This window comes from Schistocerca gregaria, chromosome 1 (assembly GCF_023897955.1).
Source record: "Schistocerca gregaria isolate iqSchGreg1 chromosome 1, iqSchGreg1.2, whole genome shotgun sequence".
In the NCBI taxonomy this organism is placed as follows: Eukaryota; Metazoa; Arthropoda; class Insecta; order Orthoptera; family Acrididae; genus Schistocerca; species Schistocerca gregaria.
In genome coordinates this window covers 525,256,016-525,328,104 of record NC_064920.1, presented here as the reverse complement: position 1 = coordinate 525,328,104, position 72,089 = coordinate 525,256,016, and the positions used below count along the sequence as shown (strand labels likewise).

General features: G+C 43.0%; 1 protein-coding gene across 1 annotated transcript; it reads right to left on the bottom strand.

Annotated features, from left to right (window-relative positions):
- Positions 1–11,730: 11,730 nt before the first annotated feature.
- Positions 11,731–67,651, bottom strand: LOC126278978 (odorant receptor 43a-like). The gene is made up of 8 exons (XM_049979322.1): positions 67,394–67,651; positions 42,215–42,364; positions 41,745–41,948; positions 41,470–41,657; positions 37,625–37,724; positions 27,378–27,491; positions 21,598–21,753; positions 11,731–11,790 (listed from the first exon to the last, which is right to left on the bottom strand). Exons 1-8 carry the CDS (start codon positions 67,649–67,651, stop codon positions 11,731–11,733), a joined length of 1,230 nt encoding a protein of 409 aa, XP_049835279.1.
- Between the last annotated feature and the right edge of the window lie 4,438 nt (positions 67,652–72,089).

The window sequence follows — 72,089 nt, the reverse complement described above, 5'->3', positions numbered from 1 at the left end:
GTCATTATGCACATGGATTGGGAAAGAAAATAGATAGAACAGGAATGATATATTTTGCACCATGCAGAGTGAATTGCGGAGAATGTGTTTAGATGACATGTTGGGTGATTGTAGACGATACTCTGGACCATAAGTAACATGTGTAGGCTGCATAAAAATGTACTACAAAGAACTGCAGCATGTCGACAGCTAGCACAGAGACTTGCAGTTGACTCTGAATATATATATATATATATATATATATATGTGTGTGTGTGTGTGTGTGTGTGTGTGTGTGTGTGTGTGTGTGTGTGTGTGTGTTTTGTATGTTACACATAAATACGAGAGGGCCATTACTGTTTTATTGCACTATTGACAATAACCTACTGGTTTAGAGTAACATTGTGTGTAGGCGTAACTGTCTGACCGATATAAAGTATAGTGATGAAATAGCAGAACATGTAGGAAAGTCAGATGCGAGGCTGAGAGTCATAGGAACAATCCCAGGAAATTTAATTCATCGACAAAAAAGGTTTAAACAGAAGTTGTAGGAGCGATTCTTATGATCCATCCAGGGATCTGCGTCAGGTTGGATTAATAGAAAAGAGAGAGAACAATAACTAATGGATATGCATAGAAGATTATTATGGATATACTCCACAAATTACAATGGTGGAAATTATAAGAGAAGTGTTGTATATCATGGAGAAGTTTAGTGTTGGAAGAAACTGAGAGAGTATGTTCAAACTAGTTTCTCCCACATATACGCATCGCAACATTACTGCTACGAAAATATGCAGGACAGTAAAGATAATACAGAGTTTTACCAATATTTATTCATTCTACAAATCATTCACGAATGGAACAGGAAAGAGAAAGTAGGCTTCATAAGTTCTGTCCTCAAATTGAAATGTAGGTAATGTATATAGTTACGAAGTGATTTTTCCTACTGCTAGTTAGGGATTTCTTTTCTATAAATATGGATTACAAATCAATGGCATATGCATCATCCATCAATGGTACAGTGCATGGGTCAACCACACGATGTAAGCACATATTGTAAAATACACTTACCCTACAATATAAAAGGGAGATCAGAGTACAAATCCACACTCTAATAGTCATCGTAATATATATTTATTGCACAGATCGATCGAATAGTTAACATTTCTCACTTTAGTATATCACACATACGGTATTTGTATAGATGCTTAGAAAAATCAGTACTTTGGGGAAGGAATCGAAAATTACAGCAACAAGTGTAGGGATACAGTGTAAACACTATATGTATGAGAAAGCTGCCATCACCCACATACACTTTAACACAAGAAAGACAGGAATTTATAGCAAATATATAGGAGATCGAGTTTATACTAAAAATTTCGTATGTGACTGTTGCAACCCCTGTGTGGTTACTTATAGGGGAGTTCCATCCTTATAAAGTTTATGACTGAAGTGTTTGGAGCTCCATATGAGCGACTTGTGCGAGGAATACTTTTCAGGTGACTAAACGTTGGTAATAAAGCTTCATTCCTGGAAATATTTTAGATGACTAGAAGGTTGGTTACATAATCAGAGCATATTTAAGTGTAAGATTGGTGGTCTCGCCCTGCATTGGGTGATCACGTAATACTCTGCCTCTGACTGGTTGTGTGGTGTCTTGTATCTCTTCACGGAACAACCAGATGTGCCAACAACAGTTTTCTTAGCCTCATGTGTTGCTGTTAGTCGCCCTACTTAAGTCCATACTGGGCCTCTTTGCCAGCTAGACGTGATTGCAGGAAGATAGACAGCAGTCAGACAATGGCGACAGTGATTGGATGGGCGCAAACACTAGGTGGCGTGGAATATGTTCTGCTAGCAGAATCAAGTGTGTGTCTTTGTTTAAATAAATAAAATGCTATTACATACCTCTTCCAGTACTGTCTTACTGCACACAACAGTGGCAATTACTTGAGGGCCCTGCAGTTTGCCCCAGTACGCTATCCTGTTTTAAATTTGTTTAAAGTCACTAAGTTCTGATAACTATGTTGGTAGTACCAGAGGGATTACCACCATTTTAAATTTAGTTGTAGTGTTTACTGTAGCCGGCAGCGGTGGCCGAGCGGTTCTAGGCGCTACATTCTGGAGCCGCGTGACCCCTACAGTCGGAGGTTCGAATCCTGCCTCGGACATGGATGTGTGTGACGTCCTTAGGTTAGTTAGGTTCAAGTAGTTCTACGTTCTAGGGGACTGATGACGTCAGCAGTTAAGTCCCATAGTGCTCAGAGCCATTTGAACCATTTTGGTTATTGTAACATCGTAGTGTTAAACTTACCTCAGGTGGCCATGTTTTGAAAATGGTGGCAATATTTTGTTATGAATTATATTAATTAAGATGCAGCTATCTTAGAAAAAAATCGTATGACTAGGCTGTGTCATAAAATATAGCAATAAAGTTGAGGGCGACATAATTAAAGAGGTAACGGTTTTGACAGTAATCAGGATAATTTACTGGGTAATAAATAAAATGCTGACTAAATATAAAAGATTTACTACGATACATCAAAAACAAACACAAAATAATAGCCCACGTGGCCAAATGGGTGAGGAGAGTGGGTGGAGAATTGGAGGGGGAAAGGTGACAGATGTAGTATGTTTACATAAGGCTCATAAATTATTTTGCTGATATGACCATTTGTTCACTAGTGTCTGATTGCATTACGTGTGGGTCGCCATATTGTGCAACAAGCACATCATAACACTTTACAATTCATGTGAGATGAAATAATGGACACCCTACAAAATTCTTCATCATACCACACCATTGATCAGAGATTATCAGAAACCAGGCTAGGGAATGGCATTCCATACGTAGGTGCATTTGAAGTGGTGTCATGTTTCAGAAGAATGGATTGCTGATGAATGACGGTTGCATTGTCTTCATTGGTGAAACGCCATTCTGCAGTATCTTAGATGAGTATCACCAGTGACATATCGACGTCATGGGCTGAAGTCTCAATTTGCCAACGTTTTGGATGGGCACAGACATCTTAGTCCTGGCGTCATGGTATAGGGAAGCCTTTGACTGTGTGAACCACAGCATCCTCTAAAGTAAATCAGAATATTATGGTGTCACTGGCAATGCTGCGAAATGGTTTGAGTCTTACCTAACCAACAGGAAACAAAGGGCGTCTGTTGCTTTTACTTGTGTATATTAATGACCTCTCGTCTGTTACATTGTCAGTAAGTTTGTTTTGTTTGCAGACCACACAAACATTGCAATAAGTAGGAAAACAAGTACAGATTTAGAAATAGCTGCTAATCAAGCTTTCAGTGACGGTAATAAATAATTTAAAGCTAATTCACTGTCATTAAACTTTGAAAAGGCCCACTATATGCAGATCAGAACCTGCAAGAAATTTCCTTCCAGTATGTGTATAACATATGAAGACATGCAGATCGAAGAGGTTGACAGTGTTAATTTTATGGCATTCAACTCTATGATAAATTTAGTTGGGAAGGACATACCACAGAATTGCTTAAGCGCCTAAACATGTTTCTATTTGCACCGAGAGTGATATCAGATTTAGGAGATATAAATTGAAGAAACTTGTATACTTTGCTTACTTTCATTCTATTATATCGTATGGGATCAGATTCTTGGGTAACTCATCAAACTGAGCAAAAGTTTTTAGAATGCAAAAGCGTGTAATAAGAATCAGTTGTGGTCTAAATTCAAGAACTTCATGTTGAAATCTGTTCAAGGAACTTCGTATTCTAACCACTGCTTCTCAATGTACTTATTTCTTAATGAAATTTGTCACAAGTAATAGATCCTTATTTCCAACCAATATCTCAATATACAGTATCAGTACTAGAAGTAGGAATAATCTACATAAAGACATAAAGTCATCTTCCTAGGCCCAAAAAGGTGATCAATATTCAGGAGCACACTTTTTCAATAAATTGCCAGAAACCATTAAAAACTTGGTTTCAGGTAAAGCATGGTTTAAACAGAATTTGAAAGACTTTTTGACTGGATACTCATTTTTCTCTACAAGTGAATATGTTAACAGGAACTATTAGAATGGGTTAAATAAACATGTGTGTTAGATTTCAGTTTCGAAAGCGCTTGATCACAACAGTGGAGATTAGGTATTTTATGTGTGATGAATTTATTAAAAACACATAATAGTGTTTTATTTTGACACGGTATTAATTCTGTAAGTATTAGCAGTTACAGTTTATTGTATTGTATACACCAAGTTTGACGATTTCCTGACAAATGACCAGGGCAGTAAGTACTATATTCCAGTGCTTTATGTTTTTTATGTTAAACTTTCACTCATGAGAATTATCTCATTTCTTGGGTCTATGGAACGAAAACTGAATCTAATCTCATCGGGTATGACTATAAGTTGCGGCTGATAATCATTAAGGGAAATCTCATGGTACAACGATTCGTCACAGGCATCCTCCATCCCTATTGTTACCTCTCATGCCAAAATATCACGGTATTGTTTTTCAATCGCGAATACTCGTCCCCACATGTCACTTGTTTCATGAACTGTACTTTTGATGCTTAGGTACGCTCATGACCAGCAATTTTCCCACGTCTATCCTCTATATAATGTGTGTGGGACCAACTCAGACATAATTTCCGTCCCATCCCCAGTATCCAGGATATCGAGGATATCAGTACAACTGTTGTCGGCCAGCTTGTCTCAGAAGACGTACAACGGCTGTATGATATCCTTCTCAACCGAATTAGTGCTTATATCCAGTCCAAAGAAGGTTCAATGTCATACTGGTAAGTGTGAATTTGTGTTAACCTTTATTCACTGAAATAATATCATATACACTCTCAACTCGTTAAGTATTACATCGTTTCCTCTTCGCACTCTGGGTGCTTGAATTTGTTTGTCAGACACTATGCGCGTAGTTCGTCATCGGCCAATAACGGTTCAATATCTCTTAAAACTGCTCCTTAACTTTGAACGGCGGTAACTACACAATTAATATCAAATTTTGTTGATGAACAGAATATATTATGTATATATAAGTAAGTTCACAAAGCAGTGTTTGGTTACAAAATAGGTATGAAGGTGTGTGTTTTAACATAAACGTCACTTATCCACCTTATTTTAATACACATCTAATGCAATATTTTAGGAAAAAGAAACATACATTCCACCATAATTGTGAATTTCTCTAATTTACATGTATCAACACAGCACAGAAAAAATTTCTACAAGAAAAAATTATATTCACGTTGATATAGAATATACATTGGTATTTTTCCTTGTTTTTGATCAACATCTGTACAGCATTCTAGTACATTGTGCTTCAGCACAATAAATGGTTCTTAGTTTGAAAGAAGCGGCTCGCTTTTGAAATGTTGAAACATGGTGTTGTAGGTCTGAGATTCAGTCTCAGATCAGTCCTCTGTTTTGCTTTTGAAGATGTCACTCCTTTTTCCAATGTAAATGTATGTTTAATGCATAAAATTCCGATCTGCATCAGGGTTTTCAGTCCACATGAAACTTTATGTTACCGATTATTTGAAGAGATATGTCTGTTCAAAGGTCTAAGAAGGGAAAGGGTACACCGCCTTCAAAAGCTCTATGTCAAGAACATCAATGTGGTGGTCAAACAAAACTTGATCTTAATTACGGTTATGAAGACGCTGAAATTGCAAAAGTACACCTCTACAGTTTTTGTAACAATGACTAATAACTGCTTAGAGCCTGTTAACTACGGAAAGTTTCAGCCACATTTTCATCACGCTCAGCAATCTTCTAAAAGCCTCACACGATGCCATTGTCGCCTACATTTCCAAAAGTTTCTCCTACTTGTATCCTGCAACTTTAAACTCAAAACCTTCAATAATAAATCCTTTCCATCATAGAACTATAATACCTTTGGTTGAAGCGTCACAGCTGATTTAGTGCTGCTATCAAATGTCTCTTGAACTAATTTAGATCAACACAGAACCTCATTATGTTGATCAGAGTTTAGTTTTATACGGCGGTGATCTGGATTAATTTTCTGAACTAGGGTCGAAACTGTTCTCTAGTCAACGAGATTTATGTAACCGGCCTTTGGGAAACATAGACAGTGATTGTTAACACGATTCTGATATCAGTTCTGTGAGGAGCCAACTTCGGCGTGTTCGGCTGTTCGTTAGCAGTACGGATGTTAAATGTCCAGTTCAATAAGTAGCTACAGTGTTAGTTATCATACTTGTAATTCACTATGGTTCGGAGCACTACGTGTTGTAAGCAGAACGTTAACGCCAGTCTGAAGTTTTATGGACTCTCACACAGAATGCACTATGGATTATTAGAGTTTCTTAAATTCAGTTTCTTTCGTAAGATGGTTTACCTACTTCCACAGAAAAAGTAACCAATTTCATTATTTGTTACCAATATCCACAAGCCGTGTGCATCGGGGGTAAAGATCAGTTAGTAGTAGCGTGTCATTAAGGAAGAAGCCAATGGTTGTTTCTTAACAGCAGATCCCAGGTCCGGCTCCCTGTGCCACTAAATCACCCGACTGTGTTGCGAGTGCACTGTGACTGTCGTTGGTGTGTCAGGTTTAGCTACAACAGGTGTTGCAATACATTCCATCAGATATTTGGTTATTGAAATATCACATCTTGGTTACTAATTTTAGCCCCTGTTTTCCTAATCTAATTTCCCACTATGACGTGACATAATTACCCTTATACTTTTAATGACGTTCATTCTAGAACTATTTTTTTACCGGAAAATCCGTCCCACATACATTGCTGTCTGTGACAGAACAGAAATGTCATTACCACATCTTACAGTTTGTATATCTTCTCCCTGAGCTTTCGTTCCCGCTTTAAATATATTTTTCCATTTCTCTACTACCTGCTCCACTTGCAAGCTGAGTGGGAATGTGTATAGGCTACAATCCTGCCTCGCTCTCTTCTTAATTATAGTCTCGTTTCGATGTCCTACGACACTTATAACAACAACTGGTTTCTGAACACGTTGTAGACAACCTTTCCCTTTTATCATGTTATCCATTATAACATGAGGATTTCTAAGGAATCTATAACCCATAAACATTTTACGAAGCTTTTTGTAAAACAACAAACCAAAGCAATAGGGATTTGCCTTTCCTTAACCTGTCGTCTACGTCATGGCTGACATTTTTCTATATTCATCTGGAATCGAAACTCTTCTACCCACATGTTGGCTCCTTCCAATCTTATTCTTCTTCTGTATATGAATCGTACTAGAATTTCGCAATCATGACTTACCTCTTCAGTTCCTGGATGGTACAGGCATTATGTCATTCTTCTTGAAGTGTTAAGGTATTTACGCTGGCTTGTAGATCGTTCATATTAGGTGGAAATGTTTTGTCATCGTTGGTTCTCCCTACGAGCTGACTAGTTATGAGGAAATATCGTCTACTGTGTTTAGCAGGTGACTTGTTTCGATATTCAACTCCAATTTCGAATTAATAATCGTTCTTTATCACTTATGTAAAAAAATGTATGAATAAAATTCTTGATGAAACTTCTAACCAATTTGCGACTGGAAACTACCAGTGGTTTTTAGTGAAATGAGGGGATTCACTTGTAGACAATAACTAAAGTGGCATAAGACTTTCCTAACAAGAAATGTATATACTGTTATGTAAGTTATCTAAAGTTTCTAGGAGGAAGGTCAAAATCTCAGCGACAGCTTTTCTTATTCTAAACTTAACGCGATGCTTTGTGGCTATCAAATTATGGACGCTCACCGATCACTGTGGCAAATCATCTTTTATTGTTAAAACTCAATAACGATTGAAGGTCAGGGAAAAAAAACAGATAAGTCACTTTCCATCGAAATTGAATCTTCGCGTCAACTCGATTCAGACTGATCATACGCTAAAACTGGAAAGAAAAACCAAATGAGTCCAGAGATATTAGCATCTGAAGATATGCTGTAAGGGGAAAGAACCATGTATGTCAATGAATAAGTTAAATTAAGGAACACAGAGGAACTGAGGGTAACAACCGAAGGTTTGAAGAAAATGATCGATGCGTCTGGATTTAGCCCAAACTCTTTCACTGTGGTCAGTGTAAATCAAAAACACTGATGTTCTTAAAATGCAATCTATACACACAAAAAAAGTTTTACATCACCTCGGTTCCGCGAGTTCCCGAACCTGTAGAGAAAATTGGAACAGAGATCGACATAATCATCAGTTCTTCCCTTTTTATTGCTCATGAAAACCTCACTTTGCCTGTTGTACCTGCATACAGAGATCCTTCAGAGCTGGTGGTCCAGATTTCTCTACACACCGGTATCTATAATAACGAGTAGCACATCCTCTTGCATTGATGCGTGCCTTTATTTGTTGTGGCTTACTATCCATACGTTCTTCAAAGCACTGTTGGTCTAGATTGTCCCTCTCCTCAACGGCAATTCGGCGTAGATCCCTCAGAGTGGTTGGCGGGTCATGTCATCCATACACAGCCCTTTTCAATCCATCCCAGGCATGTTCGATAGGGTTCATGTCTGGAGAACATGTTGGCTACTGTAGTCGAGCAATGTCATTATCCTGAAGGAAGTCATTCACTAGATGTGCACGATGGGGGCGCGAATTGTCCTCCATGAAGACTAATGCCTCACCAATATGCTGCCGATATGGTTTCACTATCGGTTGGAGGATGGCATTCACGCATCGTACAGCCGTTACGGTGCCTTCCATGACCACTAGCGGCGTACGTCGGCTCCACATAATGCTACCCCAAAACAGCAGAGAACCTCCACCTTGCTGCACTCAGTAGAAAGTATGTCTAAGGCGTTCAGCCTGACTGGGTTGCCTCCAAACAAGTCTCCGACGATTGACTGGTTGAGGGCATATGCGACACTCATCGGTGAAGAGAACGTGATGCCAATCCTGAGCGGTTCATTCAGCATGATGTTGGGCCCATTGGTACCACGCTGCATGATACCAAGGTTGCAAAGATGGACCTCGCCATCGATGTTGGGAGTGAATTTGCGCATCGTGCAGCGTATAGCGAACAGTTTGAGTCTTAACACGACGTCCTGTCGCTGCACGAAGAGAATTATTCTACATGGTGGCGTTGCTGTCAGGGTGTCTCTGAGCCATAATCCTTATGTAGAGGTCATCCACTGCAGTAGAAGCCCTTGAGTGATCTGAGCGAGGGATGTCATCGATATTTCATGTCTCTCTGTATCTCCTCCAAGTCTGAACAACATCACTTTGGTTCATTCAGAGACGCCTGGATACTTCCCTTGTTGAAAGCACTTTCTGGGACAAAGTAACAATGCGGACGCGATTGAACCGCGGTATTGGCCGTCTACGCATGGTTTAAATACAGACAACATAAGCCGTATACCTCCTTCCTGATGGAGTGACTGGAACTTCTCGGCTATCAGATCCCCTCCGTCGAATAGGCGCTGTTAATGCATTGTTGTTTACATCTTTGGGTGGATTTAGTGACATCTCTGAACAGTCAAAGACACTCTGTCTGTGATATGATATCCACAGTGAACGTGTATCTTCAAGAGTTCTGGGATCCGAGGTGATGAAAAACATTTTGTGATGTTTGTATTAAGATTATACCATCTGAATCCAGCCACTGTCGCACGCTGCAGTACCAAACGGCTTATCAAGAGGAACGCGGAGTGGTATCTAAGGTCAGCACCGTATCGACTAGTCGATGGGCTGATTGAACTACTCTCACCTGGTTGATTTCGGAATTCCTCGCCTGTGTAGTGCACAATAGCTTTGCAATTATCATCTGTTCGCTATAACCGAAGTCGAATTATTCCGTTATTTGTTCTAGAACTCAATCCAGTTTCCAAGCTAAAATATAAAGATTATTAAAGCGTAATGAAGTTTTGCCATCCTGGTATTCTGAAGTTTCTCAGACAGCAAAATCCCAGCTATCTATATGTGATATGAGTACTATTGCTGAGTCACCACAACAAGAATTTCGTTTGGTCACTATTAGTAATGGATTTCGTGTGTCGCTGGTACTTGACTTACCTGTTTATTTCCCTTAAGAGAGTGACGTTTGACTGTCTTTTGGGAAATTACTTCATTCTGGAAAGAAACTGGTTGTCAATAACGCTGTTTTGTCACTTGGCCAATAAATAAATAATCACATTTTACATACGTGAATTATAAGTAATTTGGTACAATGAAACAATGTGGTGAAACGACAGCGTTATAATCCCAGCCAGTCACCTGGGACCAAGCCTCCAACATGTTCAATAAGTTGTTCAGCATGACATCAGAGACATTAACAGCACAGATACCTCTAAGACAGTTGTACCTACCGCTGGCCTCTGACACTTTTTCGCGTTAGAAGAAGATCTGCCTGTACTACTTCTGTGCAGCGCAGCCCGTGACGTCCAGATGATGACCTGCGCCAAATCGCACTGCAGTCTGCTGTATACCTTCTTTCTTTCCACCAGATGACTAGTACAGAATCCGATAACAGTCACATGGCGCAAAAAACGTTTTAAATGGGCTGTGTAGAATGTGCACTATTCGTTCAAACAGCTGCCAAGGTAATCCAAGAAATGATTGCAGTACATTGCCTTCCATTTACAACGCCCTTAATGTAAGAATTTACATATTTCGTAGGATTTGTTGTTTGATGGAAGATAAACTGACATGACTCCGTCTCACATAAGTTGACGTAGAATGGCCACTACCAGGAGTTAAAATTAACATCTCCAGTTCTACATTTCCCGCGAGTTCAGTACCTGCCAAGTGGTCTTGGATCCTCCTAGTTATCTCCTAGAACATCGTGGGAGTGCTCCATAGTTTCTCCACATGCTTTACAAATTCACAATGAGAATAGTCCTTACATTCAGCGCGACAGGAAATTATTCCACTCAGAAGTTTGAGGCATTATAATGCTACGTAGTTTTTGATTATTAATCAGTTTATAATAATGCAGAAAATTTATGGCTCAAATTTAATAAATTTATGATTATTCTACATAGTTATGTAACAAAGTTTGCTCCAAGCAAAATCAGTTTCAGGTAACACTGTGTTCTATGGTTGCAAATGAATACCGTATACTTTTAGAGTGAAACTGAAACACAACTATAAAAGGAGTGTCCCTACGTAACATTACCACTGGCAGCGTATAAACAGCTAGAGATAGGGGCTCCATTCGTCTTTTAATATTTTAAGTGATCTTGTGGGTCATGTGGCAGACGTCGAATTATAGCGCAATGATAATATACGGGATGTAAAGAAATCAACAACTTTCGATACCTGACGAGGTGTCTAAGTTCAATGTTTTTGTAATTCAGTGTTACATACTTTGTTCTGCTCAAGTTAGTCATTAAGATACTTCCATAATTCCCAGAGTACAAGGTACTTCTTATTTTAGCTTGGACACTTCCACCAATCTCAAACGAATTATCTGGTGCTCTTTCAGTTCTTTGTTTCAATTCTCTGTGGCCTAATTTCTGGATTTATTCACAAGGTGAAATATGTTCATCAAAAGTAAGAAAAAATGAAATATCTTGAACTGTGATGAATTTTCCTCATGAAGCGAAAACTCTTCTACTAACATGGATGTCCTTTATTATTTTATAATAGATTCTAACCTTCGTTTTACAAATCTAGCCTTAGCTGTGCGTGTCTGAGCATCATGTGAAAATCATTATATTCAGGCTTTTGCCATATCATTAAAAATTGTATAGTAGGTAAATAAAGTGTGGTGTATGATTCATTATTACATGTAGTTTCATTTTACTGTATGCTTTGAAAATGATACAGCAAATTCAGCAGTCCATAAGATCCATTCAGCACCTGCAGAGATAAAAAAAAGTATATTAAGGCAGTTGCAGCTATTTACACTTCAGTCACTCCAAAAAAATATAGGTGTTTATTTTCTTTATCATATTAAGAGTAGAATTAGAGTAAGTAAGAATAGTTCTAATACACAAAACACATTGTCAGGCGAAAAAAAAAATTATGGACAAATCGTTAACTCTTAAAATGTCCATAATAAGAATAAATTTGAGGGAATTTAAGGATTTTGTTTTACAGAGGCAATTAATACCGTATACATCGAGTTTTAAAATGCAAAGATGAAACCCATCCTAATCTAGGGGCGGAAGCTCCCAGTGTTTACAGCAGGTCACTGTCTAATATGTTTACGGACTCAGAGGACAGTTGAATTATAAGACTGTTGTCAAAGATACCAAAGATATTGCTGCTTGTCCTCGTATGAAGGTCCAAGTAGATGGTATTGAGATGATGGGAAGACTTGAGACCGAGTTTGAAGCGACGTCATTGTCACACATACCTAAAAGTAAACTACTGGTCGACAACTTCGCAATGAAAGTAATTCCCGTTCGTGGAGATAAACTGATTCCTATATTTCGGGTTAAGAATGTGGCTATCCCAGTGAGTAAGCAGTAGGTATTCAGGAATAGCCCTTCTGATTGTTGGGTTTAATATGAACTTTATTACAATGACACACTAAAGGAAACCATACTAGCTGAAATACCTGATTCAGCCGCAAAGGTTGTCAGTAATGTGTTTGGTGAACAAGTCGTACAGGATAGGGAAGAAGTGGCACTTAACGTTAGTGTTGCAAATGTTGTCGAACCATATACGAACAGCACCTTAAGGAAACTTTTTATGTGAGCGTGTCATCAGGAATTTACAGTAAAGACAATTGATGATGAAAATCATAACTCGCTCCCGTGGGAAGGTCTAGAGCATCCTGCAGTTATGAGAATAAAGGAGATTTTATCGAAAGATTCGCAGAGAGAAGCTGCTCCATAATGTTTCCATGTTGCAGGAAAACTTCCCGATATGTAGATCTAAAGCCTTAAGTGGCCTTTGTCAGTGAATTCTCCTGCATTCCTAGGCGACGTTATGTTCTTCTTGAGATCCTACTTACGCAGTCGACATTTCGACCACTCAGTTGGAATGTTCGTCAGGATGTTCTGGTGTTCCCTGTTAGCTATACGCTGTCAAAAAACACTTTCGCGATCATTTACGAAAATGGGTTATACTGTGAGAGTATTGAACTAATTAGAACACTGTAAGATCCCTACACAAGCGATAGCAACTCTGGTCTTTGACAAAGTCGGGTTAAGGGGGACACATGAAGACGCTGAGCATTGTGTAGGAAGTAACTGATGAGGAACACGACGCACGCCAACAACCTCCACATTATCATAATGTTGCAGAAGCCTCCATGAAGTCTGAAGTTACGCAGATGACAGGTTTTGCCATAAGATTCACTAGAGCTCACTGTGGGGTAACACGGAATGAAGAAACTCCCTGTCACAAGCGATGAAAGCTTTCCACAAGCTGGAAGAAACGTGGATGAAGGGTGGGTCATTCTTGAGGAGTCAAATGAATGTAAAACGAATTGACCTGATACGCATATATTCAGGAAAGATGATACCGATTCCGAATGCTAGTCTCCAGCAGCGACTCTAGAGGGAGCCACAAATCAAAATTTTTGGAAATTCAATAGTAGACTTTGCGCTGCCACACTTCGCTGCACATAAATCGTCTAAATGTTTATGCAAAGATGCCTGGTGTTATGCTCACGTTACTGCTTTCAGTGATATAAGAAAGAGAAGCAGGGATAATACAAGAGGTTCAAATGGCTCTGAGCGCTATGGGACTTAACTTCTGAGATCATTAGTCCCTTAGAACTTAGAACTACTTAAACTTAACTAATCTAAGGACATCACACACATCCATGCGCGAGGCCGGATTCGAACCTAGGACCGTAGCGGTCACGCGGTTCCAGACTAAAGCGCCTAGAACCGCACGGCCACGCCGGCCGGCAGTAGCGCTACTAAGAGGACGCAAGTCAGGTTTGCTTTAGATACAAAGTGTAACAGTGCTAAGTGTATTGCCTCTGAGACTTGGTGTGGTGAGCTGATGTTAGTAGAATAGAAGAAAACATTATCGTCATCTCACCGAGACAGAGCGAGGTCGTGTAATAGGGCTACAAGATGCTGGATGTTCCTTCTGAGGTAACGCAGACAGACTTGTTAGGAATTTAGGAGTTGGACATAGTTGCTGGCAGCGGTGGTCATGAGAATGTACATTCGCAAGTAGGCCGGGCTCCAGACGTCCACGTGCCACTCCAGTGAGGAAAGACCTTCATGTTGGGCTTACGGCTCTGGCAGATCGTACGGCATCTTCAGTAGCAATTCCAGCAGCCGTTGGCACCACAGTGACACAAAAACTGTTACAAATCGGTTACTTCAAGGACAGCTTCGAGGTACACGCCCTCTAACTGACCCAAAACTACCACTAATTGCGACTTCAGTGGCATCAAGCGAGAGCGCATTGCAGAGCATGATGGACGTCTGTTGTGTTTTCCGATGAAAGATGGATCCGCCTCGGTGCCAGTGACGGCCGGGTGTTGATTAGGAGGAGGCTAGTTGAAGGGCAGCAACCCACATATCTGCGTGCTTTATTCATTGCATCTTTACCTGGAGTTATGGTCTGAGGTGCGATTTCGTATAACAGCAGGAGCATTCTTGTCATTGTCACACGCACCCTGATTGCAAATGTGTACGTTAGTCTGGTGATTCGATGTGTTGACACCCATTCATGAATAGCATTCAACGGAGTGTTTCTAATATTATATCGCTCGCCCACGTACCGCAGTTGTAGCCCACCATGCGCTACAGAGTATCGAGATGTTGCCTTGGCTTGCTCAGTCACCAGATCGGACTGCAATCGAGGACGTATGGGATGTCATCAGACGACAATTCCAGCGTCATCAACAAACAGCAGCAACCGTTCATGTACAGACCAACCGATTGCAACAATCATGGAACTCTATTCCCAAAACTGAAACCTGGCGACTGTATAACAGAATGCATGGAGGTCTGCATTCTTGCATTCAACATTCTGGCTATTACACTGGTTATTAACGTATCAGTTCGAATGGCTCTAAGCACTATGGGACTTAACATCTGTTGTCATTAGTCCCCTAGACTTTGAAATACTTAAACCTAACTAACCTAAGGACATCATACACATCTATGCCCATGGCAGGATTCGAATCTGCGACCGTGGCAACAGCGCAGTTCCGGACTAAAGCGCCTAGAACCACTCGGCCAAAATGGCCGGCAGCGTATCAGTACTTCACATTTGCAATGGCTTACCTCGTGCTTACATTAACCAGTGATCGTGTTTAAATATGTTACCTGAACTAGTGTATTCGCAAAATTTCATCACCCTACAGTAATTACTATTTGGTGTTGTGATTGTTTTCTGTCAGCATAGTTTTCTTACCACATTCTTTCCTTTACAGTAATGGGAAAAGAGCCGTATGTTTTCGTTAGTGCAAATCATTTTGACGAATCTTGCAGTTATCTTTTTTCATGTAATGCTATTAGTACTACACTTACAAACTATACAAAAATTACAACAATAAGAAGGTCCTATTACTACTGCCACAACCTTGACTTTTCTACAGTGGTCGCTACTACCGAAACCTGTCTTACATATGCATCAACTGCCATTGCTTTTGATACTTTTAGATTCGCCGACCATCAGATATCAGGGGAGTAACATGTTGTGTAGAATCTGCTTCTGTTGGCTGTAATCTTAGTCAGTTATACTGCAATTTACCTAGTTCGTCTGTATGTTCGTAGCAGACTCTTCACGCTGTCGAATCTACCAGTCTCAAGCAGTAAGGAGGCGGTTTGGAGACCCTCATTTATCTTTCATTGGTTGTTCTCGTTCTTATTATTTACGCTTGTGGCAACCTCTCTTCAGCGAGAATATTTAGTGTTTGGAAGGCAATGAAAACTACGTAGGGTGCATGATGAACAAGGGAAATCAAACGTACTGCAATGGAGAAATAAATTCGTTTATGAACTGGGAGGAAGTCAGAAACCAGAATGTGGAGTATTAGGTTCCAGTACTCGCAGAGTAAGAGATTGTGTCTGACCAGCGGAAGAAAAGGAAGAAATCTGTTTTCCCAGAAAATACAGACGTCGAGTGACCGACCAGTTAAAACAGTTTTCACATGTAAGAACTCTCTTATCATAGTTCTGACACCTCTCATCAGTGACATACTGCAGTGTCTAATGGGCCTACCTTTATCTTTTCCTATCGATCGGTCTCGCCGCGCATAAAGACGCTGGTGAGACGGCGATCAACAGTCTAAAACACTTCTGAACTTCACAAAGTGTACTATGTCATCTTATACGATTGTGTTCAGTGGGCATGGATATGTGTGATGTCCTTAGGTTAGTTAGATTTAAGTAGTTCTAAGTTCTAAGGGACTAATGATCTCAGAAGTTAAGTCCCATAGTGCTCAGAGCCATTTGAACCAATTTTTTTGTGTTCAGGGTCCTGGAGTAATTAACACATGATCTTTAGTCAGCGACAAATCCTTGTAATGTAGCCAATGACACAATTTCACTCATATTCTGCGTTGTGTTACGTCACCTGCTAATACTCGAAGACAGGCCTGGCGGAACAGAGCACCGCGAGAGCGAGTACCGGCGAATGGGTCTCCAGTGACGGATGAGGTGAAAGAGGGGAACCAAGGCTGCAGCCGGACCGCACCACAACCAGCCAGTCCCCTCCTCTTGCCACACGACAAACACTTTGCTAGCAAGATATATATATTTACAAATTAAATTTACGTTCGACATTGGGAATAACAAGGCGTCTTTGCACTCGTCTAAAAAGAAAGAAGAAAGAGAGAGTGAGAGACAGAAAGTGGAGGAGGCACATCACTGGACGTGAAACTTGAACTGCTTTACTTTTCGTACCTTTTGATGGCCACGTAAAGTGCTTAATATGTCACGGCAATGTTATGAGCAGGAAGGACACACACACTGAAAAGTCATTAAAATACCAAAGTAAAGACGATATACTTGAAACTTATTCGCATTTGCCAGTATGGACAAACATCAGCTGTATAACGAACAACGACAATGACAATTTTTGCCGCACCGGACTCTAATCCATGTTTCCCGCTTATCGTGACCGGTCACCGCACCGTTACCCCATCTGAGCATGCTTCACTGTCAGACCCAGACTTCCGTACGTTGTGAACCATGTGTCTACAACCTGCACTCTTATATTCACTTTGTATATTCACGTATAGTGGAATCGCTGTAAATGATAATCGCTTGCATGATGTCGGATATTGAATAAGCTACTGCAGTGCCTGTGTTTAGAAGTACTACGTAATGTTCCTTCGCACAAGCATGCATGCATCATACTTGTGAACAGGCACTGCAATATCGAACAAATACGCTGTGACGCACTTGGCTTTTGACACACGAGAGTGAATGCTGGCTGAACTGAAGACAGGAATTAGGGAAAAAACTGAGTTGAGGAGTGCAGTAGTGAAAATGGTCATCTCCAATTATTTGAATTCATTGTTCTGATGCAAAAGCAGAATTATTTGGCAACAGATATGGCGGATAAGATTGATGCTATAAAACAATAATTAATGGCATGAAAAAGTCAGCTTCCAGTTCATAACACGGAACATTTTCTTGGTCCCAAACATTTGTGGAATAGACATAACTGACTATCTTTCAGTAATAGAAACATTTCATCATGATTTCCTAACTAGATTCCAAGACTGTGCGAATGAAGACTGATTTCAAGTTATATATCAGGCCCACCTCGCTGTTGGCTGATGATATACACGATGTCATCAAAAGTATCCGGACATCTAGCTGAAAATGACTTACAAGTTCGTGGGGTCCTCCATCGGTAATGCTGGAATTCAATATGGTGTTGACTCACTTTTAGCCTTGATGACAGCTTCCACCCTCGCAAGCCCACGTTCAACCAGGTGCTGGAACGATTCTTGGGTAATGGCAGCCCATTCTTCACGAAGTGCTGCACTGAGGAGAGGTATGCATATCGGTCGGTGAGGCCTGGCACGAAGTCGGCTTTCCAAAACATTCCAGAGGTGTTCTATAGGATTCAGTTCAGGACTCTGTGCAGGCCAGTCCATTACATGGATGTTATTGTCATGTAACCACTCCTCCACAGGCCGTGTATTATGAACAGCTGCTCGATCGTGTTGAAGGATGAAGTCGCCATCCCCAAATTGCCCTTCAAGAGTGAGAAGCAAGAAGGTGCTTAAAACATCAATGTAGGCCTGTGCAGTGATAGTGCCACGCAAAAAACAAGAGGTGCAAGCACCCTCCATGAAAAACATGATCACACTATAACACCACCGTCTCCGAATTTTGCTGTTGGCACTGAACACGCTGACAGATGACGTTCACCAGGCATCGGATAGCCACATTGTGTAGCGTGATTCGTCACTCCACACAACGTTTTTTCACTGTTCAATCGTCCAGTGTTTACGCTCCTCACACTAAGCGAGTCGTCGTTTGGCATTTACCGGTGTCATGTGTGGCTTATGAGCAGCCGATCGACCATGAAATCCAAGTTTCTTTCATCTCCTGCCTGATGCACTTTGGAATTCCTGTGTGATGGTCTATGTAGAAATCTGCCCGTTACACGATACGACCGTCTTCAACTGTCGGCCGTCTCCGTCAGTCAACAGACGAGGTAGGCCAGTACGCTTTTGTGGTGTACGTGTCCCTTTACGTTTCCACTTCACCATCACATCTGAAACAGTGGACCTAGGGACGGTTAGGAGTGTGGAAATCTCATGTACAGATGTATGACACCTCAAGTCCGCGATATGAAGATGGTTTCTGTTGTTTCCGACATGTCCGAAAGAGGTTCAAATGGTTCAAATGGCTCTGAGCGCTATGGGACTTAACATCTTAGGTCATCAGTCCCCTAGAACTTAGAACTACTTAAACCTAACTAACCTAAGGACATCACACAACACCCAGCCATCACGAGGCAGACAAAATCCCTGACCCCGCCGATAATCGAACCCGGGAACCCGGGCGTGGGAAGCGAGAACGCTACCGCACGACCACGAGATGCGGGGGAGGAAAGACCATCAGTGACCATGCAGCTCTCTAGAATGAAATGATAATTAAAACAACACCCTACGCTATCGACAGGCGTTGATGTACATCGACGGGGTTAGTTGAAAGTGCGTGCCCCGACCGGGACTTTTCTGGAGACTAGAAATCTACTCTGTAGGAATCAGCATGGGTTTCGAAAAAGACGGTCATGTGAAACGCAGCTCGCGCTATTCGCCCATGAGACTCAGAGGGCCATAGACACGGGTTCACAGGTAGATGCCGTGTTTCTTGACTTCCGCAAGGCGTTCGATACCGTTCCCCACAGTCGTTTAATAAACAAAGTAAGAGCATATGGACTATCAGACCAATTGTGTAATTGGATTGAGGAGTTCCTAGATAACAGAACGCAGCATGCCATTCTCAATGGGGAGAAGTCTTCCGAAGTAAGAGTGATTTCAGGTGTGCCGCAGGGGAGTGTCATAGGACCGTTGCTATTCACAATATACATAAATGACCTGGTGGATGACATCGGTATTTCACTGAGGCTTTTTGCAGATGATGCTGTGCTGTATGGAGAGGTTGTAACAATGGAAAATTGTACTGAAATGCAGGAGGATCTGCAGTGAATTGACGCATGGTGCAGGGAATGGCAATCGAATCTCAATGTAGACAAGTGCAATGTGCTGCGAATACATGGAAAGATAGATCCCTTATCATTTAGCTACAAAATAGCAGGTCCGCTAATGGAAGCAGTTAATTCCATAAATTATCTGGGAGTACGCATTAGGAGTGATTTAAAATGGAATGATCATATAAAGTTGATCGTCGGTAAAGCAGATGCCAGACTGAGATTCATTGGAAGAGACCTAAGGAAATGCAATCCGAAAACAAAGGAAGTAGGTTACAGTACGCTTGTTCGCCCACTGCTTGAATACTGCTCAGCAGTGTGGGATCCGTACCAGATAGGGTTGATAGAAGAGATAGAGAAGATCCAATGGAGAGCAGTGCGCTTCGTTACAGGATCATTTAGTAATCGCGAAATCGTTACGGAGATGATAGATAAACTCCAGTGGAAGACTCTGCAGGAGAGACGCTCAGTAGCTCGGTACGGGCTTTTGTTAAAGTTTCGAGAACATACCTTCACCGAAGAGTCAAGCAGTATATTGCTCCCTCCTACGTATATCTCGCGAAGAGACCATGAGGATAAAATCAGAGAGATTAGAGCCCACACAGAAGCATACCGACAACCCTTCTTTCCACGAACAATACGAGACTGGAATAGAAGGGAGAACCGATAGAGGTACTCAGGGTACCCTCCGCCACACACTGTCAGGTGGCTTGCGGAGTATGGATGTAGATGTAGATGTAGACACGAACCCGGGATTTCCTGCTTACGTGGCAGACGCTCTATCCATTTGAGCCGCCGAGAGCACAGAGGATAGTGTGACTGCAGGGATTTATCCCTTACACGCTCCCTGAGAGACCCACGTTCCCAAATTAATGTCCACACTCTACAGGCGTGCCCACTACACTCATTACTCGCGGCAGACAAATTCACCGAGTCCCGCAAGAGTTCGGGCAATGCGAGTGCATCCGCACAGAACAAGAAGGTAAATGGCCTGTTAGCCTTAACGACTTTTAATGGTTTTGCTGTAGCGTGTTGCCACTTCTACAAGTCTTTGGCTCGTCACACTGCTTTGACGCCCAGAAATAACTAAAACGGCTGATAGCAGAAGAAGGTCGTGATATAAAATGCGGACAGATTGGAGGACGAGAAACTGATTAGCACAGTATACACCATTTCAAGGGAACAGTAAGCATTTACATCTCAAAACAGAAGTAACTTCGCCGGTAAGAATGAGATGGAAAAAGTCCTATGTCTTCTTTATGAATTATGCTAGTACTTCGCTGATGAAACCAGAAGACAAATACAATCTCGAATTCTCAAGTTATGTCATGTGTGCGATACTGTTAGGAAGTGAGGTTGGTAATGATGTCACAAGTCGGATTTATTTATGTTTATCGTCTCTCAGTTTATCAGTGCTTCAGAATTATGTACACAACATTCCAAAATCTGTAAATTACTTTTTATTAAGATTTAGACACTGGCGCTCAGTCCTCTCCATACTCGAGACTGCTGGATACCGACTAACTAAGAAAGCAGCAGAAAATAATTATTACTCGACGTCATCTGGGAAAGCGTGGACTGCACACTTACTGACAATGAGATTATTTACGTCGTCCTGTGCACGTTATGATACGTGTGTCATGGAATGAACACATACAATACTATTTTTGGTGAACCGTCGGGAAACGGAGGTACTCAGCTGCTCTCTGGAATTTACCTAGAGGTCTAAGCTCCGTGGTAGCTCTGGATTTCTGGATTTCTCCCTGTCTCTTCCTTTCATCTTTTGCTTGTATTTAACAACACTACAATAACGTACAGCTTCACAAGAATTCGCCACAGTTTTTTGCTGTACAAATTATACCATCTGCAATATCACCAGAAGCTACAGGAATGCGATGAAAATATGTCTGTACAACGACATTGCTCAGGACGTAATCAAAGGATTGGTGCAGTATCTCTTATTGAAGAGTTACGTTAAAATGAAGTATTTTGAGTGTTCACTATGCTGCTAGTGATTCTGGAAAGATATGCAGTTTCCAGATTCGAGCTAACCTCTTGTCTACTAACCTGCACAAACATCTGTTTAGATAACTTGCTCATCTTTCCCACCGTGATCTCCAGAGGCTTCCTGGCAGACATGAGGAGAAACAGCAAATCCCGCTTGAATCGATCGTCGCAGTCGACCCATCCGCAGCTGAAGGCGGAGTCAGCCAACTTCTCGCTCTGTAACACAAATCGTCCACTGTTGGAAATAACAACACGTATTCGTTTTGTTAGACAACAATTACAAACATTATCTCTTTTATTTTATTTTAGTTGGTTTACATTTACTTTTGTACTGCCAGTGTACATTCATTCATAGTCTATCGCTATAAAAAATACCTTTGATCGAAGAATTTCAAATACATTACGTAGGATTGTACCAACTTTACACTAAAGTTTATCACTCATTCCACTTTTAGTTCTTTACTCTTTTAGCATACTCTTTTTTATTGTTAGATATTGCTCCATTAAATTGCACTGGTACAATTATTATTACGGAGCTTGGCATACTGCATACTGCAAATCCGTGACATCAATGAGCGGATGGGGGATGGGGGTGACTGCGCGATTGCGCTTCGAGAGTGATTATAGGCAGCTGTGTGTGAACCTTGGCCATTCTGTTCAAGTAAAACGGTCCACATTTGTCGGAATGACCGTGGGGATTTCAGTCTGATATCTGACAACTTCAAGAAGAAGGTCACTTCATATGGGAAGTACGCATCATATAGGAAGGTGTTGAAGTATTTTTCATCGAGCAATGAGAGCAGTAGCTTCTACAAGGGCTTGAACGACGATATTCTCCGTCAGAGTCCGACAGCTGCATCACGCTCTTCTACTGTTTACGTGTAATCAGAAACCTGTAACATTACTCTCCAGTTACTAATGTACTCATTGGGCAAAGTGGTTGACTTGATGTTCTGCATCGTTTGGAAAGTCGCAGCTTGTCACAGCACATTACGTTTCTCCAATCAGCTGCTTTCCAATTTTTGGATTGTGTACATAAATCTACATGTACCACTGTGCACAACGGCCTTTTAACAGGTACCTGACAGCATATGTTTATTGAATGCAGTTCCTTTCGCAATGTTCGCTTGGAACCTGGTTGATATAGAACTTCATTAACAGATTGCAGCAATTACAGTCGGGTTTGAAGCCAATTGTCTCTAGCAAGAAGTAACACTCCTCTTCAGTCGGTTGATATCTAGTTATAACGACTTTTCTAATGCTGTGTTACTTGACTGCAAGCGGTACAACTTTCAACAGTCCTTGTTAATACATCTACAAACCAGGCCACTTTATTCGTAGGGTGGTCCCAGTGCGACAGTTCTGTGATGCAGTTTAGTAATTGCGTACAGCTTGCACACACGTGACATCACACCACACCATCGATGAAGCGTCATTTAACAGTATGTTGTCAGTCTTACACCATCTACAGCGCTCACAACAAACCCATGTGCTATTTTATACAGGCAACAAATACTTTTTTTTCAGTGAGCTTAGTTATGAGGAAACTGCAGTACCTTTTCAGTCGCATTTGGTTATCTGTAGCACAGTATGGGGTGTTGTTTGATTGGCAGTCATTATTTTTGACTATAAAAATTCTTTCAGGCAGCACATGGTGTCTAGATGGCCTTGACTGTACTGCAGTGGTGACTGCTGATTCCGTCAACTCACAAATCAAACCGCCAGAAAGTGGTCACTTTGTTGCTTACGTAGCCTTCACTGCACGACACTATGAACCAATACTCGAGCAATTCCGTCGCCGAGTTCACACCCTCCTTCCAGTCTAAGGAGTATGCGGCATCTGCAATCCAGCCCGCGGTAGAGGACGTCTAACTGTAGATGCCGAAGGTGTTGTTACGGACATGCGGACCTGAGGGCGTTCAGCCTGCGTTGTCGTGTCGCTGCGAGGTGTGGCATCGGCAGCGTGTCAACCTCGTTTACGTACAATAGTCGGATTCAAAACGATGTCGTTTCACACAGGTAAAGCCTTTGGCGGGGATTGCATTGTTCACGGTTCCAAGCGACTGCTGAGGTACGCGCTAACACATGCTTTATCCTGCACCCAGCTTACACTGCCCTCCATAAGCTTGGAAACACAAAGCTGCGTATTAAAACGGAGCAAGATAGAAGTGATCTATGTGAATTATTGGTTAGAATACGGAATAGCAAGCTCAAATAACAGTTAATAATGACAAGTACAGTATTGTACACTTAATTGTTGTATGTACATACATACTAGAATACTAGCATTGCTCCGTTTTATGTAAACCGACGTTACCTGTCCACGCAGTTCTACTAAACACGCCAGGTGGCGCGAGTAGACCACATGGCTATGTAGAGGTACGTTTTTACATTTCTGCTCACTTGTAGTTGCGTTTGCACAAAGGCATAACACTCAGCGAAAGCCATTGAAAATGGCCCAAAGTGCCAGATTCCTCATGAATCACACGTAATGATAATCACTTTGCACCAAGAGGAGAGTAGTGTCCAACAAGTACTAAAGAAACTGATGATTTCCATCAGTGTAGTTGTCAAAACCATACACCGGCCTGGAACCGCTCGACCGCTACGGTTGCAGGTTCGAATCCTGCCTTGGGCATGGATGTATGTGACGTCCTTAGGTTAGTTGGGGTTAAGTAGTTCTAGGGGACTGATGACCTCAGACATTAAGTCCCATAGTGCTCAGAGCCATTTGAACCATTTGAACCATACACCGGCATCGAGAAACAGCCTCCTATGGAGATCGTCCGCGCTCAAGAGCACCCAGGAAAATATCAGAATGCCAGGAAAAGTATTTGGTAGTGACCAGTAAACGTAAAAGATTAAAATTCTGAACATAGCTGCTAAGGCTTAGTGACCGTGTCTGAATTATATTAGAACAAATAAGCCCTCGATCACAAATATTAAATCAAAATTTACCTGGTTTCGACGCTACAATGAGCGTCGTCTTCAGAATTAGACTAACTGTTCTAAAACATATTAGTTATATAATACATTAATAAAATTAAAGTTTGTACTGACTGCAAAAGATGCAGTACTTACAAGTCACATATTAAAAAAGATCTAAGCCGGAGAGGCGACGTCATAACTAGTTGTGAGATGTCGAGCCGCTAAGGGCTGCTCGTACTGTGAACAAGGGTTGCAACCCTACCTAATATGTTTCAGTTAGTCTAATTCTGAAGACGACGCTCATAGTAGCGTCAAAACCTGGTCAATTTTGACTTAATATTTGTGACCGAGGGCTTATTTGTTCTAATATAAAAGATTAAAAACTGTCCTTGAATTGACTGCTGAACTATACGCAACGAGGGATACACCGGTGATTGAGACAACAGCGAGACGACGCCTGGTAGACAACAACCTCCGAGGTTATGTATCAACAAGGGAACCACTGTTGCGCCCTGTTAACAAGAAGAAAAGCCTTCATTGGGCTAAGACACACCAACATTGGGCAGCGGGGGATGGAGAAAGAGTCTTATTCAGTGATAAATCCAATTTCGAAATATTTGGATGCAAACGCCATCAATTTCTACGCCATTTACCCAATTAACGCTTAAGTTCTCAGTGCGTAATTCCAACTGTAAAGCATGAAAGGGGTTCTGTGATGCTATGGGGATCGCTTGGACGGAATAAAGTCCGAGATTTGGTGAAAACGAATGGAAATATGAACCAAAAGGATTGTCATGCCATTCGTGGAAATTGCGAAGACAAGTGGTTTGGGTCTCATTGGGAAAGGGTTTATCCTGCGCCAAGTCAACGACCCGAAACACATAGTTCTGGCACAAGCGAGACGTATGAAGTCTCGAGAGGTTCGTAAATTACTGAGAAACATGGAATGGCCGCCCAAATCGCCTGATTGTAACCCAATCGAGCTGCTACGGGATGAATTAGACAGGAGGATCCGCAAACGGGTAATCATGAGTGGGTCACAATTGTGGGAGGTCCTGCAGAAAAAATGGAGATTAATTCCAACTGAAACCTGGGCAAAAGTGACGCAGCGCATGTCGAGAGTGTGCAAGGCAGTGATGAAAGCAGAGGGTGGCTATTGTGAGGAATCGAGAATTTAATTGTTGCATCTTTCTGTGTATTATTTGAGCTTAATAAACACTTGGAAAACAACAAAATGCATTTTTATACTGTATTTGCTTTCCATTGTGTATAGTTACTAGGTGTTTCCAAACTTATGGAGGGTAGAGCATGTAGAATCTGTCGCATGCCACGACCATCAGCAGTGACAAGTCGCTATAAACAAAACAAAACTTTACTAAATAATACACTACAATGACGTTTAATGCGCGCATTGCCTAAGACTGTCAAAGCAAAGCGCTCAAAATACTACTGAACGCTCACTGGCTGTCGCAGAGTGCGTGATGTAGGTGCGCAGAACAAACCGTAACTCAACAACCCTCGTTCGTGACTCTAGCTACAGTCTCATTCTCACAGCTGGCCATATCGACATATCTTGAAAGGGGAGAAATGTGAAACACCAATTTACTGGTGATCGAATATTCGGCATCTTTCGAACTCGCATACACACTGAAATCGTGTCCTTCGACCTCGCAAGTACCTTCAGGTATCTTTTTAGCGTGATGGGTGTTCAGCGACGATGACATTTCTGCTAACAGAAAGTGTTGTTGTGTATACCGGGAACCATCTCTTGTAACCTTATTCATTTGTTGATCGAGGTGTACTTCAGTTCCAGTGCTTGAAGATAACGGGAAATCTTTGTGCAGTGGCCTGATCTTGTACGTGTTGTGTTCTTCGAGAGATAAAGGGTAGAAATTAAAATTGTCTGAACTATTCCATATAAACTGATTCATCTGTCAATATGACAAACGATGGCTTTTTCCCTTCCCCTCCTGTCATACAAAATGACATTTTTCCATTTACAGGTATCTCCCTATTTTATTTCCTATAACGAAGAATACCTATTCCATTTACTGATATCTCCTTATTTTATTAACAAATAACAGCCAGGCGTCACCCATTCTGACCTTTATGTTTTACACGTCTTGGCCTCTTAAAAGGATTAATAGTTTACTTAAAGACTACATTTTTCAAAATTGGAAAAGTGATCTCTTTAAAGCATATCGACATAGACGGATATCCTGGTTTCTAAGTTTGTCTTATGAACTCGAGTATTATCATCAAACCTGACGGAAGAACAGAAACGTCGAGCTACCGCTCGCACAATTTTAATCAACTGCAACGGCGGTCTTTTCTGTCATATGACAGAGGCCATTATTTTACTGCAGCAAATCGAAATATAATTCTAACATTAATATTCCCACCATAAGTATTCGTAAAACCTTCATCGAGAGCGATGTTATCTACCCTACAGTCAAAATCTGTGACTGATGTACTTAACGCAAATTACTTTCTCCTGTCACATAAGAGTGACTCAATGTGCAGCATTGATTGTTGAATGCAGATAGTGTTCATTCATTTGCTCAGCAAAGCATCACATGTATAAAGCAGAATGAACAAGTTTCGGTGTAGTTACTAAAATTGGGAACTCGTTATTGCGACCAACTTACGTTGGGTAATGATTGCCCCTCTTTAAATAAGTTGGACGTTTCCCATGTCATCACATATTCCTGTTTGCTTTTTGCGGCTATCAAGGAAAAGCTTCTGTTTCATTTAATATGTTCTCACAAATACAGCTTCTTCTTTTAGGATGAATTACATGCAACTTTAATATTTACAGTATACAGCTATAACGCTAGTTGCGCTTACATTTGACTGCAACCTGTCGTGAACTTCGGATTGATTTAATACATGATAATTAAATGTAGTCTTACCTGGTCGGTTAAGATCTGACCAAAGATACAGAACAGGCCAGTTTCGTAGAGGAGAGGTGGTACTGTCGATAGTGGCTTCAACGCTTTTGTCACGTTCCCGTCTCTCTGCAACAGCTACACGATTCGTAATATTTAGGTATCTTCCTAAAAATTTCTTCAAACTATAAAAGATGTAACAACGCTAGTGTATTGTACATATGATTTATTTAAAGGAAATAAAATTCCTGGCTTGTTCAAATATAACTCGCTGAGATTAAATGATCTGTAATTCTCCGTGTTGTGGATGATACTACACTGATAACAGACTGCGTTTTCCCGTAGATGAGACTCAACAATTTCTAACGGAAGGACACAAAGAAAGGATAAGTTTGTCTGCGTAGTTTAGACACGAGTTAAAGGAAAATAAATGGACTCATTCCTACTGGCTGAGCAAAGTCAGTTGTTGCGTTAATCTTAATTAATGGTCACTGAGTCCCCGTCACATTTCTTATTTGGTACATAAACTCAGCCATAAGGTGCCAAAAGTTAACAGCATGACTCATGACTAACGATTCATGATTTGCTACCATTGCTCCATAATTTAGGTCTGATGGCTTTGTCAGCAAGTTTTCCTATTATGGGCATTTGCCGATTTTGGAACTCCAGCTTGCACTGCAGTCCCCTATTCATTAAACGGCCTTCCTGTTGTTTGGGGGCTGATTGGGCTCGCGAATGAGACACTGTTGTGACTTTCGCACCTGTCTTCCTCTTATTTTTCGTTACAATCCTCTTCAGTGACCGTCTGTCACGATCACTCAGTACACACATTTCACAAGATTGTGACTTTCTGCTTTTCGTTGTATGCAGCATAAATCGTTGATACGTTGCCTCTTGGAACATCAAACACTTCGACACCCTTGTTTATAGAAGCACCATACGATCGGCAACAGTGCGCCCACATTAGAATTCACTTCGCTCCGACATACACTTACAGCTACACTGAACATTGCTGTGACTATAAATGGTACTTGCAACATATTGAGGACGTTACACAGGAGCCGTTCGTAGTAAAATACAGCAGCGCAACTTGCTCTGGTGCAGAGTAACTGAATTTCTCTTGGTGATGCCATATTTTTGTCCATTCCCAGTGCATGAGGAACCCATGTGCATATGTGAAGACAAAAGGAGTAGGGATCCAGGTATCTGCACCAGGAATGACCAACAGCAGTTCCGTAGCGATAATCCAGAAGGTACAAGAAAATCAGAGTGCCTCTCAGGGCCCTCTTTCCCTTAACCCTCGAAGGGACAGGGTGCAGGGAAAGACCCACGATGTCCAGGTCAAAAGCTGCACCAAACGCCATCAGACGTCATTCTTTTCCGTCTGACTGATGGACAGGACATCATGGAGTTAGATGCTTAGGATCCAGGTAGCCCCTCGACACTCCGCCCTCCCCCCTAACGCCGCCCTAGCTCTTCAAGTGCTTCACCTCCCCAGTGCAAAGATAGGGGTAAATTAAAACCGCACCAATGCCATGGCTTCCATATTACAATGTAGCATGAACCAGTACAGGACTGACGTGAAGGAACTGAAACTCCTAGCACGGGCACATCCCTTGTGCTTTTGTTTACAAGAAAGGCATTTTAAAGGGACAGATGTCTCTGTGCTAAAGGGATATATGCTATACCGCAAGGATGACGTATCGGGGGAAACAGGTAAGGGAGGTGTCATAGTGTTTGTCATTAATGCGCATTATTCCACTGCTCTCCCCTTGGCTGCTGACCTGCAAGCAGTTGCAGTTCAAATTCATGCATGTCAATGGATCACTGTTTGCCCACTGTATTTACCTCCACAGGATAGAACAGACTCTAAGGAACAGACGGATATTATCTTCTGGGGCTCGACCAGTACTAGCCCTCCAGGTCGGGTTTTGGAGGGCCTCATGAGCTGTGCATCCTCAACACGGGTAATCACACACATTTCTCTACTCAGCCATTGACCTCTCTTTCTGTTCTCCTATCCTCGCCGACTCTGTTCAGTGGGAGACCGTTCATGATGACCTTCACAACAGCGACCACTTTCCAATCCGCCTTCACCTACTAAATGGCTCACCATATGAAGTTAAGCAGCCAACGTGGATGGTTAGCGGGGCCAACCGGACACATTTCAGCCAGCTGTCTGTGTTCCAACACTGCGATAGCATCTAAGAATGGGTGGATCACATCGCAGGAGTGATGCATCATGCCCCTGATGTTTCCATCCCATAGTCCTCAGGTCATCTTAGGAGGCGACCAGTACCTTGGTGGGCAGATGAGTGCCGGTCCGTGATCCGGGGAAGGCCTGCGGCTCTTCGACATTTTAAATGCCGACCGACAGCAGACACCCTTAGGGCTTTTCGAGTCGCGAGGGCCTCGATGCGTCATTAGCAAGAGTAAGAAAAGGTCATGGCAGGCGCTGCTGGACTCCATTAATCGTTCCACTTCTTCTATAAAAGTATTGGAAGCTATCCGTTTACCAATAGCAACAGTGCTGAAACAGAGGTGCCACCAAACAACTCCCAGAGACATTGCTCAGACGCTGGCCAAGCATTTTGCACAAACTACTGCCAATGCAAGCGAGTATCAGAAGTTTCGTCTCTACCTTGCGACCGTAGAGAGTGAAAAGTAGGACTTCAGTTCCAATAATTCAGAGGCCTACATGCGAGAGCTCGAATCAGCGCTAACTGAGATTCGTGACGCTGTACCCTGCCATGACGAAATCTGGATTTGCATGCTTCAAAATTTGCCAGCGTCATCATAGGAAACCCTCCTCGAATGTTTTAATCTAATGTGGCAGACAGGTGCCCTCCCCAACTCGTGGAGGGAGGCAATTCTAATCTCTCTCCTCAAACCAGGAAAGGAAAGCATATGTCTTACTAGTTATCAGACTATCGCCTTAACGAGCTGTGTAGGAAAGACCCTGGAGCAAATAGTCAACCGTCGTCTGGTCTGGTTGTTAGAGACCAGGCAACTCCTTTGCCGCTCTCAATATGGATTCCGAATATTTCGATCCACTGTCGGCAATCTGATCCTCCTAGAGGCGGCAATTAGCAGGCTTTCCTCCATAAGCATCAGCGTATCGGCATATTCTTCGAAATAAGTAAGGCATACGATAGTACTTGGAGACGCTGTATTCTCGCACAACTGCATCAATGGGCCTCTCGTGGGCACTTTCATATCTTCATATGCTCTTTCCTGTCTCAGCGGTTTTTTGGGACCTGAGTTGGTGACACGCTGTCTGATCTATTTGAGCTGGAGACTGGTGTTCCTCAGGGCAATGGTTTAAGTGTTACCCTCCTCGCCATAACCATCAAGAGTATCACATCTACGGTGAGGAGCCCTGTACAGTGGTCCTTCTTTGTAGACGATTTTGCTGTTTTCTGTTCCTCCTCCAGTGATGCAACGACGAGCCGTCAGTTGCCATTTACATTGCTTAGGTTACAGGAGTGGGCTGCAAAGACGAGTTTTCTCTTTTATGAAGATAAGTGTGTGCATGTTCAGTTTAATCGTTCTCATCGTCTTCTTAATTTGCTTGCCTTGAATATGGGGGACACCATCCTACATTTTAGAGAGACAGTGCAGTTTCTGGGCCTCATCTTTGACTCCCGACTGTCATGGTTACCACACCTGCGAGACCTGAAAGCCAGAACACTGAAGGTACTGAACATCATCAAGTTCCTTAGCACGGGTCTTGGGGAGCGGACAGGGGGCGCCTCCTCCTGTTTTATCGGGCTTTTGTGTGTTCACTGCCGGACTATGGTTGCACAGTGTATGTGTTAGCGAGGCCCTTTTACTTGCGGACCATTGACGTTGTCCATCATGTCCTCTGGTACTTATGGGACTAGAACCATACTTAGCATCTGTGCGGAGGCGGGGTAACCTCCACTTACCATCTGGCGCCAGATCCTCATGGTGTGTCAAGCGTGTAAGTTCCTGGCAGCTCCAGCTTCAACCGCAACACTATACTGTTGGTTGTCCACCTTTGGAGCACCTTCTTTCCAGCCGTCCACGAGCCACGATGCCATTTGGATCCACGTGCAGTTTGTGCTGGAGTCACTCGGCGTAGAGCCAGTATGACCCCAAATCCAGGGCTGTTACAGCCTGCCGCCCTGGTTACTGGAGAGGCCCAGAGTGATTTCAGATTTGGCGTGGTACGGGAGAGATAGCACTCCTGCTTCCGTTTTTGATGCGATACTCTCTGATATTTTATCTGAGTACCACGACCATGTAGCTATGTTTAAGGATGGGTCTAGGCAGTAGGCTCTGTTGGTTGCTTTGCCGTTTTCCCGGATCGTGTCAAGGTCAGATTGCATCCAGAATTACTGTCTTCCACTCAGAATTATATGCGGTATTTCGAGCACTGGAGCAGATGAGACGTTCTCCTTGTGTTAGGAGTCACGTCTGCTCAGATTATCCAACGTTTTTACCCAGCAGGTGGAGTGACGCAGAATATACAGGATGCCCTCCGACAACTACGACTTGGGACAGGAGGTGTCTTTCTGCTGGTTCCCTGGGCACTTTGGAATTGCAGGGAATGAAAGGGCGGATCAAGCAGCCAACGAGGCGTGTGGTGATACTCTGGTATTTTGTTGTGCTATACCCTTGCATGCTATCACCTCGCTGTAGAGGTAAAAAGTCATGTGTCGATGTGAAGACGAGTCGCAGGCACTGGCCGATAACAAGCTCCGTGTCATCAAGCGCACAACTCGCTGTGAGTGGAGTTCTTCCTACCAGCCATGTCGGTGGTTCGATATCATTCTTACTAGACTCCGCATATGCCACAGCCATATGACACATGGATTTTTACTCCGGCGAGAGGACCCTCCAATGTGTAGTGCTTCTGGTGCGCAGATCACGATGTGCCACATTTTAATGGACTGCATTTTATTTGCCGGCCATTGGACTACGATGGATTTGCTGGCGGACCTTCAGTCTAATTTATGTAATAATCAAACGAATGTGGTAAGGGTTTTAAAGTTTTGTGAATTGTCCAACACTTTTAACAAGATTTTAGGGAGATGTTACCTTGCGGAGTGGTCACGCGGTTTGAGGCGCCATGTCACAGATTGCGCTGCCCCTCCCGCCGGAGGTTAGAGTCCCCCCCCCCCCCTAGGGCATGTGTGTGTGTGTGTGTGTGTGTGTGTGTGTGTGTGTGTGTGTGTGTGTGTGTGTCTGTATGTGTGTGTGTCTTGTTCTTAGCTTCAATTAGTTTACGTAGTGCGTAAGTCTAGGGACCGATGACCTCAGCAGTTTGGTCCATTAGGAATTCACACACATTTGAACATTTTGAACGTTAGGGAGATGTTCTTAATGTGTCAAAGAGTAGCTGGCTCACCCTCGTTTTTTGTAAGTGGTCACTCAGTCACATTTCCCTACGTTTTTCATTTGCTTCTCCCTTTTCTTTTGTTTTCTCTGTGTCTTAATTTCTTGATTAGTTCCCTTCCCTCTTAATTGGCTTAAGTGAAATTGAGAGTGCGTGCGGTATAGAGTGGCCGTGTGGTCATTTAGAGCGCAAGCGACTACAGGACTAGTTTATCTCCACATTCGTTTGTTTTCATAACCGCCTTATCGTTGTACCGTCCGTGTGGGTGGTAGAGTTTCGTGCTCCAAGGCAGCTGAGAGCTATATCGGCGGTAGCGTAGCTACTGGCAGGTTCAACCTAGCCGGGCAGGTCTCAGCAGAGAAGCCAGACAAAGTGATCCTCACAACGCCCCGTCTTATATCCTATATCCTATATATCCTATTCCCTACCCTCTCCTCAGTTACCATTCCTTTTCTTTTTCTAATTACCTTAACACACCACTGCCTTGCGGTTTGTCTCGGGAGGGATGAAGGCTAAGGGAGAAAACCCTGAAAGAAAATCTGGAGTGGGGCCCCAAATGCGGTTGGAAGAAGGCGTTGTACGTCCCCTTTCGGCAGCTCCTGCAACCTAAGTGATACCAGACGTATTGACTTGCCTTTCCTCCGGATATTATCATTTAAGTCGAGAGGGAGCCATGATGATTGGGCAACTGACGTGTCTTCATATTTATCGCTGAGGCTTGTAGCATCCTGGAGAGGACACTTCAGCGACGTCCAAGGACTTCGGTACAACAAGGGAAGAGGCAGTTACCGGTTATAAGCTCTGTCTGATTGGCGTAAGACTAAAGTGCCCGGGGCCACTTCCGACGGTGGGAGAGATCATTGCATCTCAATGGACAGCTACCGCCCGCCTCAAGCTGGGCAGCCCCCAGCTAATAAGGTGCTGTCCCGCCACTATCCGCCTGCTTCACGGGGTGTGTGGAGCTTAGAAGTAATCTTCGATAAGCGGGTTGATATAGTACACCTACTAAAAAGAAAAATGAAATAATAAAGAAATCACTATTTCGTATTGCCACCTGGAATGTTAGGACCTTGTGTCCAAGGTACATTGACGATGCCCAAGAGGTTGATTTTATCCGTAAGACTGCCACAATTAACAGAGAGCTCCATCATTTGAACGTTGACATCGCGGGACTGTAGGAGACGCGGCTTCCAGACGCGAGCTCTATCAGGGAGGATAATTACACATTCTTCTGGTACGGCAAGTCTCAAGATTAGCCAAGACTTCATGGCGGAGGATTTTCTGTTAAAAACACCCTCCTGGACTGTACTGTGCCACCATCCGGTGGAACAGAGCGAATTATTGCTTTAAAAATATGCTCCTCAAGCGGCACTGTCAACATCCTAAACGTATACGCTCCCACCTTATCATCCAGCATGGAAGAGAAAGATCTGTTTTATGATTTACTCAGCGACAGAATAGCCAAGGTACCTAGCACTGAGACAGTGTATATTCCAGGGGACTTTAATGCTAGAGTTGGATTAGATAATGACATATTGCCGAATTGCCTGGGACATCATGGGGTGGGAAAAATGAATGAAAATGGACAGAGACTACTTGAAGTTTGCTGCTTTTATGGACTCTGCATTGCATACACATATTTCCAGCTTAAGGCTCAGCACAAGGTGTGCTGGAGACACCCGCGCCCTCATCACTGGCATCAACTTGACTTAGTCACAGCTAGGCGTACTGGTCTCAAAAATGTGCTACTGACATGAAGTTATCATAGTGCAGATTGCAACGCTGACCACGCCCTGGTGGCGTTCACATTGAGGCTCACTCCTAAGAAATATTACCACGCTAAACCGAGAGGTCATCCTCGTATCAACACAGATCAGGTTCATGACACACAAAGAATGCAGGATTTTGCCAGTAATTTTGAAAGTTGTTTCCCACGAAACGTGCAAGCAGAAGTGAATGTTCAATCTACAACTCAGCAGTATTGGCCTATGGAATAAAAGGAAAAAGAAGTAAGGACTGGTAGGAGCAAAATTTGAAGCAAATGGAATGAGTCACTGAGGCTAAACTAACAAAAGAAACCCAAATAAAAGAACTAGAGATGACCTACGAAAAGCAAAGAACAGGGCGCAGCAAACATCCAGGAGATGAGCAAATAACTCCTGGCTGAATTTATGTGCAGGTATACAGAAAGCGGCCGATTCTGGGGATGCTATGGCAATGTACGATGGTATTAAGAAAGCAATTGGACCAACTGCCAGAAAAAACAGCTCCTCTGAAGTCCAAGACGGGTGAAGTCATCACTGGTGAAGGCAAACAAATGGAACGCTGGGTTGAACACTACCTCGAGTTGTATGCAGCCGAGAATGAAGTTAGCAAAGATGAATGTGACGCCGTCAAACAAATGCCAGTTATGGAAGAACTAGATGTAATGCCTACTGTGGAAGAACTCAGTAGAGAAATAGATTCTCTTGCTAACGGAAAGGCCCCAGGTGAAGATGGGAACCCTGCAGAGTTTATTAAGTATAACAAGTCTGTTCTTCTTAAACATTTATATTCACTTATCACAACGAGCTGGGAAGAAGGTTATGTCCCGATGAGTAAGCGGAATTCGAGGATCTTTACTCTATATAAACAGACAGGGAACAGAAGTGACTGTAACACTTACCGAGGCATTTCATTACTAAGTGTAGTCATCAAAGCTTATGCAAGAGTCATCCTAATGTGATTACAAATCTTAGCTTCCAGAATCTACCCAGAATCTCAGTGTGGCTTCAGGCCTGGCTGATCAACCGTAGATATGATCTTCTTCTTAAGACAGCTACAAGAGAAATGTGAGCAGCAGAGACCACTTTATATTGCTTTCATTGACCTTGTTAAAGCGTTTGATTTAGTGAGCAGAAATGGGCTTTTCAAACTGTTGCAGAAGATTGGATTCCCACTTAAACTACTTCAAATAATTGTCTCTTTCCATGAGAAAACACAAGCAACAATCTGCTTCAACGGTAAATCATCAGAAGCATTCCCTGTTAATAGCGGTGTGAAATAGGGGTGTGTGTTAGCTCCTACATTATTTGGGATTTTCTTTTCCCTTCTGGTCAGATTTGCCTTTGAAGACTGTGAGGAGGGAGTGAATCTACATACGAGGTCTGATGGAAATCTTTTCAACATTGCTCGCCTCAAGGCCAAGAGCAAAGTAAATACAGTTATTATCCGTGAGTTGATATATGCGGACGATGCAGCTCTAGTAGCGAACACAGAAGATGAGCTGCAGCATATAATCAACAAATTATCACATGACTGTGAAAAATTTGGTCTACTCATCAGTCTTCAAAAGACTAAGGTTATGGCTCAGAGCACTGCCAACCTTCCATCCATCAGCATTGATGGCAATCCTCGCCAGGTAGTTGACGACTTTACCTACTTGGGATCCACAATATGTAGCAACTGGTCCATGGACACTGTAATTACTAACAGAACCGCAAAGGCATCATCTGGCATGGCTAGATTGAAAAACAGAGATGAAACAACGGTCTGCTTACCACAAAAACTAAATTAAAAGTCTACAACGCTTGTGTTACAAGCACCCTTCTCTATAGCTGTGAGACATCGACAACTGTTTCTAAGCATGAAGATCCTTCAGATCTCTTGGAGAGATAGAGTACTCAACACCGAAGTCTTTCATCGTGCAAGCACAACCAGCATCTTCGCACTTCTGAGTCATCGACGTCTAAGATGTTTGGGAGATGTCAGGTGTATGGGTCCTGAACGGATACCGAAACAACTGCTGTACGGAGATCTTCAGGAGGGTGAGAGGCCAGTGGGACGACCGCATCTTCGTTTCAAGGATGTCTGCAAGAGAGATCTGACCAAGACCACAATCAATCCAAGTCGCTGGGAAAGCATTGCAGATGACCGTGTCAAGTGGCGAGTAACTGTGCGCAACGGCAAGCTCTCAGAGGACGAACGCACACAGGAACAAATCAGGAAGAGGACAAAGAGAAGAGACTGACCGGCTTGTGTTCGAAGACCCTCAAATTTCACATGTCCAAACTACAGTAGGGACTGCCACTCTCGAGTGGGACTCTTTAGCCACAGCAGACTCTGAACCAAGCATGTTACACCATCATCCTTCAAGGATGGACGGGTACCATTATAAGGGCGCTGATGACCTTGTCGTTGGGCGCCCGTCAGATCCAAACACACACACACACACACACACACACACACACACACACACAGACACACCATTCTTGGCCATTGAAAATAGACTCCCAGATCCACTGGATATAACAAATTTAGAAAACACACTGTAGCAATGAACGCAAAAAGCTTACAAAATTTATAATGTGTACAACAAGGCTGACCAGTGTTAGTGTCAGCTCTTTTCGCTCTATCCACACACTGTTAAATACGTACTACACAACATGAGATCCAACAAAACGTCGACTAGCTGATTGATGGATTTGGCTTCCAAGCTTTTTCATTTCCTGTTCCGCTAATTATAGTTTTTAATGAAAATGAAAGTCCTACAAGAGATTAATTCTCATGATAATTCTCACGACTTGGTGGCCAGTTTGTTGCATAACAGCCAACGGTTAACACATAACTGAGATACAGCGTAGAAGCATTGCCGTGCGGAATTAGCCGAGGGGTCTCAGGCGCTACAGTCATGGCACGTTCGGCTGGCCCCGGCGGAGGTTCGAGTCTTCCCTCGGGCATGGGTGTGTGTGTTTGTCTTTAGGATAATTTAGGTTAAGTAGTGTGTATGCTTAGGGACTGATGACCTTAGCAGTTAAGTCCCATAAGATTTCACACCCTTTTTTTTCTTTTTGAGGAAGCTTCACATGTGACTGTGAACACTGAAGTTAGACAAATAGCAGTTTAGCAAATTACTACGAAATATACTCACCACAGCACCAACGAATATGCAGGTACATAAATCCACCATATTAACGAAAAGAAGGATGAAGATTGACACAGTCATTATGTTCTGCAACAGGAGGACGGATCTGTAACAAAATTTGGAATATCTTCATTCTACATGTAAACTTGTAACAGTTATTAACGCTAGAAACGAGGAACTACCTACAGATAAAAGCTACAACTGATATAGCCAAAAGTCTGTGCTGCGTGGAGTAGCTGCACAGTCTAGGGCGTCTTGTGACGGTCCGTGCGGCTTCCCCCGTCGGAGGTTAGAGTCCTCCCTCGGGCATGGGTGTGTGTGTTGTGCATAGCGTAAGTTAGTTTAAGTTAGATTAAGTAGTGTGTAAGCTTAGGGACCGATGACCTAAGCAGTTTGGTCTCACAAGATCCTACCACAAATTTACAAAAGTCTGCAATTCCTCGTATGTAATTCTTAACAAACACCGTATCGCGTGACATGTTTCACACCAAACCCTCTACAAAAAACGGACGTGAAAAAGGTGCTGGATCTGCAGTTTCGCATACAGGTGTCATGTACAAATAATTCTTAAGTGTAATTCATTGAAAAATTCAGTACTTAGTAGTGCAGGAGAGGTAAAATTAATTCACTTTCTTCATGTTGCACTTAAGGTGACCTGGCGATCAGAACACCTGAGAAAAAACTCTAGAGTGTGTGTAGAAATCACATATGTCAGCCAATTTCATAGCTTTTATGAGCCCTGTGAACACTCCAGCCACGTGACATGAAAGAACATGTAGGTTAGGTGGGTGTTGTTCCGGCGTAACATCAGGCGCCGGCACGTCACATGGTACGTAACCGCTGAGAAGGCTGTGAGACGACGTCAGCTGACAGTATGCTGACTAGTAGCGGCCTATATCCCAAAAGAATATAAGCGCCGCTCCAGCGAACCGCGTCCGCACTAGAAGAGACGCATGTTGTCTAGCTATTTGAAAAAAAAAAAAAACAGCTTCCTAAGCACCCTATGAGATACGAGTGGGCAGGATCCCAGAAGGGTCAATAAAGATTAACGTATCACAATCTTTGATTATCTCCATGTACATAATCGTAGCTAAGTATCGATATACCCCGTCAGTCCAGAAAGTTTCGAGGCAGGGGCAATACAAAACTAAGGAAAGCCAAGATGACGACGTCTCCTTTCCCAAGGTGGCTTCCGACGACTCCCCATCTTGGATGATGCCCTCTCTTCCTCCATGTATCCCTCCTCTCAACTCTGATTCTCACCTCCCCTTCCCTTCCTCTGTCCTTTTCCCAGGCTCCCTTTCTCCCCCCTCCTCCCATCCTGTTTTTCGCCACCTACCTCTCTCTGCCTCCCTTGTCTTCCCCAAGTCCTTTTTGGCCTCCCCTCCACTGCCTTCTTCTCACGTCTGTCCTGCCCCCCTTTTTCTATGTCCCCTCCCTCCATCGGCTCCCCCTTTTCTTTTCCTCTCCCCCCTCCCTTCCCCCTCCCAATCAGTCTGGGAGCCCCCCCCCCACCACCATCTTCCGCCATGTCACCTGTATAGTGCTGTTCTAAGTGCAGTCAGATACATTTGTTTTGTCAAACGGAGTGTAACGAGTAGAATGGGAGCTGAACCTACGGTTCTTGGCAACAGTACACTTTTAGGAACTCGGGCATGGACATAACCAGCACAGCATGACCAGGAGCGAAGCGTTCTTGCTTTGAAGAATGAGTCTGTTCTGCCGACGCAACCATGTTTCACAACCACATTGCGGATGGGCCGTGTCGACAGCGCGACAACGGCTTGCGCAAGTAGTATCGTCTCCAGGGAGTGAACTCCAGCCAATGGCGTCTGATTGGCGGCTCCTGGTGGTGGCAATCGCTAAGTGCACAATGGCTTGTTGGGTCGTAGTTCAACCCTTGGTCCATCGGGGACAGAATAACCATAGTGTGGCAAACGACGCCGTTGAATCACTGACAGAATGGCTGTACCAGCACACGAGCATCGTGCGACCTTCTGTACAAGGCAGTCGCCCATTCTACAGCGGTCGACAGTTCATTGCTCTTTGCCGTGTAGGTGGGCTTTCATTACAAGGTCCTCGTGTAGGTGACACGTAGTCAGCCCATGGTATTGCTGCGACCTGGATTTATGAAATAGCTGTGTTTGCCACGATATGGTTATACCATCGTACTGGTGGCATTACAGTGAAGCACCTGCCTGCAGCAGTCTGTTACGGTTACGCTATAGTCAGTCAGTGTCCTACAGGAGCTGGCTAGCGGTGTTTTATATGCCAACGGTCACGGTGATTTCCATGTGACCTGTAGTGATAACCAAACTCACCATCATAGCTGTGGTCTATGCGAACGTTGTTGAGGACCATCCGTAAACCCAAGGAACACCATATCTTCCAGCAAGATAATTTTCTATGTCACAAGGTAGGAGTTGTCCTACAGTTAGGTGAGAAGCAACATTGAGAAATCACGTCGTGTTGCCCATTAAATGCGCCTCATCTGAAAGAGATGGAACGCATTTCGAATGCTACTGGGAGGCAGCTGCGTGCCTATAAACGACTGGTCCACTATTTATGGGACTTTCGGGACCTACGCTTAAACACCTGGGGCCACATACCTCCAGAAATTACCAAGCACGCATAATCATGCTGTATTACGTTCCAGCGGTGGACAGACGTGCTATTTGGAGGGTGGTCTTAATGGTTTGGCTTATGAGTGTGCTTTGATGGAATACTTCCGAGTGTGAAATTTTCGAATGTGAAGTTTTCAAAGTGTGAAATTTTCGAGTGTGAAATTTTCGAGTGGGAAAGATATTGTAAGATTGTGATACTATGTGAAAACTCCCAGATAACTGGGAAAATTAGTGCTTTGATGCAGAGTAAACTGATTCAAAGTGAGGAAATGGCAACTGCTGAGCGTCTCGGCAAACTTTGATAAGTGCCTAAGAGACGAAGTGCGCAAGTCACTCTAAACAGACCAGTGGACGAGCTGGTAGTAACAGTAACAAAAAATATAGTTTTGTACCTCAAATAATTTATCAAGCGTTAATTGGTTCAAATGGCTCTGAGCACTATGGGACTTAACAGCTGTGGTCATCAGTCCCCTAGAACTTAGTACTTAAACCTAACTAACCTAAGGACATCACACACATCCATGCCCGAGGTATGATTCGAACCTGCGACCGTAGCAGTCGCACGGTTCCGGACTGCGCGCCTAGAACCGCAAGACCACCGCGGCCGGCAAGCGTTAGTTAAAAATCAGTATTGGAACTGTGTGTTACTACGCAAGATGCCATAAACAGCAACTGAAATCCAGCATATTTTCAAAATGAGAGATTCTAAGAAACCACTTTGGCCGATATGGTCTTGACGTATTAAAGCTTTGAGTAAAAGTGAGTTGTTGGTGAAATGAACCTTTGTGCGAGAGATAGATACCGTTTGAAACTTTGATTAAGGCACTCGTGACCAGAAACTTCGTCGGATTCTGAAAATGGCAGATCAATAATAAAAAAAGGCAAATGTGTCCATTAGAGTCGTCACGTGGCACACATTAAGAACTACCTCGACCTAGGTAAAGTGTCCCCTTGACGTGAAGTAAATAACAGGTGAAGCAATCACTCATATAGGGCAATCATTGGGAAGTAAAACGACTGTAATCTAGAATAAGGGACCATCTCAAGATTTTCTCAGTTGTATACTTAAAGCATAATTATTTAAAGCATTATTACTTAAAGCATAATTACTCAAAGCATAATTTTGCACATTGCAGTTGTGACGTGATTAAAAGTAAATATGTAATCTCAACGAGTAATAAGCCAAAAATATGAGTAACAAGTATCAAGAGATGCAATCTTGCCTACCTGAGGATTACCTGATGATGATGAATATTCTTCACCAGCTGCAGACGCATCTTTTCATCTGAATCCTCTTCTGACAATGCCTTTCTTGTAAAATGGCCATTGTGTCGAAAGGCCAGTTCTTTAGTCTTTCCATCGATGATAATTCTCGACTCCTGATCTCCGTATGTTTTAGGTTTCGCATTTGTTTTCTGCAGAAGTGGAATGTTTTCATTCAAAACTTCCAGTTCAGCTGAAACCATCAGCATCATGTGGACGAAGGAACTGTCTATACAAACCGTAGACTGAGCGGCTACTAGTACGCTGAAAGATTGAACACCGTAGAGTATTTCATATGTGGGTGATCGATAAATGTTTCCCGGAAACCAGAGAGGCACAGGAAATAGACGATACGACTCAGGAGAATCTTCGTCAGAACTGAGGAAAGCACGGACGAGTATTGGAGTGGAGACCCAAAACACCATCGCCAAGCAAATTGCTCCCTGCGAAAAATCAAGTGCTTTGCGTATGTGTCTCAGATGAGGTGCAGTGTGACAGGAGACAGTAACAACTCTTATAAAGCTATTATGTTCAGAGACAGACGGAGGTAATGTTTGAAACAAAGGCCTACCTAGTATAACTGTTCTTTAAACTAAATTATATCATTTCATCTACTGAAGAGCTTCATATGTAGCACAGCAAAGAAATAGCTTTATTTAAAGAACAAAAAATGTTACTGTCACGTTTACTTAGAGTTTGTGTGCCATACCTGCATATAGCGATAAACTCTACGTGACTGCTGTAGGTAAGAGCTCCGGATGACCTCGCTGATTTCGCCGTCACAGTAGAGTCTCCTCGTGTCTGACAACAGCTGTAGCAGTTCCTTCATAGTGTTGCCTTTGTAGATGAAGAAAGCTGCCTACAGTCAGGTAATAGAAATAGCCATACATTTTAAAAACTACCAATTACCGTGCAGATTGAAAAAAATTGACTTATAGTAAGCACTGTAGTTCAACAGAGATAACCTACAAGACGAAATCTACTTCATCTGGGAAGCTGAAGTCAAGTCTCGTAATAGAGAGCTCAATCTATAAATCCACACCTCCATCCAAGATTGGCTGCGTAACCCCCTACGGTGACGTTCAAACAAGGACTGGCATTTTGGAATCGTGATGGCGGAGAAAAATTTATCAACAGTACTTGGCTGTGGTCTGGAGAAGAGGTGGTATTATTATTATCATTTTCATACGTGCCTATACAGCCGCTATCAACAGGGGAAAGACGGTACGACAGCGAGTTTCGACAAATCTGAATTTTCATTAGGGTCAAGCCGCACTCTGGTACCAAGTCATGCGGGCTTAGGACGGTCATGTGACGCGGTGCAGTCGATTTCCATGTCAGTTACGACGATATGAAGATAAGGAGAACACAACACAATGCCCCCGAGCTGAGAAAACTCTGACCCGGCCGGCAAACGAATCACCACCCCTTCGGTAACCTGTAGTTCTCTAATCACCAGACACTGCTGCACTCAGTGTCCCATTGAGGAAAATCTGCTAACGAAATTAAGTATTGTGAATTGTTTCGCACTGTGTGATGATGATAGTACGCTCCATGTCATGCATTTCCTTAACTTCGGACTAATAGACAACATTCGAGGAAGTAACCATCCCACTTCTTACTTACTCATACGTAGATGAATGTAGATCAGAATACACTGACACGTATTGTATTTTTTTCTGTGTAATACGAATCTGACTTTTGATCATTTCTGTCACACCTTTTAATTACTTTCTCATTTCCTGTCCATATGATACATGGACCTCATTTCGGGTGATGGACCCAGATCAAAAGAAAGCATCTCGCAAGGTTCAAAAGCCGCTGCTGAACCCTGTCGCAGGTTCATTATCTGTAGCATGGGCGCAGTAGATTTTGAGAGAAAGTCTGCTTATAAAGTTCCCCGAGCATACGATGTAGAGTGGAAGTGTACGAAAATATTTTTGACAGGTTAGCATTGCTCGTAATAACGATATCTTTCTTAAGCGGGAACGTTTCCCTATGAAAACACTTGGGAGATATTGCTAATACCTGAACTTTTAATTTGTGAGTTGACGCGGGTTGAAAAACAAGAACATTTAATTCAATGTGTGAATTATTTTGAATGTTATGTTCACTGCATCTGTAAGAACAACCTGCCTGTCGCACACGGTCAAACACAATGCAGAATTGTGAACTGAATTGTAAGTCTGCGGCTGAGCACAATTGTGTGCTAACACCTCCATATCAAAACGTGCAGTTTATTTTTAATGTTTGTCTCTTTGATACAGAAAAAGCCTTATGTGGAATATATTATGCGGTCAAAAATTATGAAGTACCTGGAACAGAATGAACTGATAATAATAATACACTTGTCTTTACTGGCCAAAATGTCTTTATTCTTAGCTTCTCCTGATGCGTCTAGGATTACACTTTCATCAGATTTTTAGCGTCGGTACTCAGCATCTTGCAAGCTCTACTCATGGCCCTATCACATTGGTGCCCAAAGTGGTGTGGTAGACGCAACGAGACACTGTTTACGGATGTTAAAAATTTAACGATGGCTAACGCGAAACACGGCGTGAGAAGTTAAAAATAATGAAATTTTACACGAGAAACACAAAGGTAGAATTCTAAGTGCCAACACGGTCGCAGATCCACTCAGAATCTTACCTAATCTGATGAGAATGAGTTTCTGGGTGCCAACCAAGACGGAAATCCAATTCGGTCTTTTCTCCCATGATATCCTGAAATACATGAAACTGTGCAATCACTTAGGTGCACTATTTCTTCAATAATGATACACGCTTGACTTAGTACAACCATAACACTTATTAATAAAAGTTCGATGCTATCGGGCAGAAAATGAAACTTAGGAGTGGACATTTCTCGCTAGAGAGGACGTAACATTCTGTGTTGGAGAGTCATGTACAGTTGCAGAAATAACTTCATGCGTTCTCCAGGGAAGCGTCGCAGTTATCTTTATTCAATTACTGTTTCAAAAAATGCCACACAAACATTCAATTAGATTTTAATAAGATTACACAGTGGCGACAGGAAACTCTAAAAGTACATAAATGTAAAATACTGCGCTTTCCAAAACAAAGAAACATTGTACGCTTCCTTCATTATCAACGAGTCGTACTTGGTATCAATCAAGTCATACAAAGATACTGCAAATAATCGTCTGTAGGGATACGAAACCGCAAAGATTTATCGATAAGGAAACTTGATAAAATACTTTACTTCATCGGCAAGATACTGAGAAAAGGCAGTCAGTTTTCAAAGGAGACTGCTTACATAACAAACGTGCGATCGATCCTTAACATCGCTCACGTAAGTGGGACTCATACTAAGTAGGTCTTTTTTACTTCCCCTTTTTTAGTCATGAGTCTTCTGACATAATGTGAACCACCAATAAAATAATTTTTCTAATATAGCAATCTTTTCCTCTCAGATTAGCATTTGCAACATACGGCCTCAATTATTTGCCAAATGCATAACAATTCCTGTCTTACTCTACAGCTTTTACCCTACACAGCTCTCCTAGTACCATGGAAGCTACTCCCTGATACCTTAACAGATGTTTTGTCATCCTGTCCTTTCTTCTCGTCGGTTTTTTCATATATTCATTTCCTTGCCGATACTGCGAAGCCTCTCCTCGTTTCTTACCTTACCAGTGCACCTAATTTTCAATATTCTTCTGTAGCACTACATCTCGAATGCTTCTTTTTCTTCTGTCCCTGTTTTCCCATTGCCCATGCTCCACTGCCATATAATGGGATCCAAGGGTGAGATCTTAGAATTATTTTCTTTAAATTAAGACTTAAGTTTGATACCAGCAGACTTCTCTAGGCAAGGAATGCTCTTTTCCTCAATACTAGTCAGCTTTTCATGTCGTCCTTACTCCGTCCGTCATGGGTTATTTTGCTGACTAGGTAGCAGAATTCTTTAATCATCATCTACTTCTTGATCACCAATTGCGATGTTAAATTCCTCGCTGATCTCATTTGTGCTATTTCTCATTACTTTCCTCTTTCTTCCATTTAATCTCAATTGATATTTTGTACTCATTAGACTGTTCACTCCATTCACCGGATACTGTAATTTGTTTTCACTAGAAGGGAATATTGAATGTATAGAAATAAGGGCGTCACAAACGATAACATGTTTTCTTGTCCCACGGGACAGCATTACGCAAACGCTAAGGAAGTGAACCAGCGATCGCTTGAATACAGACTACAACTAACGCACTGAAGCCTCCTTACCAAATATTAAGAACAAGTATTAAGTGAAGAATTATGAAATTTTCTTTATCTCCTTATGCATCGCATCCATATTGACCTCGAAGATAATGTTACATTACTTGAGGCGTGGGGAAGTGCCTTTTGATGGACGCACTTCGCGAGCTCCATACTCGTATATGATGGTAAAGAAATCCTAATAAAAAGTGCAACGAGAAGCGTGCGATTTTTACATTCCTTGAGAAATATAGCAGGTGATCTATTCGATACCATATGTATATACGTTACTACAATAAGGAACTACAAAAAATGGTTCAAATGGCTCAGAGCACTATGGGACTTAACTGCTGAGGCCATCAGTGCCCTACAACTTATAACTACTTAAACCTAACTAACCAAAGGACATCACACACATCCATGCCCGAGGCAGGATTCAAACCTGCGACTGTAGCTGTCACGCGGTTTCAGACTGTAGATTCTAGAACCGCTCGACCACTCCGGCCGGCAAGAAACTACCGTTCTCGTTACTGGGCACGCACATTGTACGGTGTAACCGAAGTTTCATAAAGCCATTACTACTTGCCGACTTCCACAGGCATCTGCTGTAGTGTCCACAGCAATGTGAATCGGTGAGTGGCCCTGAAAAGTTGCTCGTCACATCCATTACATTAATCGAGGGAGACTTTGCCCAACTTTCAATTCACGTGAAAGTGTCCCTAAGCCATTTTGACTATCTGAGAACAGCGAGCTGTCTGAAGCTAGTTTTGATTTCATTAAAGCTCACTAATACAGCAAAAGAAAAGCAACTTTCTATATGCCTCCATACAAGCTACAATTTTTCATATCTTATCTTCGTAGTCCTTACCCGGAATGTACGTTATCTTTCTGCAGTCAGCTTCAAATGATAGTTCTCTTTTTCAGTATTTTACACGTGTTGTTGGGACGATATAATGTTGTCATTTACAGTATGAGAAGCAAAGATTGCTTGATGTGACACAATTTATATCATGACCGGTTTTGACGTAGCCAGCTGTCATTCTAAGATCTCTCAGAAATATAATTAACTACATCAGTCTCGTCGACATACTAAGAACCTGCTCCAATTGTAATACAATTCCGCACTGGTTTCTCAGATATATAAAATTCGCCAAATAAAATATCCATAGCAGTAAAAAAGAGAAAATAAACGGGTGCATCAGTAACTATTATGCGTAATTGACAGCTCAGTGACTTCCGGCGACCACCAGGTTACTCTCTTTCGCCGGGGGTACCCTAAAGAGAGAGGTATCCTGTTTTCGGCCTCAGAAACGATCGTTATAATGACCTGCGCAACGACAACATCGATGGCACCACGTGTCGGAGATTAAACGGTGACAGCAGAGGCGAAGGTTTCCCAGTCTGCCCTGTTTAGGACCATCCGGGTGGGCGTCCGTGGGCCTGACGCTGGGGAAGTGACAGGAAGATGGGGGAGTTGTCACTACCACACTGGTCGTCATGTGCTCTCCAGTGGATAGCCTAGATGGGAGGAGGCCAGGGATTCAAACCGAGAGATGAATGGCCGAATATGTGCCATGTGCCACACTAAAATGTGTATTTAAGAGGGAGAGGTCGAGTCGTGACAATAAATTTTTGACCTCCCTACCTCGGCCAGTAAGCATGGTGCCACCCCACAAGGCGTTAAGCGTGTTAAAATCTACCAAACGTAGGAAATGTTTAGGGAGTTGATCAATCTCTGCAGCCAATACGTTCAGGGGTACTGCACCATCCGGAGGAAGATATACGCTGCAGACAGTTATTTTCTGCGTCGTCCTTAACCTGATAGCCACAGCGTCGAGAGAGGTTTGAAGGGGCACAGGTTCACTACATAATGACTTCAGGACATAGACGCAAACTCCACCTGACACACTATTATATTCGCTACGGTTCCTGTAGTATCTCTTATAGCCGTTCAGGGCAGGGGTCCACATTGCAGGAAGGGCAATGCAGAAAGCAGGCGTAAAGCTTAACAGTTCCGGTAGATCAGCCAGGTGGTGGAAAAAAAAACCGCCGCATATCCACTGGAGGATTACGTGATCGTGAGAAACACTCAATGAGGCAGTCTGTGGTTCAGAGTCACCTGCTGCCACCAGATAAGTACCTGTGCTGTCAATATCCATAGTGTCTCAGTGCCCAGTGAGATCTAGGTCTGCAGTCGACGCCAGAATCTCCATCATCAGACACAGAGCTCGTAGGTAGTGGTGGTGTGGGTGCCACCTCAGTGCCTTCGTTCGTTAGCTTTTTACATTTTCTCGCTGCTCCTTAGGTTTGGCTGGCTGGGAGGGCTTCACTGATTCAGTCTCAGGGGTTGAGGAGGACCGTGAAGCACTACGACCAGCTATCTGTGGTTGCTGGAGCCACTGGTGGGTGTCACCTTTGGCTCTGATAGATACCTGGGAAGGGAGTGACCCCAGGGACCCCTTCCTAGCTAGAAGAGACAAAGAAGATTTACGATTCTCTGGCTGAGAATTCGGGTCTGATGTCCTTGGTGGTTGGGTGGGCAGTGGTCCCAATGTAGGTGGTATTAGAGAGAAAGGGAGCCAAGTGCCCCCATCATCAATGGGGCAGATGGAATCGTGGAATCTGACGGCTCTGAAAGCCAACTGTACGTTGGTGGAACGGAAGATGATAGAACCGTTGTCGTAGCGGCGGCGTAGGTTGACGTCATATGCACAGGACGTGGCCTCTCATATTTTCTCTTAGCCTCAGTGTAGGCCAGTCGGTCCAGGGTCTTGTATTCCATTATTTTCCTTTTTTCCGGAGAATCCAGGTGAGCAAGGCGAATGGTGCTCTCTGCAGTTGACACAGATGGCAGGCGGGGCACAGGGAGTATTGGGATGTGAAGGACGTCTACAATCCCGACAGGTAACGCTGGAAGTACAGCGGGAGGACATATGGCGGAACTTCCACCACTTAAAGCACCGCATTGGTGGATATATGGCTTTACGTCGCAGTGGTAGATCATCACTTTGCCCTTCTCGGGTAATGTGTCACTCTCGAAGGCCTAGGTGAAAGCGCCGGTTGCAACGTGGTTATCCCTCGGACCCCAGTGGACGCGCAGGACGCAATGGGCACCTGACAGCTCTAAATTGATGCGCAGCTCATCGTGAGACGGTTAAAGAAGGTACCTGTGAAATATGATACCTTCCACTATATGGGCGTGATGGAAACAGAAATATCCCCCAGCTTGTCACATGCGAGTAGTGCCTGTGACTGGGCAGAGGATGCTGTTTTGATCAAGACCGACCCTGACCACATTTTCGGCAAGCCCTCCACCTTCCCAAACTTGTCCTCTAAAAGCTCCACAAAAAAACTGAGGGTTCATTGACAAGAAAAAGTCTCCATCAATTCTCGTGCATACGAGGTACCAGGGTGAAGAAGCTTCGCTGCCATTCTCGCGTAACGTTCTTCCAATGGTTGGCCGAGAGGGGGGGGGGGGGGGCACGATTTGGGGTTGTGTTTCTTAGCACTGAAGTTAGACCTTGATTGCTTAGAGACTGCTGGTGTTTGACCACCAGCAAGAGATGAATGTACTACGCTTCATGGCGTGTCATCCACCCTGATGCCACTCACTCTGACCAGTGGCCCTCCCCACTGGAGCCACCCAGCCGCAACAAGGGTCACCTGGCAGGATGGCCACTGTCGGTAGCCCCGATGCCCCAGGGTGATGGGAATCTTCTCCTTGGCATACGTGGGGAGTTAACGGCGCAGGCATCAACAGAGCGATTCCTGTGTGGTCAGGGGCTACAACCAACAGAGTACATGGCGGCCCCACCACAACAGACGGGCTTCAGTGCTGGATATCAGGTGCAAACGAGCTATGAAGTCCATTTACGTCGATATCGCAGAAAGCGATACTGCACACAGGATGGAAGAAAACGCACCAAGCGGGCCGCTGTGGCCTAGAGGTTCTGGCGATTCGCTCCAGAACCGCGTGGCTGCTACAGTCGCAGGTTCGAATCCTGCCTCGGTCATGGATGTGTGTGGTGTCCTTAGGTTAGTTTGGTTTAAGTAGTTCAAGTCTAGGGGCCTGATGACCTCACATGTTAAGTCCCACTGTGCTTACAGGCATCTGAACTCTTTTTGAAAACGCACCGAGGAATGTGACCTCGCCCAACAGCTGGAGAATGAACGGAACTGCAGGTCCACGTCGACGACGGATGCGAGAGGTCACAGCGCATCATGGCCACTATGCACCTTGTGAAGCACCCTTCCACACTTGGCTCGCTCTTCGGGAAAATTTTGAAAAATGGACCTCAAACCCTACAGGGGTCCATTACATTAAAGCCGAAACTGGTGAAACTCCTTTTAGCCACGAATTACGACAGGCTGGAATTCCCCGGACCTGCGGGGGGAGACGATAGCGGGGGAGATTTATCGAGAAAATGTTAGGGAAGTGTGATTCATCTACAAAGGAGACGATGTACAGAACACAAGCGTGACCCACCTTACTGCTCGAATGCTTCAGATCCCCATCAGGTCGGTTTATCGGAAAACATCGACGCATTTCGCAGACAGTGTACTAGGTTTGATACCGGCAGGTGAGATCAACACTTGAGTATTGCAGAGATGCTGCGTGAAGTGAAGTGGGAATTCCAGGAGAGAATACGGCTTTCTTTTCACGGGAAGTTATAGAAAAATGTATAATATTAGAATCCAAGTTCGCTTGCTGTGAAATAATTTATTTCTTGTGCAGTTTCGACAGAAACTAGCTGTCATCCTCAGATTCTCAGGTTTCCCAGAAAAATAACAATCCATATATCTCGTTGACACACTGATAATATGATTCAGTTATGATAACACAGCTACACACTAGTTTGGTAATATCTAAAACGTGTTTTGTGGAACGATAGAAATGCGGTGAAAATGCACTCAGTGAAATCTGAAGCGCTCAATTCTGTAGGCCTATGTGTGCAATGATGTGAATGCGGCGAAAACTACAAACGTTGTCTGCTGTACGAAAACTAACAAAACAAGTACTCCAAACCGACATCTCACGTAAGTCACATCCCAATTCAAATCTGTAACTCTGCCATATTTGTGAATTGCTTATAATTACGCTACTGGCCATCAAACTTGCTACACCAAGAAGAAATGCAGATGACAAACGGGTACTCATTGAACAAATATATTATACTAGAACTGACAAGTGACTACATTTTCACGCAGTTTGGGTGGATAGATCTCGAGAAACCAGTACCCAGAACAACCACCTCTGGCCGTAATGACGGCCTTGATGCGCCTGGGCATTGAGTCAAACAGAGCTTGGATGGCGTGTACAGGTACAGCTGCCCATGCAGTTTCAACACGATACCACAGTTCATCAAGAGTAGTGACTGGCGTATTGTGACGAGCCAGTTGTCAGGCCACCATAGACCAGACGTTTTCAATTCGTGAGAGATCTGGAAAATGTGCTGGCTAGGGCAGCAGTCGAACATTTTCCGTATCCAGAAAGGCCCGTACAGCACCTGCAACATGGGGTAGTGCATTATCCTGCTGAAATGTAGGGTTTCGAAGAGATCGAATGAAGGGTAGAGCCACGTGTAGTAACACATCTGAAATGTAACGTCCACTGTTCAAAGTGCCGTCAGTGGGAACAAGAAGTGACCGAGACGTGTAACCAATTGGACCCCATACCATCATGCCTGGTGATAACGCCAGTATGGCGATGACGAATACATGCTTCCAATGTGCGTTCACCGCGATTCGCCAAACACGGATGCTACCATCATGATGCTGTGAACCGAACCTGGATTCATCTGGAAAAAATTACGTTTTGCTATTCGTGCACCCAGGTTCGTCGTTGAGTACACAGGCGCTCCTGTCTGTGATGCAGCGTCAAGGGTAACCGCCATGGTCTCCGAGCTGATAGTCCATGTTGCTGCAAACGTCGTCGAACTGTTCGTGCAGATGGTCATTGTCTTGCAAACGACCCCATCTGTTGACTCAGACATTCCACACGATACCATTGCTTCTGAAGAACACACGCTTTCGTAAATAACGTACTGGTACATGTTGGTCTTCGAGCCACTCACATTTGAGGGAACCTATTCCAGATGGACACACCTTCGTTGATAGCCGGTAGTGGAGTACCGTGTCAAACTCTTTCCGGAAGTTTGGGAAAATGGGATCTGCCTCTCCCCCTTCATCCATGATTGAAACAGGGAGATCAGAATTTTGCGCGACAGATGCTTCTATTTCCGTGCTGATTTGTGGGCAAAAGCTTTCCCGTCTCAAAGAAATTTATTTTATTCGAACTGAGAATATGTTTTTTGCGGTTGCTGTAGTTTTGCGGCTCCATCCTTCAATCCTACTTAAGTACAGGAGTTTTTCGCACTTTTTCTGGTCTCGCTTGGGACTTTGTACAGGGTGAGAGACTGGAGATAAATGCAAGCTAAGAAGGGGCCTATGCCGTAGAGTACTCTCTGCAAAATGGAAGTGAGATTCGGTGCGAACTTCCCTACTTATTGTTTTCAACACCTGCCTTTACCAGTCTTTGCCAGGAATGCCAATATCTATGTCCCCTATTTGGGAATCTTTACGACGTGGGAGCGACGGTTGTTTGGACGATCGTCATGAGTGAATGATTTCATAAAGGCGAAATTTGAAATCGGTATTCCTTTTGTTACCTTCTGTTACAAAACACTGGTTAATGAATGACTCATCAGAACCCTTTGACCCGCATAGAAACTGTACTTCGGACCGAAATTTTTTGGCACGGAATAAACTGAAATTCCTGCATCCGTCCTTTCAATGCTATTTGATATAAACCAAACAGTTTCGGTAGCTCGGTAAACCAATTTCTGCTCTGTGTGCATAACTAATTGTCACTCTAAACGTTGTACAAATGTACTATTTTTTAATAAAATCATTAATTAAATATTCCATGATTAATTTTGAGCAGTTGGATGATATGCTAAACTGAAAAATCCTGAAGTAATCTACTAATCTAGAAAACTTCCTGCAGTAAATGATATTGTGGTATCCACCACTATTAAATATCCGCACCAAGCAGCGGCGTGCCCCACTACGCGCGGCCGAAAAACGCAACGTTGGCCGCACTTTTCCGTGCGCGTCCCGCTGCTAGCATCGCAGACCTCCTTCACGCGCGTGCGCGCGCACTTCAAATCATTGAAGTTGGCCACCCAGAACACAGCGATTGGCCACCCAGGATTTACAGCGATCCCAGGCGCCGGCTTTATTAACTATGGAGTCATATTCATTGCCGTCACCAAGCCATTTCTCATGGTACTATGTTCTTCATCACAACCCGGAAGTGCTGCACTGCGGCGGACTGTTACGTCTCTTGGACTGGTGTACTTGCTCGTCTATGTTGACTTGGTTGCACTCTGGACTTAGAATCTGACTGCCGTATTGGAACCTAGACTTCATCAGTCATTAGAATTAGTACGTCAACGTGAAACAAAGTTCAGACTTCTAAATTCTCATTCATAAGCGTCTAGTTGGTACTTGATAAATATGTGTATAACTTATTCTGAAACGTTAATCTCGATGCAGGACAAGAAAACAAAAATAAATGTAGAACAAAAGTATAAAACGCAAACATCGCAAGATGCGAAATCGATATAACCAATACTTTAAACAACTGGCCTACGAGAAAGCAATACGTTTGCTCTGTGACTCAAAAACAGTGTTGTTGTTGTTGTTGTGGTTTCAGTCCTGAGACTGGTTGGATGCAGCTCTCCATGCTACTCTATCTAATTCAAGCTTCTTCATCTCCCAGTACCTACTGCAACCTACATAATTCTGAATCTCCTCAGTGTAGTCATCTCTTGGTCTCCCTCGACGATTTTTACTCTCCACGCTGCCCTCCAATACTAAATTGGTGAGCCCTTGATGCCTCAGAACTTGTCCTACCAACCGATCCGTTCTTCTGGTCAAGTTGTGCCACAAACTTCTCTTCTCCCCAATCCTATTCAATACTTCCTCATTAGTTATGTGATCTACCCATCTAATCTTCAGCATTCTTCTGTATCACCACATTTCGAAAGCTTCTATTTTCTTCTTGTCCAAACTATTTATCTCAGCATTCTTCTGTATCACCACATTTCGAAAGCTTCTATTCTCTTCTTGTCCAAACTATTTATCGGCCATGTTTCATTTCCATACATGGCTACACTCCATACAAATACTTTCAGAAATGTCTTCCTGACACTTAAATCTATACTCGATGTTAACAAGTTTCTCTTGTTCAGAAACGCTTTCCTTGCCATTGCCAGTCTACATTTTATATCGTCTCTACTTCGACCATCATCAGTTATTTTGCACCCCAAACAGCAAAACTCCTTTACTACTTTAAGTGTCTCATTTCCTAATCTGATTCCCTCAGCATCAACCGACTTAATTCGACTACATTCCATTATCGTCGTTTTGCTTTTGTTGATGTTCATCTTATATCCACCTTTCAAGACACTATCCATTCCGTTCAACTGCTCTTCCAAGTCCTTCGCTGTCTCGGACAGAATTACGATGTCATCGACAAACCTCAACAGTTTTATTTCTTCTCCATGGATTTTAATACCTACTCCAAATTTCTCTTTTGTTTCCTTCACTGCTTGCTCAATATACAGATTGAATAACATCGGGGAGAGACTGAAACCCTGTCTCACTCCCTTCTTAACCAGTGCTTCCCTTTGATGTCCCTCGACTCTTATAACTGCCATCTGGTTTCTGTACAAATTGTAAATAGCCTTTTGTTCCCTGTATTTTACCCCTGCTACCTTCAGAATTTGAAAGAGATTATTCCAGTCAGCATTGTCAAAAGCTTGCTCTAAGTCTACAAATGCTAGAAATGTAGGTTTGCCCTTCCTTAATCTAGTTTCTAAGATAAGTCGTAGGGTCAGCATTGCCTCACATCTTCCGATATTTCTACGGAATCCAAACTGATCTTCCCCGAGGTCGGCTTCTACTAGTTTTTCCATTCGTCTGTAGAGAATTCGAGTTAGTATTTTGCAGCTGTGACTTATTAAACTGATTGTTCAATAATTTTCACATCTGTCAACTCCTGATTTCTTTGGGATTGGAATTATTATATTCTTCTTGAAGTCTGAGGGTATTTCGCCTCTCTCATACATCTTGCTCACCAGATGGTAGAGTTTTGTCAGGACTGGCTCTCCCAAGGCCGTCAGTAGTTCCAATGGAATGTTGTCTACTCCTGGGGCCTTGTTTCGACTCAGGTCTTTCAGTGCTCTGCCAAACTATTCACGCAGTATCGTATCTCCCATTTCACCTTCATCTACATTCTCTCCCATCTCCATAACATTGTCCTCAAGCACATCGCCCTTGTATAGACCCTCTATATACTCCGTCAACCTTTCTGGTTTCCATTCTTTGGTTCGAACTGGGTTTCCATCTGAGCTCTTGATATTCATACAGGTGATCCTCTTATATCCAAAGGTCGATTTAGTTTTGCTGTAGCAGTATCTACCTTACACCTAGTGAGATAAGCCTCTAAATCCTTTGTCCTCTAGCCATCCCTGCTTAGCCATTTTGCACTTCCTGCCGATCTCATTTTTGAGACGTCTGTATTCCTTTTTGCCTGCTTCATTTACTGCATTTTTATATTTTCCCCTTTCATCAATTAAATTCAATATTTCTTCTGTTAGCCAAGGATTTCTACTAGCCCTCGTCTTTTTACCTACTTGAACCTCTGCTGCCTTCACTACTTCATCCCTCAAAGCTACCCATTCTTCTTCCACCGTATTTCTTTCCCCCGTTCCTGTCAATTGCTCCCTTATGCTATCCCTGAAACTCTGTACAACCTCTGGTTCTTTTCGTTTATCCAGGTCCCATCTCCTTAAATTCCCACCTTTTTGCAGTTTCTTTAGTTTTAATCTACAGGTCATAGCCAACAGATTGTGGTCAGAGTCCACATCTGCCCCTGGAAATGTCTTACAATTTAAAACCTGGTTCCTAAATCTCTGTCTTACCATTATATAATCTATCTGAAACCTGTCAGTATCTCCAGGCTTCTTCCATGTATACAGCCTTCTTTTATGATTCTCGTAGCAAGTGTTAGCTATGATTAAGTTGTGCTCTGTGCAAAATTCTACCAGGCGGCTTCCTCTTTCATTTCTTTGCCCCAGTCCATATTCACCTAATACGTTTCCTTCTCTCCCTTTTCCTACTAACGTATTCTAGTCACCCATGACTATTAAATTTTCGTCACCCTTCACTACCTGAATAATTTCATTATTTGATCATACATTTCTTCAATTTCGTCGTCATCTGCAGAGCTAGTTGGCATATAAACTTGTACTACTGTAGTAGGTGTGGGCTTCGTATCTATCTTGGCCACAATAATGCGTTCACTATGCTGTTTGTAGTAGCTTACCCGCATTCCTATTTTCCTATTCATTATTAAACTTACTCCTGCATTACCCCTATTTGATTTTGTGTTTATAACCCTGTAGTCACCTGACCAGAAGTCTTGTCCTCCTGCCACCGAACTTCACTAATTCCCACTATATCTAACTTTAACCTATCCATTTCCCTTTTTAAATTTTCTAACCTACCTGCCCGATTAAGGGATCTGACATTCCACGCTCCGATCCGTAGAACGCCAGTTTTCTTTCTGCTGATAACGACATCGTCTTGAGTAGTCCCCGCCCGGAGATCCGAATGGGGGACTATTTTACCTCCGGAATGTTTTACCCAAGAGGACGCCATCATCATTTAATCATACAGTAGAGGTGCATGCCCTCGGGAAAAATTACGGCCGTAGGTTCCCCTTACTTTCAGCCGTTCGCAGTACCAGCGATGTACAATGTTATTCTGATTAAAATTTTATCCCTTAATATTGTTGCTCTTTATCTTAATTTTGTAAGCAATCATTATAACCAGAATTGTTATTGTAATCACACATAAAATGATTGTATAAATTAACGTATCTCACTTCATGATAAACTGCCTGAAAAGTGACAAGAGAACACTTTTCTGAAATCTTTTACTCATTTGAAATCTCTGAACTTCTATTTCAACTGATACATTCCGACAATCACTATACCTTATGGTGAACATTGATTTTGATAATACTTAAATCTGTTGACCTACCTGTGCTCAAAAATGCTCGTTTGTCCTGCAAACTGTTGCTATTACGAATATTGAACTGACTGTCCAAGGCCATATTGCCTTTACCCCACCTGCGATGTGCAATGCAAGATGGTATCTCAACAATGTTTACAAAAATCCTTCAGCAGGCTACAACTTACAACATGCAGTGCGAGTATACAAAACAGATCCATGAAGGCAAAGAATGGAAAACGAGGAAGCCAACTAACAACTGCTAAATGAGAACATAGACTATTCTTCATTAAGGCAGAACAATACACCCTTTCATGAAGTTCTCACAATTTGACAAGTTTGCAAACTACTTCTTAATAATTTCCCTGTGTACAATTGTTTTCCTTGACACTCGTTTCATTTCATTAATGTGCTTCACTATAAAACTTCTCAGAGTAAACTTTAAATGTACATAATGTTCTAACAATAAGAAACTACACAGTTACTAATACGTATATATAAAAACGTAGATTACCTTAGAAAACTTAGCTTCTGACATTCTTGCATTCATGTTATCTCAGTTTTACAAAAATTTTCCTTAGGATACATTAATCCTTTTCAAATAATGCTGCCCCACTACTCGGCAGGCCAGCTTCCATCCTCTCAAACGAAGTACATTGCTAGACTGTCAAACACACTCTACTTGCTACTCTCTTCACAAAAAAGTATGGGGAGCAGACTTACAAAGAATATGGTTAAATCGATACTACATATGTTGAGTACATTTATCAAATTTTCAACTTCATTCACAATTATTGCCAAAACTACCTAAAAACTGTCATGGAAAACAAGACCGTCCCCTTTCAAACGGACTTATGATTTTCATCGGAATTCCAGATAACACTTGCACTTTCTGGAGGCTGATATAACCAACATAGAGCATTCGTCTACCATTTTCATCCTTTTTATCAGTGTTGTGTTAATAAAGTGTAGAGCTATGATGAATTTATTGTGTTTTTCCTGATTATAACTGTGTGAAAGAAACTACATCAGAGGCAAGTACACCCAAGAAATATGCATTTATGTAGTAGTAGTTCTTCCACAAAGACATCATCAATAGTATCTGTTTGTCAGTCTAGGTAAAGCTATCAAAATGGCAATAAAATCATATACACTCCTGGAAATGGAAAAAAGAACACATTGACACCGGTGTGTCAGACCCACCATACTTGCTCCGGACACTGCGAGAGGGCTGTACAAGCAATGATCACACGCACGGCACAGCGGACACACCAGGAACCGCGGTGTTGGCCGTCGAATGGCGCTAGCTGCGCAGCATTTGTGCACCGCCGCCGTCAGTGTCAGCCAGTTTGCCGTGGCATACGGAGCTCCATCGCAGTCTTTAACACTGGTAGCATGCCGCGACAGCGTGGACGTGAACCGTATGTGCAGTTGACGGACTTTGAGCGAGGACGTATAGTGGGCATGCGGGAGGCCGGGTGGACGTACCGCCGAATTGCTCAACACGTGGGGCGTGAGCATTCCACAGTACATCGATGTTGTCGCCAGTGGTCGGCGGAAGGTGCACGTGCCCGTCGACCTGGGACCGGACCGCAGCGACGCACGGATGCACGCCAAGACCGTAGGATCCTACGCAGTGCCGTAGGGGACCGCACCGCCACTTCCCAGCAAATTAGGGACACTGTTGCTCTTGGGGTATCGGCGAGGACCATTCGCAACCGTCTCTATGAAGCTGGGCTACGGTCCCGCACACCGTTAGGTCGTCTACCGCTCACGCCCCAACATCGTGCAGCCCGCCTCCAGTGGTATCGCGACAGGCGTGAATGGAGGGACGAATGGAGACGTGTCGTCTTCATCGATGAGAGTCGCTTCTGCCCTGGTGCCAATGATAATCGTATGCGTGTTTGGCGCCGTGCAGGTGAGCGCCACAATCAGGACTGCATACGACCGAGGCACACAGGGCCAACAACCGGCATCATGGTGTGGGGAGCGATCTCCTACACTGGCCGTACACCTCTGGTGATCGTCGAGGGGCACTGAATAGTGCACGGTACATCCAAACCGTCATCGAACCCATCGTTCTACCATTCCTAGACCGGCAAGGGAACTTGCTGTTCCAACAGGACAATGCACGTCCGCATGTATCCCGTGCCACCCAACGTGTTCTAGAAGGTGTAAGTCAACTACCCTGGCCAGCAAGATCTCCGGATCTGTCCCCCATTGAGTATGTTTGGGGCTGGATGAAGCGTCGTCTCACGCGGTCTGCACGTCCAGCACGAACGCTGGTCCAACTGAGGCGCCAGGTGGAAATGGCATGGCAAGCCGTTCCACAGGACTACATCCAGCATCTACGATCGTCTCCATGGGAGAATAGCAGCCTGCATTGCTGCGAAAGGTGGATATACACTGTACTAGTGCCGACATTGTGCATGCTCTGTTGCCTGTGTCTATGTGCCTGGGGTTCTGTCAGTGTGATCATGTGATGTATCTGACCCCAGGAATGTGTCAATAAAGTTTCCCCTTCCTGGGACAATTAATTCACGGTGTTCTTATTTCAATTTCCAGGAGTGTATATGTGATGTCAAAGTTATCAGATTCTGAAGTCAAACTGTAGAGGGGCATATTTTTGTTATATGAATACAATGAATGTCCAAAACGCGTCAAAGGAACAAATTCAGAAAATCACCTATGTCATACCACGCACAGAATACACAGACACCAAGATAATATTCAGGATGAGAAACACAAGTAGCCCTGGCAAAAGGACAGCATCAACAGTATCTACAAATATTCTTAACATCGGTTTGTTGCAGGATTCTCGAACATATTCTCAGTTCGAATATAATGAATTTCCTTGAGACAGAGAATCTACTGTCCTTGCAACAGTACTGCATTAGAAAACATCCCTCGTGCGAAACGCAACTCGCCCTTTTTTCACATGATATCTTGTGAACCATGAAGGGTATCAGACGGATGCCATATTCCTTCACTTCCGGAAAGCGTTTGACTCGGTGCCCCACTGCAGACTCCTAACTAAGGTACTAACATGGGATTGGTTCCCAAGTATGTGAGTGGCTCGAAGACTTAAGTAATCGAACCCAGTACGTTGCCTTCGACGGTGAGCTTTCATCGGAGGTGAGGGTATCATCTGGAGTGCCGCAGGGAAGTGTAGTAGATCCGCTGCTGTTTTCAGTCTATATATATGATCTTTTGGATAGGGGGGAAAGCAATGTGTGGCTGTTTGCTGATGATGCTGTGGTGTACGGAAGGTGTCGTCGTTGATTGACTTTAGGAGGATACAAGATGACTTGGACAGGATTTGTGATTGGTGTAAAGAATGGCAGCTAACTCTAAATATATATAGGAAAAAGAATCCTGTAATGTTTGAATACTCCATTAGTAGTGTAGCGCTTGACACAGTCACGTCGATTAAATATTTGTGCGTAACATTGTAGAGCGATATGAAGTGGGACAAGCATGTAATGGCAGTTGTGGGGAAGGCGGATAGTCGTCTTCAGTTCATTGGTAGAATTTTGGTGAGATGTGGTTCATCTGTCAAGGAGACCGCTTATAAAACACTAATATGACCTATTCTTGAGTACTGCTCGAGCGTTTGGGATCCATACCAGGTCAGACTGGGGGAGAACATAGAAGCAATTCAGAGGCGGGATGCTAGATTTGTAACTGGTGATTTTGATCATCACGCGAGTGTTACGTAAATGCTTCAGGAACTCGGGTGGGAGTCTCTAGAGCATAAGACGCGTTCTTTTCGTGAATCGCTACTGAGGAAATTTAGAGAATCAGCATTTCAGGCTGACTGCAGTACTGTTTTACTGCCGCCAACTTACATTTCGCGGAAAGACCACAAAGATAAGATAAGAGAGATTTGGGCTCGTACAGAAGCATATAGGCAGTCATTTTTCCCTTGTTCCGTTTGGGAGTGACACAGGGAGAGAAGATGCTAGTTGTGGTAAGAGGTACCCTCCGCCACGCACCGTATGGTGGCTTGCGGAGTATGTATGTAGATGTAAGTGTGATTGAGACGTGTTATTTACTGGTATTAAGGAAAACGTGGAAGGGAGGATCCACCAATGTAATCTTTCACACAACCTGTTTATTTAACAATATATAAAGATAAATTTGTTTTCTTTACAAATTATCAAGTTTGTGAAATGAATAAGCTCCTACAAGAGAAATCAAAACAAGAACAACACGACAATAATTACAAGGGCCCAGACCTGCAGCCCTCTCGTTATCGGGTGAAACAGCGATGGTTACTACCGCAATGGACACAGTTACTCTCATTAAATGCCCTTCTGCAACACGTGAAAACATATAAGAAATATTGATGACAAGAGTATTTCAATTACGCAAATAAATAACGTAATTTATTTTATTTGGAAACTGTATGTCGAAAGGTTGGGGGTTAAGATTCGCAGCTGTGTTTAAAGGTGAAACAAATTAGGAAACATTTGTGACATTGATAAGGCTTGCTTCAAAGCGAGCAACCTTTTCATTTCAGTCAGCAGCAAGGTGCCAAACCAGTACCTTTTGACAATCTTATTCTGACTAGAGCCCTGGTGGCAGTTGGCCGTTTACATGTTAAAAATTAAATTACTTCTCAATTATGAAGGTCGCTCTGAAGGAACATTTTAAAACATTACGAATGAGCACTTATTACAAGAGAACTCACTCGGCGGAACCACAAGATCCAGTTAAATGGCTCTGAGCACTATGGGACTTAACATCTGAGGTCCTCAGTCCCCTAGAACTTAGAACTACTTAAACCTAAGTAACCTAAGGACATTGCACACACCCATGCTCGAGGCAGAATTCGAACCTGCGACCGTAGCAGTCGCGCGCTTCTGCCGAGGTACAGTTTAAAATACCCCAATAATGACCCGGTCTTTCAAAGACAGGAACGCACGGATTAGTACAACAGGTAGTTCAGACTATCTTAAATTTAATTACAGTCAAGGAAACGGTTAGCATCTAAATCTAACCACAAGATCCCTGTTTGCTTAACGGCCACCTGTGCCTTGGTACAAGTGCTGCGACTGTATTTCCGACCAGGAGCTGATTCAATAAAACATTAATGATCGGGTATAGACTTGAAAGGAAGGGTAATATAGTATCAGAAGTAATTTTCAAACGACCATTAGTGTCTAGTACAATACTACAGCCTACATTTACTACCAAAGAGCCGACGTAGTAAACTCTGAGGGTCGGTACAAACCAGGAAATAACTACTAGATTGGGTAGACAATGACACCAATCACCACGAGGATTACGGAGTGTTACTCCCGTTTATCAGCAAGCAGCCCCATGGATCGACGGTGCGTCACGGCGGTTACTGAATGGTGCCGATGACATTCAGGTAGAAGGGGACAGCCGGGCCACTTGCGGTCGTCCGGCACAAATGTTGCCAACCAGCGGCCTGGTGCTTGTAGTCGACGCGGACCGCCGTGAAGTACTCCGGTATCCTTTCCCTGGGCACGCCCTCCTTCCGTAGCCCGGACCTCGTGACCGCCTCTTGTCGCGATACTACCGCCAATCCCCAAATTTGGTGCCTGCTTTCTCGGGCCAGCGAACCCGTAACTATATCGGCAAGCAAAGAGCTTCTAAGGAAACAACCCACAGATACCAATTCTTCCTCATAGTTTTTGACAACTAGCCCACAAGAGGAATAGTCGGTCCTGCCCTTGAGCTAGTGGCGCCAGACAGAACAGTCTACTGAATTAATGGCGCCACGGCTCAGTCAGTATAAGTGAAGTAATCAATATGACAGTATAAATATATTAATATGTCATGTCAAACCAATACACACCTTAGTCTTTTAAATCACATGAACACCAAAAGTCACTATACCCATGTAATCAAAATCTCGAACAAAAAGCACGTCGTCTAAAAGATAAACCATGTGCTAACGAACTAGTGAGGAGGTGACACAACACGCCAGTAAGAAACTGTAAATAAACCCAAACTATCTGTTTAAAGTAAGACTGCAACAATGTGTCTGTTTAAAGTAAGCCTATGAACACGTAACGCCAGAGCCTTGCCTCAGGGGTGGCAACAGTTGCCGTCATAGCACCGAAGTTAAGCGCTGCTGGGCTTGGTTAGTACTTAGACGGGTCACCATCAGACTCTGCCGAGAGCTGTTGGCAAGCGGGGTGCGCTCAGCCCTTGTGAGGACAGGAGCTACTTGACTCAGAAGTAGCGACACCAGTCATGAAAACTGGCAACGGCCGGGAGAGCGGTGCGTTGACCATATTCCACTTCGTATCCTCATTTGTTCAATGCCTCCTTGTTGGTTTGGTTATGGACATGTGACAGAAATCTGTAAGTCGACTATAAATATACATAAACAACCAAATGCACTGGCAGTATTGTAAGACATGTCCAATGGAACCCGGGAGAGGGTAAATGCAAACCTGTGTAAAACTCAAGAAGGGTGCAGAACCACTAAAAGCGTCACACACGACTAAAATAACTGCTTGTTGAAAAGACGGAGATATTCAGCAATATCTAGTGATAATTCTTGGGATAGCTCACGCAGTTCTTCCACCAATCATGTAACAAAAGGCCAATGACAGTAATGTGTGAGCAAGCATAGATACTCAGCTGAAAAATCCGCCAAATACGCTCAAAACCTTACATCCCTTGTGAAACTGTGCATAATCAAATAGCCCATATTATGTCTAATAATAATTGTATCATGAAACATCCAATTACTAATGAGAGAGCATTAACAGCATCTACGTAGTCGATGCTATAACAGTTAAATGCCTGTGACATTTGTTGATATTATATTATATTGCCGACTGTATTCTGCCTGGTTGCACCAGTTTTACAGGGGTTGGTGTAAGTGCTCGTCTTACACCGTTACTCCTTCTTGCGACGTTACCCAGTAGTGTATATAGGTTCGGTACAGGCATTCCATGGTTTGTTTTCTAACGTAATTCACTCATGTTTCTTGTGTTTGTTGAAAGCTTTGTATGTATAGAATTAATGGATTACATACACATGATTAAGTGTAATACAATTTTGCATCGGTATCAACGTAATTCTTTGGTACAACATTTGATACGTATGAAGTTTTGTCACATTTAATATTACTGCTTATATATCATAGAGTCTACTGATCATATGTGTTAAATGGATGTATATTGATAATTTCTTATATCCACAAGTTAGATAATTGTTCTTGTTTCATATTTGTTTCGTGGCAGTACATGATATATGAACATATTCACACATGTATGTTGTTCAAGCTGAATAGTTTCTTATGTTTTTTTAAATACATTCGGTATATATTATCATATAGGCGGTTTTCTACATTTCATCTTTTGACATGTTTTGAACACAAATTTTATGCAAATGATATAAATATGCCCCTCTACAATTTGCACCTCTCCATTTTATAGCTTCGACATGGCACACAGAAGTATTTTATTGTCTTTTTTATACCTTTACCTATACTGATACTCACCTACTGTTCATGTCGACGTTATGCAAGGGCTCCTCTCACATAAATGTGTTCTTATTTGGTTTACTTATTTCTGGTATTGTAGTTTCCTTCATACATGTCACTTTCTAAAGCTATTTTTGTAGATTACTATGTTACTTCAGGATTTTGTAGTTTAGTGTATCACTCAATTTGCTAATTTTAATCATGGAATATTTAATTGATGATTTTATTAATAAATGATATATTTATACAATTTATAGAGTATAAGTTCGTTATGGTAGATTTTATATATATATATATATGACAGTGATGACAGTGGAGGTACCCGCTGATTCTATCAAATGATTACTGTACATTCACTTGCATAATAATATTCTGTTTCTGATTTGGCCTTTGTATTTTCATGCAATTGCATGGTTGGCTGGCTGATGATACTATTATTATTCTTTACGTATAAAGTCCTGGAAATGCTGAGAGATGACAATTTACTCTCTCGCCTACTTTTCACATACAGAAAATTATTAAAAATTTCATTACAACCTGACACGCCTTGAGTGAGACTCTAGAAAGTTAACAGTCTGAGCAGACTTTGATGGAGCCTACTAGGGCGCTAAAAGCATGAAGTACTTTTATGGTTCTTAGCTTGTAGAAACAATATGTTTCGAGTTGAAAGCAATTTGTGGCGAGCCCATCCCATAGTAAATCTTGCCAGATATTTCCACAGCCATACAGGGCAGACAGGGCAGTCTCTCATTGAGAAAGGACTCCAGCAGAACAATGCTGCAATACTTGCCGTGGTGCCAGCAGAAGCCTGGGCGGGGGTAATGGCCTAAAGGAATGCGTCTACACAGTGGAGTCGTAAACCGGGTTGCAAGTTACATCGCCACACAAAGCAAACAGGGTAATATACTCCTGCTCCGGTATTTTCAGGGCGTATAGATCTCAATCGCCACTTGCTCTCAGCTGCACCTATATTGAGAAATTACAGTAGATTTGCTCAATCAAAGTCTGCTCAGCGTCAGATTAGTTCAGATTGCATTATCCACATTTTAGGGCCAGAGTACTTGACTCACTCCACTAGTTAAACTGTCCCTGCCACCCAGGATCCTTGTCCAGTGTAGTCTTAAGCTACCTGTTAGTTGTTTACAATGTACAATCAATAACTTGTTTAGCGAACACTAAAACTATGCCAACATTCTCAGTCATTTATATAGTCCCACCAGGGTTACCTTTCAATGCTGTATTGAGACACCGAAACTGTTTGCTATATAGTAAAGAACATCCAAAGGACGGATGCAATGGTTTCATTTTATTATGTTAGTGAACAGCTGAAGTTCCACAAATCTTTAGTCAGAAGGTTGGATGTAAAAATATTTATCTTTTTCTAAGATCTGATGACAGCAGTTATTGTAACGCTGCGTCTCACGAGTGTTTGTAAATTCTTCAAAGTGTCTTCCAGCCTCGTCCAGGCAATAGAGGTTAACGCGGCCGATGTGCTACGCAAATGATCCTCTGGACAGTAATGTTAACATTATGTCAAAGCACTCCAGACAGAAGGGGTTTGTGACACAGGTCACGGCCGATCTATGAAAAGGACAGATGTGTGACAAACTTACCCATCCCTCTTCCCCAGTAGAAATAGCTCAGAATCGTAGCTATAATGGTATTAATAATCAAGATTAGATACAACATGCTGCGTGCATCGATATTTTTACAGATGCACGAATTTCTCGTTTTGGGTGTTATTTTTTGAAAAGAGAGAGCAACAGTCTGTGCTTACTCAGCAATTTCCGAATGTTGTTAGTCTCACGCTCTTCTCCAGAGCGGAATTTATAACCTCTTTAAACTTTGCAAATATTTCCTCTGATTAACTGTACATTTGAGATCCTGTTTATGTAAGTATAAATAATTTCTATCAGTTGGGAATCGTGTTCATTGTGGAGGTAGGTGATTCCAGTGTATTTTGTTTTCCGACTCGTGAGAGCCAGACAGCTCTTGTGGGTCTTCATCCTTTACAGCCGAATATCCAATAAGGCACGAAGCGCGGCAGGCGCATACGAGTGGGGAACATCTGGAAGGTGAATCCCATTTGTGTGATTCGTCTGATTTCTACTGAAACCTCCCGAAAACTTTGATTGAAATTGGTCGCTGAGACTACTTAAATCTATTTCTCGGAAAATGTTACCAGCTGTCTCGGACGAAGCTTAAATTTAGTGGATGCATTTGTTATGTAAGTGTGAATAGGTTCCACACTCTACGTCATGGAGGAAACAACGACACTGTGAGAGAGATTTCGGCTTGGGCGTCAATATAACCGCTTATCGGTTACATATTTCCTTCATTTATTGCCAGTTGCTTCCCTGACGAAGACAATAGTGATTTTTCAGGTTTGTTTGCATCAGAATTATTGGCGAGCGTCTGGATTTTCGTAGCAAATAATCGTACCAAGTCCACCAAGAACGGTTTATACAGTGATGAGATACTGGTATCGATTTGCCCCATAGAAGCATTAGGGAAGTAACAGTAGCAGACGCTGTGATCTGCCCAGGTCTGTAGTATGGACGTCAGCTAGATTTCATTTCTCAAGTCCCACTACGATGACTCCGCGCCGCACTGGAGTAGCCGAGCGGTATGAGGCGCTGCAGTTATGGACTGTACGGCTGGTCCCGGCGGAGGTTCGAGTCATCCCTGGGCATGGGTGTGTGTGTTTGTCCTCAGGATAATGTAGGTTAAGTATTGTGTGAGCTTAGGGACTGATGACCTTAGCAGTTAAGTCTCATAAGATTTCACACACATTTTGATGACTCCACCTCTGTCCTCACGATTTGTGCAAATTTTTATATGGACGGCTTTTCTCTGCCAATCAGCGTCTCCGACATTTATCACCGATTATCTCACAGTCGGTTTAATGGAGAAGCCTAGCGTGCTTTACTCGCAGTTCACTGCGACACATCCTCATTAATCTGATTCGTTTTTCAATTATTAATTATAGTAAGCAGAATACATGATGTGTTGGTTTAGTTTTGTACAGAGCACGATACCACAGGCGTATTAAGGAAATAACTGGACTAAGATAACACAATGGTTAACACTTCAAGATACCAAGTACTTGTGTACCTACCTTGGTCAGAAATCCAGTACACGCAAAAATAAGCAGGTAGCACATTGCGATCTCTTCCAGCTCTGGTGGGGGGTCAATGATGAGCTTGAGGCCCGAGAAAGTCGGCAGCCACGCGAGGGAGACCAGCGACACGGCGGCGCACACAGCCGACCGCGCGCGCCCTCGACCACGCCGCGGCCACCACAGGCCCATCAGCCGGCGGACGGTCGCTCCAGGTCCCAAAAGCGTCTGCATCTCCCCACGCTTTACCAGCTCCATTGAAGCGGCGATAGCTTCGGCGCTTGCTGCTGCCCAATGAGAGGAGCCTGCAACATCACCCATGCTTGCTTCGATTTCTGCAATTGTCGAGATCTGCTTGCTTTGGAGGTAATCTAAATGTCAAAATAAATCCGCATTGTGGCAGCATACTAGACGTTTCGTGATACGAGACTTAGTTTCAGGAAATCAATATTAGCGTAAAGACTGCAAAATAGGGAACCTCAGTTTGAAGAAACACCTAGTTAAAATCATTACCTCAAATGGCGGATTGGAATGCCAGTAACGTATATAACAGACTCCACGAGTTCAGACAGTTCCTACGAGAAAAATAACGGTGACCTCTGTCTTGTATCTGAAACACACTTGGGGTTAGGTTTGCAGGTCAACGATGCCAGTTATACTTCTTCTTATTGAGCAGACAGACTGATGAGCCAGAGGCCTCGCCGCAGTGGTAGTACCGGTTACGTCCGACCCCGGTAGCTGAGCAATCAGTATGACAGAATGTCAATCATAAGGACCCGGGTTCGATTCCCGGCTGGGTCGGATATTTTCTCGGCTCAGGGACTGGGTGTTTTGTTCTCCTAAGCATCATCGTCATCATTTCGTTACCATCGATGCGCAAGTCGCCGAAGTGGCGTCAAATCGAAAGACTTGCACCCGGTTAACGGTCCACCCGACGGGAGCCCCTGGTCACACGACATTTACCACACCGGTTTCCGTCAAACACCGATGTTAAGAGCTGTCATGCTTCGTCAGTAATTAGACTGGTGACAGCCCAGGCCTACCGAGTGCTGTTGGAAAGAGAGGTGCACCCAGCCCAGGTGGGGCCAGTTGAGGAGTTATTTGCCGGCTGCGGTGGTCTCGCGGTTCTAGGCGCGCAGTCCGGAACCGTGCGACTGCTACCGTCGCAAGTTCGAATCCTGCCTCAGGCATGGATGTATGTGATGTCCTTAGGTTAGTTAGGTTTAAGTAGTTCTAAGTTCTAGTGGATTGATGACCACAGCATTTGAGTCCCATAGTGCTCAGAGCCATTTGAACCATTTTTTTTTGAGGAGTTATTTCACTGAGAAGTAGCGGCTCCAGTCACGAAAACTGACAACACCTAAGAGAGCTGTGTGCTGACCAGCTCCTCCAGTGGCAGCTACCGCCTGAGGCTGATAGGGCAGTCGGTCGGTACCTCTGGATCTTCCGAGACCTCTTCCGACGGAGAGTTTAGACCGATTGATAGCGGTTAGGGAAAGAGCAATTTGCTCCGAGATTATTAAAAGCCAAAACAGAGATGAGGGCTATCTTGAGGTATTTTATTTTAAGCCTATTTGTGTTCAATTAACGTGCTGTCTGCGCATGTATATCATTACTCTAAATATTTTCTTACGCACGTTATCTGTATTCGTATAAATTTTTACTGGCATTGTATGTTATATATGACGGAACAAATATATACGCTGTATTTAATGCTTCGTGATGGACCAACTATGCACATTAGCAACATCTGTGTGATTTCACGAAAGCAGAACATTACTTTCCATTATGAAATATTAACTCTTCAGTGGAGTGTGCGCTGATATGAAACGTCCTATCAGATTAGAACCGTGTGTCGGACCGAGACTCTAACTCGGGACCTTTGCCTTTCGTGGGTGAATGCTCTACAATCCAAGCCACCCTAGCAGTTCTCACGACAAAGGTCCAGAGTCCGAGTCTCGGTCCGGCACACTATTTTAATCTTCCATGAAGTTTCAGAAGATTACTTTATGTAGACAACAAATGTTGGTAGCTGCCCTAGCACGAAAACATGGGAGTGAAAAAGTGGGAGGATATCTCGGAAATTTCAAATTGATACGATCTGAAGACAGTGGAAAAGTGACTCCGTATGATGAATCGTGAAAAAAATGGCGGAATGTTCCATTTTTAACAATGTTAATTAAGATCGGGGTTGGTGGCAAAGAGGAGGGGGGGAGGGTTTAGGTGGCTGTAGCCCCCCGCCCCAATGGAGTATCATATTACACTGGATAAAATGACTTCAGATATCAGTGAATATATTACTCCAACAGATTCAATCATTTTTTTATAATTATGTAGCAATATACAAGGTGTACAATTTTGATTCCGCCGTTTGCTGATAGGTGGCGACAACGGTAAGTAGCGGTCGAAAGAAACAAGTTGCATACGTCAGGCAGATAGCTTGGACCTCGGTCAACATAACCTCATTCAAACATTAGTCGATTTGTGTCTGCATCATAAAGTTGTTGATTGAAAATATCAGTTCACGAGCCTAATTCTCGTCATATGCGGTAGGTATTACTGTTTTGTTTCAATTTGAAGAAAACAGCGGCTGAGCTTTATCGAGTGCTCTCAAGTACGTACGCTAAGGACGCTATTAGTGAAAGAACGTGTCGTGCGTGATTTCAACGCTTCAAGAACGGCGATTTTGACGTTGTAGACCGGCATAGGAGAAAGGAAAACGCAAACGATTAAAAGTAAACTGTTAGGTATATTCGCGAATTTTACATAACAGCAGTGCAAACTTCGAATAAACGCACACGTCCTGGAATAATAAACTTCAAGTGAGCGTGTACACTATACTCAGGTACATAGAGATTTACCTAAATTTTACATTTAAAAATTCCCCGTTTCACATTACCTGTAACTGGAGAAACCTTAATTATATTGGGAGAAGATTCAGTATTAGCTTCACAGCACAATTTTCCATGAATTCATTTTTTTTAAAATAATGAAATCTCATATAGTAAGACAGAGTACGTCGTTGTGGTCGACCACCATCTTATTCGGTCGAGCATAAAACGTAGACTTACCTGGCATCGGCGATCAGACGCCCAACACACATGCAGTATGAAGTTACGTCTCGTTGAGATACGTTAACGAGAAGTTGTCATCATGTCACGGACTGGAAGCTGAGGTCCGCTGTGTTAGTTGCCCTAAACATTAATTTCCAGTGGATGTGTTTTGATGAAAAATGCCAGCTTGTGTGATTTACAGGTGTACTAAGAATTCGCATTATAAAGTGTGAAGATATCACATATCATTCGTAAGAGGACTCGTTCAAGCAATGTTTTCTTTTATACACAAGAATTTTGGTTGTGCTGTTGACTTTTCCTTTCACGGTTTTATTTCTGTTATTTGGCTTTAGATTTCTCATACATTTAACTACAAAAGAGCTCTTGATAAAGCCTTGTGAAGGAAACTTTGGAAATGCACTAAGTACAGCAAAATATATTTTCGCCTTTTTTTGGGAAGCCCGAACTTCTATTTAACCAGTCCGTAATAACGAGCCTGCTGAGATACCAAAGCAGCCTTTTCCCATCACATATTTCCCTTCTACGTTATTAAAAAAAACATAACAAAAATTAAGTTACACATTGGGATGAAATGCGTCGTATTACTTGGTCGAATATGCATTCAAGACCAGAAAATCGTCTGAAAAAGCCTTCCTGATGCTGTGTCATCTATGAAGACAGTATAAAATTGTCTATTTAAAAAAAAAACTGTAGCGTTAAGAACAAGAAGAGAATGAGATTTTCACTCTGCAGTGGAGTGTGCGGTGATATGAAATTTCCTGGCGGATTAAAACTGTGTGCCGCACCGAGACTCAAACTCGGGAGCTTTGCTTTACGCGGACAAGTGCTCTACCAGCTGAGCTCCCCAAGCACGACGTACGACCCCTTCTCACAGCTTCAATTCTGTCAATATCTCGGCTCCTACTTTCCAGACTTCACAGAAGTTCTTCTGCGAATCTTGCAGAACTATCACTCCTGGATGAAAGGATATTACGGAGACATGGCTTAGCCATAGCCTGAGGAATGTTTCCAGAATGAGATTTTCACTCTGCAGCGGATTGTGCATTGATATGAAGAGTGGTAGAGCACTTGCCCGCAAGGGTGCCGAGTTCGAGTCTCGGTCCAGCGCACAGTTTTAATCTGCCAGGAAGTTTCAAAAACAAGAAGAGTTTATAAACAGTAGTCTGTTAATTTTCCTGAGCACCTTTACGAATGTTATCAGATTCGGCACCGAGACTTTAACATCTAGTAAACGTCTTTCAAATCTAGGACTGATTGAAAAACCTCCATTCAGTTAGAAGACTGTGATTTTTTCGTATTAGAGGAACTTTTTTTACACTGAACACTTAAAAGCAGTTAAATTCACGACGTCACTTCAAGCAGCACTAAGACCCACAAGTGCTTCTTTGTTGAGAAATAAATTAACTAATTTCTCGCAGTCCTTATCTCGTTACACATAGCACAGTCAAAGGGTGGCGCAACAGATTCGAATTCTGCAGCACAATAGTATTAATTAAAAACCTTTCCTACTCCAACTACATAAGTACCTATTATATTATTTGCCTGACCATACAACAATACATAGTGATGCTGTGCTACAGTGGTTTGTTATTTCGATGTACTGCTATGTTGCATATATTAAG

Excerpts from the sequence above, each read along its gene's own strand:
- LOC126278978 (XM_049979322.1), bottom strand. The coding sequence starts at position 67,651 with ATGGAGCTGGTAAAGCGTGGGGAGATGCAGACGCTTTTGGGACCTGGA. Across the intron at positions 37,725-41,469 it reads CATCATCAGGTAATCCTCAG|ATCCGTCCTCCTGTTGCAGA; the intron begins GTAGGCAAGATT and ends ATTTTGTTACAG. Across the intron at positions 21,754-27,377 it reads GTCAGATCTTAACCGACCAG|AGCGAGAAGTTGGCTGACTC; the intron begins GTAAGACTACAT and ends TTTGTGTTACAG.